Source organism: Myotis lucifugus, unplaced genomic scaffold (assembly GCF_000147115.1).
Source record: "Myotis lucifugus unplaced genomic scaffold, Myoluc2.0 scaffold_48, whole genome shotgun sequence".
Lineage (NCBI taxonomy): Eukaryota > Metazoa > Chordata > Mammalia > Chiroptera > Vespertilionidae > Myotis > Myotis lucifugus.
The window spans coordinates 4514928-4586866 of NW_005871096.1; the positions used below are offsets into that span (position 1 = coordinate 4514928).

At 44.2% G+C, this 71939-nt stretch overlaps 3 protein-coding genes and 1 long non-coding RNA gene across 4 annotated transcripts; all 4 read right to left on the reverse strand.

The window, feature by feature from the left end:
* Positions 1–18537: 18537 nt before the first annotated feature.
* On the reverse strand, positions 18538–36142 carry CHRNA9 (cholinergic receptor nicotinic alpha 9 subunit). The gene is made up of 5 exons (XM_006088488.3): positions 35957–36142; positions 35526–35671; positions 34427–34581; positions 28755–29287; positions 18538–19284 (listed from the first exon to the last, which is right to left on the reverse strand). The coding sequence occupies exons 1-5, from the start codon at positions 36018–36020 to the stop codon at positions 18743–18745; spliced, it is 1440 nt and encodes a 479-aa protein (XP_006088550.1). The 5' UTR covers positions 36021–36142; the 3' UTR covers positions 18538–18742.
* On the reverse strand, positions 21444–25274 carry LOC102427733 (ATP-dependent RNA helicase DHX8). Its single transcript, XM_006088526.3, has one exon. It carries the CDS (start codon positions 25257–25259, stop codon positions 21624–21626), a length of 3636 nt encoding a protein of 1211 aa, XP_006088588.1. The 5' UTR covers positions 25260–25274; the 3' UTR covers positions 21444–21623.
* A 4851-nt stretch (positions 36143–40993) lies between the features above and the next one.
* On the reverse strand, positions 40994–42299 carry LOC111825968. The gene is made up of 3 exons (XR_002829207.1): positions 42217–42299; positions 41717–41793; positions 40994–41106 (listed from the first exon to the last, which is right to left on the reverse strand). It is a non-coding gene; the product is annotated as an uncharacterized LOC111825968 (long non-coding RNA).
* Positions 42300–58775: 16476 nt separating this feature from the next.
* LOC102442963 (transmembrane protein 126A-like) lies at positions 58776–59593 on the reverse strand. The gene is given in 3 exon segments (XM_014455647.1): positions 58776–58890; positions 59050–59443; positions 59446–59593. Coding segments are annotated over 3 exon segments (606 nt in total). The 3' UTR covers positions 58776–58826.
* Positions 59594–71939: the final 12346 nt, after the last annotated feature.

Consider the following 71939-nt stretch of genomic DNA (forward strand, 5'->3'; position numbering starts at 1 on the left):
GGTGGGGTCCAACCACCCGGATTGGTGCTGATCGGGCCAGGCTAGCCCAGGGGAGGGGACACAGGAGGTTGGGGGACCAAACAGGGTGGGGCCGGCCAGGAGGAGGGGCCGCAGGCGGTTGGCCGGCCAGCCCCACCCCTGATTGGGGGTGGCGATCAGGGCCTGATCCGGCTGGTTGGCCACTGCAGTGAGCGTCATAGCAACTGATCGCTCTGGTCACTTGGCTTTTACACATATAGGTAGTTGTTAAATATATTTTTATTGATTTCAGAGCAGAAGGGAAAGGGAGAGAAAGATAAAAACATCAATAATGAGAGAGAATCATTGATCAGCTGCCTCCTGCATGCTCTCTACTGGGGATAGAGCTCACAAGCCGGGCACATGCCCTGATAGGGAATCGAACTGTGACCTGCTGGCTCATAAGTTGATGCTCAACCACTGAGCCAGCCCAAGATATAAATGTTTTTATTGTGTTTTTTGTTGTTGTTTTTTTTCTTTTTAGGGAGAGAGGAAGGGAGCAGGAGAGAGAAATATCAATGGACTGACTCCTGCATGACCCCGACTGGAGATTGAGCCCACAACCTGGGAATGTGCCTTGACTAAGAATCAAACTAGGCAACCTGTTGGTGCATGGGAGGACGCTCAACCAACTGAGTCACACCAGCCAGGAGATCCATGTTTTATTTTGTTGTTTGTTTTTAACTGTTATCAGTAGTGGGACCATTGGAATTGTTCATAGTGACCTCTGTTTTGATTGGTTAGAATTCATGCTGGCCTCTGTTCTGATTGGTCAGTTTTTGAGAGTTTGCGATCAACATCATGCAGGTCATTAAATGTTTTGAATATCACTCTCTACTCAGTTTAAGTTTTAGCCCATTATTTAAGCATTTTGGAGCCTCCATTTTCTTCTCTTTTTGCCAGAGCTTACAAAGCCCTTTGCTTAGAGTAGCGAAGACTATTATTGCAGTAACTGGCCCCTGAAGATGGGTAGGAAGAAACTTAGAAAATGAATTAGTTCAGTATATTGATACTGAAATAGTCCATCAACCTATAACCTAAGGCCTATCTGTTAAGATTGGGCCCTGGATAGCACCATAAAAAAAAAAAAAAGAATCCTAAATTAACTTGACTGTTTGCTGACCTTTACAATTTCATGAGGGCAAAATCCACTTGTGATTATTGCTATAAAAACTCCTCATTGTCACTTCTTGCGGGAAAACAGCTTTCTGTCACCTGTTCCAAGTGAGTAAGTTTCAGATGAATGAGCCTCAGAGGGTTCTCTGGAAATAAGATAAAAAGAGATTTCCTGAGAAATAGACAGAGTTATTAAAAGCTGCTGTTTTCAGACTAAATTTGCATCAGAGGAAGTACAACAGATTTAACTATATCAAAAAAATCTAAATTGTTTTGTTTAATAAAAATCACTAGCCACAAACTAAAAATACGTCTTACAAAATATGGCAAACAAGGCATTTAATCTCTTTAATATATAACTATACTAGTTAGTAATGTTTGTAGGAGAAGCAGTAGCAATATAGAGAAAACATTGTCTTTTGGACACTAATTTTTAAAAATGGCCAAAGAACAGGAATAACAGGAATAAATAAGACATAGAGGAGTAAATATAAATGATGAAAGAATTCTGAAAGAAATATTTTACATCACTGATAACTGAATAAATTTTAATTTAAGAAATTATTTGCCTGTCAAATTATTTACTCATATTTATTGCATATTTAAAAATTGCTGAGAGAGTAGATCTTAAACGTTCTCATTACAAGGAAGAAAATTGTAACTGTGAGGTGATGGATGTTTCTAGACTATTGTGGTGATCATTTATCAATATATACAAATAACAAATCATTATATTGTACACCTGAAACCAATATGATGTTATATGTCAATCATATCTCAATAAAATCATTTATTCAACAAATAAATACTATGTGCAAAGCATTTCAGACCCTGGAACTTCAGCATTGAACAAAGCAGACACAAATCCCACCCTCTTAGAGATTTCATGCTAGTATAGGAGTCAGACAATATAAAATATGTAAAAGATATAATGTCTTAGATAAGTGCTAAAAAGAAAAGTAAAGCCAGGGAAGGGAGGGCCTTCAGGATAGAGGGTGGGGCATGCTCTTTAGATAAGGTGGCCAGGGATTGGGTAAGTAGCTGACAGAGTTGAGGGAGTGAACCACTGAGGTATCTGGGAAAAAGGCTTCTCAGTAGAGGCCAGAATGTTCAAAGGCCCTGAGGCAAACGTGCAGCTTCATGTTCAAGGGACAGCAAGGAAGTTGAGTGGCTAGAACAGAATGGGCAAAGGAGAGAGTAATAGGAGTAAGGTTAGACAAAGGGGTGAAGGTCAGATGATACAAGGCTCGGTAGGGCACTGTAAGAATTTCCGCTTGAACTTGAAATAAAACAGACAGCCGGGGAAGACTTGGGGAGAGGATGATGTAACTTGATATATTGGTTTGCTAAGGCAGCCTTAACAAAATACCACAGACTGAGTGGCTGACCCAACAGAAATTTGTTTTCTTACAGTTCTGGAGGCTACAAGTCTAAGATCAAGATGTCAGCAGGCTGGGTTTCTTCTGAGGCCTCTCTCCTTTGCTTGCAGACGGCCGCCTTCTAGCTGGATCCTCACATGGTCTGTCCCCTGTGTGCATGCACCCCTCCTGTCTCTTCCTCTTCTTACAAGGACACCAATCAGATTGCAGTAGAGCCTGCCCTAATGGCTCATTTTAACTTAATCACACATTTAAAGGCTCTATCTCTAAACACAGTCACATTCTGAGGTATTGGGAGTTAGGGCTTCAACACACAAATTTGGAGTGGACATATTTCACCCATAATAACTGATTTACATGTTAAGAGCTTCATTTGCCGTGTCAGGTTGAGAATAGATTCTAAGTTTTCAAGGACAGAGCCAGGAGATTAGTTAGAAAGGTGTCACAACCACCCTGACAAAGGATGACAGTGGTTAAGTATTTATCACTCCCACACTTGGTCCCATCCAATTACATAACTAAACAGCTTGATGGAATATTACAAAACCAGCACCTCTGTAACTAGGTGAAAGAATAGAACATTGCCTGCGCCCCAGAATCATGAGCTTCTTTTTTAAAAAAATATATTTTTATTGATTTATTACAGAGAGGAAGAGAGAGGGATAGAGAGCTAGAAACATCAATGAGAGAGAGACCTTGATCAGCTGCCTCCTGCACACCCCTCACTGGGGATGTGCTCGCAACCGAGGTATATGCCCTTGACCAGAATCGAACCTGGGACCCTTCGGTCCGCAGGCCGACACTCTATCCACTGAGCCAAACCAGTTAGGGCTCATGAGCTTCTTTTAAAAATCCTTTTGGTTTGGATATTTCCCCCCAAATCCACATTTTACTTTTTCTATCATTTTTTTCATTTTTTATTGTAGTAAAATGCACATAGCATAAAATTTACCGTTTAAATCATTTTTAAGTGCATAGTTCTATGGCATTAAGTACATTCACATTGTTGTGCATCCGTCTCCAGAACTTTCTTTATCTTCTCAAACTGAGACTCGGTAGCCACCAAACTAACTCACCATTCCCCCTTCCCTCCAGCCCCTGGCCACCACCATTCCACTTTCTGTCCCTATGAACTTGACTGCTCTAGCTAAGTACCTCGTATAAGTGGAATCATACAGTTTTTGTCTTTTTTATGAATTACTTCTTAAATTTAAAAAGATTGTTAGCACTTACCAAACAAATTGAACTCATAAGAACCAAACCCACTTGGTTACAATGCCCTGATGCGCAACAATAAACAGTTCGAACATGATTTAATCAGCTCACTAAATGTCCCAACATGACAAGACTTTGCAATGCCTTGGCACAGACATTTTTTTTGTATATTCCTACCAATCCCAAGTTTCCTCAAGCCATTTGGGGGGGTGGTGAGGGTTGGAACAGAAGCTACAGAACAGGGGGAAAGTTTTGGGATGTCAAACCATCATCACACCTCCTCCCAAATGACCCTTAACCTGGAAATGCTCATAGCAGAACAAGAACTACATAGGACTATCAATAATTAATCATACCAGCCGTTATCTATTAAACACTTACTGTGCAGTAGGTCACATTTTAAGCACTCTATCTGCATTAACTCATTCAGTCCTCACAGCTCTATGACACAGTTATAACCATTATCCTCATTTGCAGATGAGGAAATGGAAGGACAGAGAAGTTGAGTAACTTGCTCAAGATCACACAGAGAGTAGGAAGTCGAGCTGGCTTCAAACGTAGGCAATCTGGCCCTTTGCTCTTGCTTTTCATCAGTGGTTCTCAAATTTGAATGCACACCAGAATCCCAGGAGGTCCTGTTCAAACACTGATGGCTGGGCCCACCCCAGAGTTTCTGACTTACTTCCTAGGCAGAACCAAAGAATTTACATTTCTTTTTTCTTTTAAAAAAATTTCTTTTATTATTGATTTCAGAGAGGAAGAGAAAGGCAGAGAGAGAGAGAAACATCAATAGTGTGAGAGAATCATTGATCGGCCGCCCCCTACTGGGGATCGAGCCTGCCCCCCATCCGGTAATTGAACCGTGACCTCATGGTTCATAGGTTGATGCTCAACCGCTGAGCCACACCAGCAGGCTGCATTTCTAACACATTCCTCAGCATGCTGTGCTGCTGGTCTGGGGACCACACATTAGAAAGATCTGCTCCTGGCAAGGAGTTAATGGTAATTACTATATCACAAGCATTTGCCATGAATCAGGCACTTTACAAGAACACTCTGTCAGCTTGTTCCCATTTTACAACTGAGTATTTGAGAATCAACAAGAGTAAGGACCTGCTCAAGTTCCTAGAAGTGCAAGTGCTGCAGCCTGTGTTCAACACCAGTTTTCTGAATGCCAAAGCCCTGTCTTTTCCACCCACTGCTCACTGACAGAGCTAGGCTGGGGGCTCTAGGCAGGGTGATGGTTGGGTACCTCTTCAAAGCATGTTCAGTAGTATTTGTCTGTTGTTTGTTTTCTTGGAGGTGGGAGACATGGATTTTCTATTAATAGAATTATACACCAACTCACACACACATATACCTTTATGTTCAAAAGTAGAATTAATCCCCTACACGAACACAGTCTAACATTTTAACCTCCGTGGCAGTGTTTTCCATTTTATCCTACCTTTGTCATAACTGGGCAGTATGTGGTCATTCACAGTCATTAGGATGACTTAATGGACGTAGTTTCAGAGTCTTGTTCAACATTTTGTTAAGTTTGTTTCTTTTCTCTTTTTTAAATTGTCATGCTGGCATAATTTTCCCTTTGTTTCTAAAGTTCTTGTTCTCCCTTCTGTGTTCTTACACAATTTATCAACAGACAAATTCTGAGGAAAACTAGTCAAGGGTTTAATCTCAGACTTTCAGTTGGCTCTGGGAATCAACTTTCTGTTATTATTGGCTGATTGGTCTCAGAATGGATGGGTGTGCAATTGGGCTACTTGTAACATATATGGACCCAGATAAGAGTTTCTGCTCCTCATTCAAGGTTGCTGTCTTCTTTGGTGAGATAAGGACAAATTTATATTTTTCCTGTTACAGAAAGAGTGGCATGTAGATACCTAGGTTAACTGGTGCCATATTTTCTATTCTTTCTCAGTGTTGTGGTCCACACTGTTGGCTATCCAAACAAAATCTTTCTTGCCAACAGATCCCTACTGTTCTGGTATTGGGAGTGTGGCAATGAGGTGAGAGAAAGTGGACCCTTTCTCCAGTCCCAGGGAATAAATCTGACTGTTCTAAAATCAGCCATGCGCCCGTCTAGTGTGGCTCAGTGGTTGAGCATCGATCTATGAACCAGGAAGTCACAGTTGGAGTCCTGGTCAGGGCATATGCTTGCATGCCTGGGTTGCAGGCTCGATCACCAGTAGGGGGCATGCAGGAGGCAGCTGATCAATGATTCTCTCTCATCATTGACATTTCTATCTCTCTCTCTCTCTCTCTCTTCCTCTGGGAGATCAATAAAAATATATTTTTAAAAAATAAATACTACCAGCCATGCAACAGTATGCACTAACCTCTGTCAATGATTGGTCTAGGAATGTACATATGACCAAGTACTGGCCGATGAGATATAGAAGGAATACTGTCGGGGCTTCTGGGAAAGATTTTGCTCCCTGATAAAAGTAAAAAAAAAAAAAAAAAGTTGCCGAAACCGGTTTGGCTCAGTGGATGGAGCGTCGGCCTGCAGACTGAATGGTCCCAGGTTCGATTCCGGTCAAGGGCATGTACCTGGGTTGCGGGCACATCCCCAGTGGGAGATGTGCAGGAGGCAGCTGATCGATGTTTCTCTCCCATCGATGTTTCTAACTATCTATCTCTCTCCCTTCCTCTCTGTAAAAAAATCAATAAAATATATTTTAAAAAAAAGTAAAAAAAGCTATTCTACTTATTCTTTCTCCTTGCTAATTTTTTAAAGCCCTTCTTACATTTGCAGAACTTTTTTTTATTTTAGAGAGAGAGAGAGAAAGAGAGAGAGAGAAACAGAGAGAGAGAGAGAAAGGGAGAGAGAGAAACATCAATTTGTTGTTCCACTCATTTATGTGTTCATCTGTTGATTCTTGTATGTGCTCTGACCAAGGATCGAACCCACAACCGTGGCATATCATGACAACTCCCTAGTCAACTGACCTACCCAACTCTTTTTTTAGAATAATAGAAGTTACTGCTTAGTTCTCTTAAAAAAAAAAAAGATTTGAACCAATCGTTAGAACAGATCCCCACAAAAAGATAGAATGCTTGGAGTTCTGTAGTTTTGAGCTTGCAATCATTGCCCAGGATGGGGCAGCAATTGGAAGGCTCAGGGTCACTCCTAGGGACAAAGAACATCTGGAGGTGTGCCATCTCCCTGCCTAGTAGCTGGGTCTGGACCTTGACCCAGTTATCTGCTGTGAGGATCTCAGTTGCTATATGCTCCACAGCTAAATGACATGTGAAGGCTCAGAGGTGTTACATAACTTCCCACAAACATAACCATTAAGCAATTCATGTAGCTGGTGTAGAACAGGATAATTCCCTATCTATAGGGTCACAGGGACACCTGTGGGCTACATCTAGTTACTAGCAACTGTTCAATGACTACTGCAGCCATGTGCCACTTAAGAATTTAATCAATTAAGAAAACAAGGAATATAGTATCAACTTGGTCCTGGAATTCATTTCAACCCAGCCCAGACTCAGGACGGGGTGAGTGGGGAGCAGAGCCCTGTTTCAAATCTCCAAGATCTTGAAACAAGGCAATTCCTTTGCTTTGGGTTTATATATCAACCTACTAACCTTGGGACCTGCAAGTGAATTGTTAGTATATAAATGACTGAAGTCAGCAGGCTTCAACCACAGCCTTCAGCCAGAGACAGACAAAGAAAACCTTTCCGTGGTTTAGTCAGAAAGGGGACCTCACAGACAGAATTTGTCAAAATGCTGTTCCCCTCAAACTTAAAGAACCAGACCTTCATGGTCTCCATGAGAACAATGAATTGCCTTAGAGTTTATAATTCTGAATTATGTTTCTTGTCTCTTCTTGCCTAGTGTTCTTCAGCTTTTTTTTTTTTCTGCTCAGGCCCCCTTCAATGCTTTCTCCGCTTGAATTTTTTATATCCCTACCAGCCAACATTTAGTCAGGTTTGCTTCCTGTAGTTGGATTAAGGAAAACACTAGCTCTATGGCACCATCTTTTCTGAAACAAAGACGTCTCTCCTGCATTTCCTGGAGGTAGGGCCCCTTCCCTGATTTGCGAATGTATGTTCTGGTCTTGAATAAATCTAATCCTTGCACTTTTAACCTGTGGGAAGTCATTTATTTCTAAATGTGATTAGGCACGCACTGTGTAAAGTAGAAATTTTATTATATTTGGGTTTCTCTGACTTGGATAAGGAAATATGTACAAAAGAAAGAGATCATTTGTTACATCTCTCATGATCCCTAGTGCCATCCTTACTTCTCTTGTATTTATCTGCCTTATTATTACTTTGCTTGGCATGAATTATTGGCTACAAATCAGTGTACACTTTGCTTTTATTGCATTTTCCCTTAGATCACTAAAATTTTATTGCTTGTTCTATGCATTTTTCTTTTAATATAAAGATTCTATGAGTGTAAACTTATTTGCAAATAGGGTCTTTGCAGATCAAATTAAGATGCGGTCATACTGAATTAGGACCCTAAATCCAATGGCTGGGTGTCCTTGTGAGAAGAGAAATTTGGATACAGAGACAGAGACAAGCAGAGAACACCATGTGAAGACAGAGGCAGAGATTGGGGTGTTGCATTGCAAGCCAAGGGATACCAAGGATTGTAGGCAACCACCGGAAGCTGGAAGAGGCCAGGAAGGATTCTCCGCTGGAAACTTCAGAGAAAGCATGGCCCTGCAGACATCTGGATTTGTTACCTCTAGCCTCTAGGACTGTGGGGAATACATTTCCATTGTTTTAAGCCACCCAGTTATACCAGCCCTTGGACGGGATTACAACACCCAAATAATGACAAAATATAAAGATAAATAATATACAATTTTTGTACCTAAGAGAGAACACAGCTGTAGATATTTTTAACTTACAAAATTGTAGTGTGTCATATGGCAAATATGGAAATTTGTGCATGCTTATAGAGACAACAAAAAAGGAGTAATTAACAAACTGGGAGCACAAGAGAAGCACTGCAAAAATGTGAATTTTTTAAAATAATTCTTTTTTATATACAAAAGCACTGGCCTTCTACCCCATTAATCTTGTTAATACTCTGGTATTTATTTTTCCATATTTTTCTCCAAGTTTAGGTAATTACTCATATTCATATAGATATATATGTTGTTTTGTTCATTTTACAAAAATGTAATCATATTGTAGATATTTTATGTATCTTTCTTTTCTCAATAAAACCTTATAGGAACCTTTCCATTTCAGTCAGTATAACTATAAATCATTCTTTCTATTGACATTATTCCACAATATTTCATCTTGTAAGTATACCATATTTCATTTCCCTGTTGGTGGGTGCTATAAGCATGTTGCAATAGACATCTTTGGACATATATTTTTGCCTGCTGCTTCTATTTCTATGGGCTAAATTCCCTGGAAGGGGATTTATGTGGCAAAGGACATACTTTTAATACTTAAAAATGTTGCTAGTATGTATTCTGAAAACATTATAATACTTCACATTTCTATTTATGTTGTATGAAAGAGTAGTCCTGCCTTCCCATACCTATCCCCACCAGCCATAGATGTCTAGATCTTTTTTAATATTTGCCACCAGTTGGGTGAAAAATGGCATAGCATTTTTTAAATTTGCATTTCCTGGACTATTCCTTTGTTCTAACAACTTTTTATATGTTTTAAAGTCATATTAATTTGTTTTTCTGTGAATTGCCTTTTCATATTGTTTTTTCATTGTTTTGATTGGGTTGTTTACACTTTTTGACCAATTTGTAACAATGTTATGGCTATTAGCAGTATTAATGGTATGTCCAAGTCTGTCCTTTATCATTTGACTTTTTCATTTACTATATTCATTATACTTTTATCATAGGGAATTTTTAGTTTTTATGTAATCAAATATGTCTATCTTTTCTTTTATAGCTCTTGATTTCTAGCTTTTTAATAAACTTTATAGCTCTGGTGTTAAGAAGATCTCAATAAATAAGTCATGGTGACTATAGTTAATAATACTGTTTGTATATTTGAAAGTTGCTAAGAAAGTAGATCTTAAAAGTTCCCAACAGAAGAAAAAATATTTTGTAACTATAGAGACAGATGTTAACTAGACTTATTGTGGTGATCATTTCACAATATATATAAATGTAGAAACATTCTATTGTATACCTGGAACTAATATAATGTTATATGTCAATTATACCTCAATTTTAAAAATAGGATCTCCTGTGACACTTATATGTAATCTCCTAAATTTTCTTCCTCCCACAGCTTTTATTGAGGTATAATTAACTAGTGAAAATTATATATATATATATATATATATATATATATATATATATATATATAGTACCATGGTGTTCAAAGTATATCAGGTGATGATTTAATATATGCACACCTTGTGGACTGATTCCCACAATCATTTTGAATTAATATGTAAGATAGAAGTCCCATTTATCTTTTAATAGTCTTTCTCCACTGATTCAAACTACCCTCATTGTCATGTATCAAATTTGCACATACACTGAGAATTTCTGACTTCTCAACTCCTTTAAACTGATATTTGCTTGTTTGTTTGCTTTTGTCTATTTCTAGCCTAATCCTAATTTTATGTGCTTATCATGGCCTCTACTATCTTCTCAGGCAAGTATTTCTCACAGTTTTCTTTTGCAGATTTTTCTTGGCTTTTGGTATTTAGTATTCATTCTTCCATATAAACTTTAAGATGTAAGGTCTCAGGTGAGGGCCTATGTCTAGCTCAGCCTGAGTCACATGCCCAAGGTGGGAAACCAGCTTTGCTCCTCCTTTGTGAACTACCGAACACCAAAAGCCTTATTTCTATCCATCTTCTCATGATGAAGGCCCTGATTGCTCCCAGAGGTTTCAGACTCTCACAACAGAAACGGTCTGATTACTTCTCTTGCAAGAGACAGCAGGGAGGTTTCTTTCTATGCCAAAAAGATAAATTATGGCTTCGGAGTGAATGAACAAAGGAACACCTCTTAGGTAGCGCAGCAAAAAAGAAAGCACACATATACACATTTTTAATCTCTGCTATATCGTATTAAGGAAGTAGGACTCTATCCAACTTGTAGGTATTTAATTAGCCATTTAAAAGTTTTGGGTGGGAGAGTCACAAGATCAGTTTGGCACTGGGGAAGAAGATGGAATAAAAAGGGAAGAAACTGGAGACAGGAGGCTCAGTTAAAGGACTATTGCAATAGTCCAGGCAAAAATGACAAAGACCTGAAATAAAGCAATAAAGGGCATAGCAAGAAGAGGACAGATTTGAAAACCCCTCAGCAGGTAGAATTGACAGGATCAGTGACAGGCTTTATGTTGGGTTAGGTGAGCACCCAGAATGACTGCCTGATTTTTAGCCTGGGTGGTAGAGTTGGTGTTGGTGTAGCTAAATAACACAGAAACACAGAAGAGTAGACTTGGATGGCAACGTAGATAACGAGCTTAGTTTGGAACATGTTGAATTTGAAAGTCTATGAGACATTTAGGTGTGATACTCAATTGGCATGAAGATTATATTGGGTTTGGAGCTAAGCAGAGCACAAGACTGCAGAAGTGGTTCTGAGAACCGTCAGGATCCTATATAACAAAAGTCTAATATGCTAAGAGTCCAACCATTTGACCAGTCACTATGATGCGCACTGACCACCAGGGGGCGTACACTCTGACCAGTAGGTTAGCTTGCTGCTGGGGTCCAGCTGATAGAGACTAGGTGAGATGGGCCCAACATGCCCTGGAGCCCTCCAGCAGTCCCTCCCTGGCTGGCCAACCTCCCGTGGTCCCTCCCCGCTGACCGGCTCCAATTGGGACTGGCCTAGACGGGCCCAACATGCCCTGGAGTCCTCCTGCGGTCCCTCCCCGGCCCCGATCATGCACCAGTGGGGTCCCTCAGCCTGGCCTGTGCCCTCTCGCAATCCAGGACCCCTTGGGGGATGTCAGAGAAATAGGTCCAGGACCCTCGGGCCTATTTCAGCCCGGTCCCCACAGGCCAGGCCGAGGGACCTCACTGGTGCATGAATCTATGCACCAGGCCTCTAGTATATCTATAATAATAAAAGCGCAATATGCTAGTTAGACCAGATGACCTTCTGAATGAAGCCAGGGCTGCGAGGGAAGCCCAGGTCCTAGGTGCCAGAGGGAAGCCGATGCTGGCAGTCGGGGGAAGGAAGGCTGACTCTTCCATGAATTTTGTGCATCAGGCCTCTAGTGTAATAGTAAAAGGCATGGAGGAGAAGAGCTGAAGACGGAACACTGAGGGATATCAAACTTTGCCAGAAAAGGAGGAACTGGAGCCAGCCAGGGTTTCTGAGAATGAGCTGTTTAAGAAGCAGATAATGGTAACACAGAAGGTAAGAGAGAAAGGGTTCAAGAAGTAGGAAATGGGAGAAACCAAGATGGTGGCATAGGTAAACACCTGAAATTGCTGCTTCCCACAACCACTTCAAAAATACACCTAAAAGACAAAATGAACATCATCCAGAACAATAGGAAGGCTGGCTGAGTGGAAATTCTACAACTAGAAGGAAAGAGAAAAGCACACTGAGACTCAGAGGAGGTGCAGAAGTAAAGTGCAGAGGTACGGAGGCGCACGAGGAAAGGGCTGGCAACTGAGGACACGGTTGTCTTTTTCAATCGGGAAGGAGTCTCAAGCTCCGGACTGCTCCGAACTCCAGTTCTGGGTGAGTCTCTGGGAACCCAGACTCATACTGGGAGAAACTGGACTGTCTCACATCTGGCAGAACTCAAGGGCGGCTCTCTCTCAGAGGTGCTTGCAGAGATTACCTCGGGACACTGAGACCCAGGGCCTCTTAGGGCAGGGCTGAAGATCAGCAATAGCTGTTTGCTCTGCCCTGTTGATTCCCTGAGACCCGACCCCACCCAAGCTTTGCACAGAGGCTTTTGCATATGAATGGCCCGGCCCTTTGCAATCTAAAATTACCTAACAAACTGTAGCTGGGTCAGAGAGACCCAGAACATCCAAGAGAAGGCCCAAGGCCCCACGGTAGCTTGCATTGCTTCACAGCTGGGCCTCATCTGGGCACCTCCAAACCATAAACAAAGAAGAGGAATCTGCAGATCTCTCCATAGCTCCTGGTGGGTAGCCTCAAGCAGAGGCTAAATTAGCACCTCCTTAGATCCAAGAGCCAGTGTACCCAGTGGTCAGAGTGGGACCATCCAGATTACAACTCCTCAGATCCATAAGGGACACACTCAGGGGGCAGACTCAGTGAGCACCAAAGCCCCACTGAAGCAAGTCTTGCCCCAGAAGGGTGTCCCCAGCTCAGAAGTTCTCCCACTGCAGACACAGCTGATTCTCACAGCCAATTGGCCTGAAGGTCAATTCCTCCCAGTGATACCTACAACAATCAAGGCTTAATTACAACTGTGCACAAAGCCCACAAAGGGGTGCGCCAAGAGTGTCCACCTCAGGTAATTGGGGAGGCTGAGCCACTGGGCCATATAGGACACCTAGCACACAAAGCCACTCTACAAACTCAGGGAAGCATAAAAAATGCGGAGACAAAGAAACAGGTCACAAATGACAGAAATGGAGGAAAGCAAACTACTGGATATAGAGTTCAAAACCACACTTTTAAGGTTTTTCAAGAATTTTCTAGAAACTGCCGATAAATTTAGTGAGACCCTCGATAAATCTAGTAAGACCCTTGAGGATATAAAAAGGACCAACTAGAAATTAAGCATACACTGACTTAAATAAAGAATATTATACAGAGATCCAACAGCAGACTAGAGGATCGCAAGAATCAAGTCAAAGATTTGAAATACGAAGAAGCAAAAAACACCCAACCAGAAAAACAAAAAGAAAAAAGAATCCAAAAATATGAAGATAGTGTAAGGAGCCTCTGGGACAACTTCAAGCTTACCCAACATCCAAATTATGGGGGTGCCAGAAGAAGAGAGAGAGCAAGATATTAAAAACCTATTTGAAGAAATAATGACAGAAAACTTCCCCTACCTGGTGAAAGAAATAGACTTACAAGTCCAGGAAGTGCAGAGAATCCCAAACAAAAGGAATCCAAAGAGGACCACAACCAAGACACATCATAATTAAAATGCCAAGAGCCAAAGACAAAGAGAGAATCCTAAAAGCAGCAAGAGAAAAACAGTTAGTTACCTACAAGGGAGTACCCATCAGATTGTCAGCTGATTTCTCAATAGAAACTATGCAGGCCAGAAGGGAGTGGCAAGAAATATTCAAAGTGATGAATAGCAAGAACCTACAACCAAGATTACTTTACCCAGCAAAGCTATAATTCAGAGTTGAAGGTCAGATAAAGAGCTTCACAGATAAGAAAAAGCTAAAGGAGTTCATCACCACCAAACCAGTATTATATGAAATGCTGAAAGGTATCCTTTAAGAAGAGGAAGAAGAAAAAGGTAAAGATAAAACTTATGAACAACAAATACATATCTATCAACAAGTGAATCTAAAAATCAAGTGAATAAATAATCTGATGAACAGAATAAACTGGTGAATATAATAGAATCAGGGGCATAGAAAGGGAGTGGACTGACAATTCTCGGGGGGAAAGGAGTGGGGTGCGGGAAGAGACAGGAAAAAAATTGTACACCTATGGATGAGGACAGTGAGGGAGGTAAGGGCAGAGGGTGGGGTGGGAACCGGGTGGAGGGGAGCTATGGGGGGGGGGAGGAACAACTGCAATAATCTGAACAATAAAGATTTAATTTTTAAAAAAAGGAGGAGGAGGAAGTGGTCAGTTGTGTTGAAGGCAGCAGAGAGGCCTCAGACATATCCAGTGGATTTGGCAATTACCATATAGTGAATTTGGCTAGAGCCATTTCAGTTGAGTGGGGGTGAAAAGAAGTTAGGTTGTAGAGTGAAGTCGGAATGAGGGAATGTGCCAGATGTCTCCCCTTTGTCCCTCCAGATACACTCTCCCCTTCACCACTCTGCTCTCTGTCCCAAATATAAGTCAACTTCAAAAGGTTCCCATGACTCCATTGAGTTTGGCCAACAGTGAACCCTGGAGATTGGAGGGAAGATGGAGAGTGAGGTGGGGACATATAGTCCCCCAATTCCTTCCTTACAGAGTCTGCTTCATTCACTCAACCCAAGGGTACAGCTCTCTCCAGCTGGGTTCAGGTAACCTTCCACCTTTTTTCAGGCCCTGGAGTGGTAGTACTTCTGCTCTCCTAGTTCTGGGGTCTTCTCTCACCCCTTGTGTTTTGCTCCATACTCTCCACACCTTTATAGAGTTATTTATTAAACTTTCCATGAACTATCCTAATCTGAACACACCATCCATGTCTTGCTGGAACCCTAAACAATGAGGGGAGGAACCTTGGCTGGGGACGATAAAGAGAAAGACAGGGAGGTTTTATCATGGGGTTTATTTTTTAAGGTTTGAGGGGCTTGACTATATTCACAAGCTTATAAGGTTTCTACAGCTTACTTCAAAGGTGTGATCTAAGCTGAAGGAAGACACAGGTAGAGAGTTCTTTGTGAGCCTCTGGAGTTGATGACATTACAAGTGGCCTCACCACTGTTGCTCAAGACATTCTAAAACCTGTGTTTCTGGTTTGACCAAGACAGTCCATCTGCCAGGTTTGCCTGTGGCTGGTTTGGCAAGTGTCGGTTTGAGCAATGAGCTGATGGAAAAGTAGACAGTCTGACGAAGGAGAAAGAGCAAAGGTCAGGACCTTAACAAACCCTGGCACACCTCGGTGCACCAAGACAGTCAGACGATGAACAGAGTCAGTGGTGTTTTTGAAACTTTGCACGGCTCTGCCTGACCCGGCCTTGTTCTTGCATTTCTGCAGGTCACTGATTCCATCACACTGCTCTGACTCTCCGGCCTCCTTTCTCTTTCTCAAATAATAAAAGCTCTGCTCTGCCCTGAAGCTTGAACTCTGTCCTTCCCACTGCCTGCAACCTGGCATTTCCCAGCTCTTCCCCCTCAGATCTCATATGAGCACCACTTCCTCAGCAGGCATGCCCAATCCAACCCAGTCCCCCTTTGCTATCTCCTCCAGAGGGCCCTGCACTTCTCTTTCATTGCAGTCACATCTCAAAATTTATTGAGGTGGAGAATTTTTTTACATGGTTTATTATTATTATTATTATTATTATTATTATTATTGATTTCCTAGAGGAAGGAAGAGGGAGAGAGAGAGAAACATCAATGATGAGAGAGAATAATTGATCGGCTGCCTCATACATGCCTCCTACTGGGGATTGAGTCCACAATCTGGGCATGTGCCCTTGACCAGAATTAAACCCAGGACCCTTCTGTGCACAAGCTGACACTCTATCCACTGAGCAAAAGCAGCTAGGGCGAGGTGGAGAATTTTTTTAAGTTTATTATTATTATTATTATTATTATTGATTTTTAGAGGGAGAGGGAGAGATAAAAACATCAATGAAAGCGAGACATCATCGATCAGCTGCCTTCTGCATGACCTCCCAACCCTGGGATCCAGCCTGCAACCTGGACATGAGCCCTGACCTGGAATTGAACCAGCAACCTCTTGGTTCATGGGTCCACACTCAAACACTGAGCTACACTGGCCGGGCCAGGTGGAGAATTTTATTTAGAAATCCTCCTATATTTTCTTATAAGCTTTTTGTTTATTTTTACATCTAACTCTTTAATCCATCTAGTGTTTATTTTTATATGTGGGATAGAATAGGCACCCTGTTGCAGTCCGCACTTCTCTAGCACTTTGTTGGACCCTCCTACAGCTCTTCCTTTCACTCACTCATCCATTCAATGATTGTTTAATTACTAATGACTTTGTGCTATGCCCTTCACTGTACACAAGGATAAAAAGAGAAGATCCTTATCATAAAGGATAAGAAGAGAACAATAAGAGGAATCTCTTACCTTTTGGAGACTATTATGCTAAGTGAAATAAACCAAACTGAAAAAGACAAATATCACATGATCTCACTTATTTGTGGAATCTACTGAACAAAATGAATCTATATATATAAGCCTAAGTGACTGTTCAACCAGTAGCTCTGATGCACAGTGCCACCAGGGGGGCAGATGCTCAATGCACAGGCATGGAAACATGTAACAAACTGATGAATCTCAGAGGGAAGGGGGTTGGGGGGAGGGCGGGAAGAGATTAACCAAAGATCTTATATGCATACTAGAGGCTTGGTGCATGGACACATGCACCAGTGGGGTCCCTCGGCATAGCCTGCAGGGATTGGGCTAAAACCGGCAGTCTGACATCCCCAAAGGGTTCCTGGATTTCGAGAGGGCACAGGCCAGGCTGAGGAATCCCACCAGTACATGAATCCATGCACTGGGCTTCTAGTTGACCAACAAAATAAGACCTGAAGCATGGAGGCATGGGATAGACTGACATACCTCGATGTGGGTTTGGGAGGACGAGGAGAGATAAACCAAAGAAATTATATACTTACATGCATAGCCCATGGACACAGGCAATAGGGTGATGAAAACCTGGGGGTGGGGGTGCAGGTGGGGAATAGGGGCTGGGTGGAGGAGAGTAAAGGGGGAGAAAATGGGAGACATCTGTAATACTGTCAACAATTTAAAAAAAAAATTAAAAAAGAGAATAATGGCCCTAGCCAGTTTTGCTCAATGGACAGAGCATCAGCTTGTGGACTGAAGGGTCTCAGGCTTGATTCTGGTCAAGGGAACATGCTCGGGTTGTGGGATCGATCCCCAGTGGGGGGCATGCAGGAGGCAGCTGATCAATGATTCTCTCTCATCATTGATGTTTCTATCTCTCTCTCTCTCTTCCTCTCTGAAATCAATAAAAATATTTTTTTTTTAAAAAAGAGAGAATAATGACAGAGCTTCTGGGCCCTAGGCCTGGGGAGGAACTGACTATACTTGGGGAAGCAGATATGTGAATGGAGAAATGACAGTTTAACAAGGCAAATGCTTTAATGATGTATGATGGTTCTAAGCTTCTGGAATTCTGGCAAAAAAAAAAAATGTGTTTTCATTCTTTTGACTCTCTCATGGTTTGTAGCACTGTGTCCTACCCACTGAAATTACTTAATATATATGTTAACAATGAACTTGAGTGTATATCTTTTTTTTAAGCTTTCACTTATATCCAAAGTTCCAAATGTACATTCAGCTACTTACTGGATATCTCTACCAGCATATCCCAGAAGCATTTCCAGCTCAAGATGTCCTAAACAGAATTCTTTCCTCCAAAACCTGGTCTTCCTTTATTTCTCACCTCAGTTGTCTGAGATAGAAAGCCCAGAATTATTCTCAATACCACTCTCTCCGTAACCCCATATCCAACCAGTCACCAAGTTTCTTCTATTCTAGGTCATAAATACGTTGTGACTCGTTTTCTTATTCCCCTCATCTTGGGTCACACTTTCATTATCTCTTTCTTGAATTGATAAAACAAAAACAACACATTCCAATAGATCTCTCTACCTCTTCTATCTTATCTCTACAATCTCATAGTCACCACCATCTTATTTCTGAAACATAAATCTGACACTATCATTCCCTTGGTTTAATCCTTTTGTGGATCCCTAATGTTTTCAGGATAAAGTTTAAATTTTTAGAAATCAAATTTTAGAAAGCAATATAAGAATCTTATAAACAGCTGCATGATAATACATTTGAAAACCTAGATGAAATATTTAGAAATGGCTCAATAGAATCATTTCAATCTGGCTATAGTCAAACCTATCCCAAACAAATAAAACATGGAAAATGTTATATACACAGAATTACTCTGGTTCCTATATTAGTTTTCTATTACTGTTGTAACCGATTACCACAAATTTAATGCCTTAAAACAACACAGGAAAAATGAAAAGATCCTTGAACTTCGTAACTGTGGATTTATTTTTGTGTAGATGAGTAGTTTCTATTTAAGTTATGGTTCATTGGGTTTTCTGTTATTTGCAGCCAAATGCAACTTAACTGGTAAAAGTACTTCTGTAATTAAAATAGAGAAGACTTGGAGGAATTATTATTGTAGATCACAGAGAATTCTATTACTTTATCCCCACATACCAAGTGCTCATTAATCTGCTCTTGCTATGATCAAAACAGTCATCACAAACACCATAATGAAAAAAATCCACATGAAGAATCGATCTATGACTTTCGCAACCTTCTTCCATTCACTCCCCTTGGAATTGGTGGCCTTGTGGTCTTTGAGGCACTTGGCAATGTATTCGATATTCCTTGTCAGCACTTTGTACCGTGCACAGTAATCGTCAGCATCCCGCTGGGTCTCACCTTGGCACCCCAAGTCATTCTTTAAGAGTTTGTTCATTTCCTTCTTTCTGGGAAGGTCTTTGTTCCTGGCTGTTTTCAGATTAGCCTCTGGAAGTTTGCCATAAACCTTTGTGAGGCGGCCCCGCTCCCTGTCGTGGCGGGGGCTAAGGCAACTCTCACCCACGTCGTAGACGAACAAGATCCTGGACATGTATTTCAGTATAACCACCCTGGCCCAGTGTGGCACTGGCCGGGCCTCAGCCCCACAGAAGTGGATATTCATCACCATAATGGTCAAGGCAGTGGAGGCTGTGATCAAGGCCATCGTGGCTATGTAGTATTTGCCTGAAAAATATCAACAACCAAGTCAGCTTAAAACTGACCTCATGTTTGGCTCAAAAAACAAAACAAAACAAAACACACTTTTTCTAAGGAAGCCATATACACTAATGAGTACTACTATAGACTTTTGAATCAAACTTCCTGGGTTCAAATCCCAGGTTCTGTCACCCACTAGACTTGTGTCCTGAAACAAGTTATATAATGCTGCTAAGCCTGAGCTTCTTTCTTTGCAAAATGAATATAATACTTGTATCTAACTCATAGGAATATAGTGAAGCTTAATTGAGGTGACTCATGTAAAGTCCTCAGAACTGCCCCTTATACCTACTTAAAAGGTTTGTAAATGTTCACTGAGATCCTGATGTGAAAAATGTTCACTTTCAACAGACAAACAAATAATTAACAATCTCAGCCAGTTCTCTGAATTGTCTTCAGGCCTCATTAATGTGAAAGCTCATTACTATTGAATAAGAAGAGACACTGTGTCCCTATCTGTTTAACATGTGATTATATAATAAAGTGAATAATCCTAAAAAAAGATGAAAAAAGGAAATAAAGATAAAGGTAAAAATTTATAAAATATAGAACCAAAAAATCCAAGAAAATGAATAACATTGAAAGGGAGCTACTTTTTTAAAATAATGAAATCAATAAACTTTTGGTAAGACTGCACATGAAATAGAGGCAGGTGGTAGAGGGGAGAAAGAGGATGCAAAAGAGGAAATAAGAGAATCAAAATTGAGAAAACAATATAATAATCTTATAAATAGTTGCATGATACTACATTTGAAAACCTAGATCAAATTTCTAGAAATATATCAGATGTCAAACATAGCATAAGAAGAAAGAACACTTGATTAGAAATGGAATTAATCAAATATATCGACCCCCCAAATACTCTAGGGCCAAAAGACTTTGTAGGTGAGTTTTGCCAAACTTTTAAGGAACAGATAATTTATTTCATTCAAGTTGTTCCAGAAATAGAAAAAGAGGAAAAACTGCCTGGCTCATTTTGTGAAGTCAATTTAACCTTGATTCCAAAAGTAACAAGAAAGGAAATATTAAGGCCATTTCACTTATAGACATATTTGAGAAAATCCTATTAAAATTATTAGCAAGCTAACTCAATTGGTGTCTTTAAATGATAATCCATCATGATAAAGAGGGTTTAGTTCACCATCAGAAAACCTAATTCACTACTTTAATAGAGAGTAAAAGAGAAAACTCACATGCATATCTTAACAGATGGAGGTAATGGATTTAATAATATTCATCACCTGTTTATTATTTGTTAAAAGCTCTGAGTAAACTAAAACTAAATGGAACTTGGTAAAAGCTAAGGGCCAGATGCCCAGATCAAATGCTATACTTATGAAGAAAACTTGAACACGTTTCTATGACTAGAAGTTCATTTCATGAGTGCTACAAATAAATTGTGATTGCTAATAAATATTCTCAAGATCTGTGTGCACCCTTCCTAAAAAAAAAAAATACATTTTTTTAATCTCTTGTTCTGGATTTTTTATTATTTTTTTCCACAAGGAAATAAGATTTAATTCTACAAATTTACAAGCCAAGACAAAATAGAAACGAAATGTGGAAAACGAGGCCAGCAGTTCAACTCGAGGCCACGTCACTGCAGCCTGGGCCGCAGCAGCCCGTCACCTGGGCAGGACCTGGTCTGACCCACAGTCTCCCACTGCTCCTTCTGCTGCTCCCGCAGCTTGTGCTCCCGCTCCAGCTTCCTTTCCAGCTGCTCCAGGCAGTCCCTCTCTCTCCGGGAATGCTCTCTCACCATCTCCTGCCTCTCCCACTCCCGGCGAGCTTCGTCCTGCCCAAAGGTTAATCAGAATTTTTTCCCCATTGTTATTTCCTTAATAAGAAAATAAATATTATCAGGCCAAGGGAAAGTACAGGGGCTGGACAGGAGCAGGAAGTGGGGCCAACACTTTCAAAGAGCTTCATGGCTCCCTCCTCCACACAGTACCAGCTAGGGCATCAGGATCCCCATCGTGTCCATCTGTCTGTATGTCCAGGTGTCCCGTGCTCACAACCCATTTCCCATCCCAGGGCTGCACGAGTTACCCCTTTCTTGGAGATGATACAGTGAACTTGTGTTGGCTGTGAGCCCTAGGTGGCCCCAGTGACTTGACGTAGTGCGGGCTGGACATTCTGGTCAAACCAGGCATAAATCCCTGTTTTTATTTTACCACAAGGGAAGAAATGTAAAACAAGTTTGGAAAATGTCCAGTTAAGATTGTATCCTCATGGTCAGCTTTTCACCAATAAGAGTGAGTCCAAGCCCTGGACCACTGCCGCAGGAGACAAACAAGTCTGGCCTGTCAGCGCCACCGGAAAGCCCGGGATATTCGCCAGGCATTGGGCTCCTCATAGTGGTTGTACAAGGGTTCCAGGCGCTGCTGCTTCTTCTGCTTGCTTAACTTTGTCAGGTCGGAGACCTTGAAGAAGGCAGGAGCAAACTCCACAAGCCACCGGGGGTCGATGGTGGTGACCTCACGCATGTACTCCTTTGTGGTCAGCACCAGCTCATGGTACACCACCCATTCCGGCTGTCTGTTGAAGAGAGCACTGGAAGGGTGGATGTAGACCACTTGCTGGTCAATCAGTGTCCGGTAACCCTCCTGTGGGTCTTTCTTGGCAGCATTTCGGAAGAATCCACTGCAGATGGCCTTCTGCACTCGGACTGTGGACTTACCGCAGGACACCACATCCAGCTTGTGTCTGTCCATTATGCCTAACATCTGCTTGCGAATGTCCTGGGCCCGGCGCAGAGAACGAGCTTGGATAAAGTTCTCATAGCACCATGGGTTGGAAGACTTGTTGTTCTTCCAAGAATTGTACACGGCCAACAGGGTGAGGTGGTCTCCTTCGGTTTGGTGGAATTTGGCCTTCTTCTGATCAGCAAGGGCTTGTTTATCCTTGGGCCTGTAAAAAACGTTTTGCACAGACAGCATGGATACAATGGTCAGCATTTCCTCACTGCAGCCCAGATGCACAGACATGATCAGCATTTTGCACAGCATTGGTTCCAGTGGGAATTCTGCCATCCTGCGGCCCAGGCGAGTAAGCAGGCCCTCATCATCCAGGGCCCCCAGTGTGTACAGTTGCTCCATGGCTGTGATCAAGGTTTCCATTGGTGGGGCATCCATGAAGTTAAAGGACAGAAGGTCATTGATGCCCATGGCCTTGAGCGAGAGCACTGTGCTTGCAAGGTTGGTTCTCTGGATTTCTGGCACATTGGTGGTCAGCATTTCATCTCGGTAGGCTCGTTCTGTGTACAGCCTGTAACACTTCCCTGGGCCTGTTCTTCCAGCTCTGCCAGCTCGTTGCTTTGCCTGAGCCTGAGAAATAGGAGTCACCACGAGCTGGTCGATCCCTGTCTTGGAATTGTAAACTTTCTGCTTCACAAAGCCAGGGTCCACCACATAGTAGATGCCATCAATAGTCAGCGATGTCTCTGCAATGTTGGTGGCAATCACGACCTTTCTGCTGCCAGGTGGAGCTGGGTCAAAGATTCGGGTCTGCATCTCACTGGGAAGAGCAGAGTACACTGGGAGGATAATCAACTCTGGAACATCAGGTCCCAGGGATTTCATTCTTTCATACAGGATCTCACAGGCAGTGTCGATCTCCTCCTGACCAGTCAGAAAGACCAGGATGTCACCTGGTGGTTCTGTTAAATGGATCTGCATGATGGTGATCAAGCCGGCGTCCAGATAATCTGTCTCAGGTTCCTTTGTGTACAGTATTTCCACTGGATATGTTCGACCAGGGATGGTGAAGATGGGAGCTTCATAGAAGTACTGAGAAAACTTTACTGCATCCAAGGTAGCTGAGGTGACAATCAGCTTCATGTCCTGCCGTTTCTGAACAGTCTTCTTCAACAATCCAAAGAGCACATCAGTGTGGATTGTTCTCTCATGCGCCTCATCCAACATGATGATGGCATACTGCGTGAGGCTGGGGTCAATCAGGCACTCTCGGAGCAACATCCCGTCTGTCATGTACTTGATGACTGTTTCAGGGCTGGTACAGTCCTCAAATCGAATGGTATAGCCAACCTCTTGGCCTAAGCAACAACCAAACTCCTCTGACGCTCTTTTGGCCACTGACATGGCTGCCACTCTTCTGGGCTGGGTACATCCAACCTTGCCCCTGGAAGTGTAGCCTGCCTCCGCCAGGTACTGGGTGATCTGTGTTGTCTTCCCAGATCCTGTCTCTCCAATAACAATCAGGATCTGATTGTCATGGACAGCCTGGACCAGCTGCTCCTTCAGTTTGTAGATGGGCAGGCTCTCTCTCTGCTCAAGGATTGACATCTGGGTCTTTTTTCCATAAGAAGCTTTGTTGCCCCCAAAGGCATGCTTCTTCCACTCGGGGATGTCATTGGGCGTCATCCCAATACCCCTCATGTTGGCAGCAATCTGCCTGCCTTCCATATCAGGCAAAGGATCAGCCCAATGTTTGTTGAGTCCCATGGGAATAGAATCCATCTCGGCTTCCCGCTGGGCTTGCTTGAGCTCCCGCCTTTCTTTGGCCAAGGCACTGTGCATCATGGCTGCATGAGCGAGCAAGCCATCTGGGTTCTTAACAATTTCAATAGGGTTCATGTCCATGCTTTGCTTGGTGTGCCCTCTCAGGAAGGGAGGCTCTTCCTCAACCAGTTCAATCTCAAGGTCCTCATCTTCTTCATCATTAACTTTAGGAAGAATGCCAGTCTCTTCCTCAAAGTCTGGAAACTCTTCTTTAGAAAGCACATTAGCAGCAATCATCTGTTTGATCTCCCACTTCTCTGGGTCAGAGATGCGGGTAAGGCGCTTGCGCTCCTGCGAGTCATCCTCTACTTCAGGGGCACTGACAAGGGAGAGGTGAGTGGGTCTGTCCGGGTTCCTCACTGAAGACTCCTCATTGGTCTCCCCGCCAAGATTTTGTCGTCGATTTGGGTTTAGATCTTCCCCAGTCTCTTGATCCACATCCTTCATGCTCAAACTGGTCTTGGTCCCAGTGAAGGACAACACTTTGACCTTGACTCTCTGGCCTTTGCTCACCACATCAGCCACGTTAGCGACACGGCCTTCCCGCCGGAGCTCAGAAATATGCACCAGGCCTTCCCACCGCTTCCTTAGTCCCTCTAGCTGCACAAAACATCCAAACTGCATGATGCCGGTAACTCTGCCATTGTAAATGTCCCCGATAGCAGGCTCTTCCGGGGAAGGGCGGTCCACGTGCTTATCCCGCCATCTGTCCAGATTCCTCTCCCCACATTTGTCTCGGTCCTTCCGGTCTCTGGGGGGACTCTGACTTCTACTCCTGGACCGATATCTAGACTTCCCTTTATTCCTCTCCCGGGTCCTGGAACGTGATCGAGAGCGGGACCGGTGTCTCCACTTGTGGTCTCTATCACAGTCTCGTTCTCGGCTCCGGCTCCGCTTCTTCTTCTTCTTTGCCTTGTCCCGGTGCTCGGCATCTCTTTGCTTCTCCTGGCCCACTGCACTGGGCATTAAAGCCTCCAGTTCTTTCAGGACATCCACAGCGACTTTCACATCATCCTCATCCAGCATGGTCCGAACAGAAGGGTTGTCTGGTTGGCAAAGGACTGGAAAGAGTTCTTTCAGCTTTTCTTTCTCAGTTTTGGGTTTGACAACTGGATCTTTGCCGGTAGAAGGCTTTGGGGGAGGCCGCATGATTTGTATGAGACGCAGCAAGTTACTGATAAGAGAATCCGTGAATTCGGCACCATTTTTGACCAAAGAAGTCTTAAAAGTATCAAAGGTGGTATTTTTCTCAGCAAGACTGATCACAAATTCAGCCAGATCCTTGTCGTTGATCCCCAAGTGATTGTTCAACTCAGTGCAAACCTTCGACACCAAAGACAGATACTCGAGTTTGGCGAGTTCTTCCGCGAGGCCTAGCTCCGTCCCGTTGACGGCTCCCACCAAGGCCACAGCCACCGCCATGGCTTCGGCTTCCCGCGCCTCCTCACTCTTGGTCGGAATTTTTTAAGCGCTTTACCTCTGCCTTCTCCCCTTGCTCCTTCCGTCGCTTCTTTTCCTGGAGAATCTAATGTAAGGTCTTCACTTTCCAAGAGTCCTTTTCCTCACGCAGTGGAGTGAAACCACCCTGCGCCGACACCGCCGCTGTCGCTGGTCCGGAGTCTGAAGAGAAACTGCGGAGGTGTGCGCCCAGAGCGTCCTTTTATCCTGAGTGTTGGTGCAGGATGATGACGTAGTCTCCAGGTTCCGGCTGGAGCCAGGCGGGGGGCGGGCGCCCGCCCCTCCCATCCCGGGGGGGGGGGGGGGCGGAACGAACGTGTGGTGATCGCGGGTTGGATTCCTGGTCGGTTCCCGGCGTGCAGGAGGCAGCCGGTGGTTCAGTCCCACATCAATGTTTCTCTCCCTTCCTCTCTTCAAAAATCAATTTAAAAATAGGGGGGGGGGGGCAGCCCTAGCTGGTTTGACTCAGTGGATAGAGCATCGGCCTGTGGACTGAAAGGTCCCGGATTTGACTCCAGTCAAGGGCACATACCCGGGTTGTGGGCTTGATCCCCAGTGTGGGGCCTGCACGAGGCTGTTGATCTCTCTTGTCTCTCATCATTCATATTTCTATCTCTCTCTCCCTCTTCCTTCCTCTCTGAAATCAGTAAAAATATATTTTTTAAAAAGAAATATAAGAACCACCCTAGCCAGTTTGGCTCAGAGGATAGAGTGTCGGCCCATGCTCTGAAGAGTCACGGGTTCGATTCCCGTCAAAGGCATGTACATTGGTTACAGGCCCTGGTTGGGTCGTGCAGAAGACAACCAATGGATATGTCTCTCTCATACCAATGTTTCTCTGTCTCTCCCCCTCCCTTCTACTCTCTCTAATATTTTATTTTATTTTATTATTTTTTAATTAAATTTTTATTGTTCAGATTATTACAGTTTTTCCTCTCCCCCCCCCCCATAGCTCCCCTCCACCCGGTTCCCACCCCACCCTCTGCCCTTACCATCCCCCCCAACTGTCCTCATCCATAGGTGTACGATTTTTGTCCAGTCTCTTCCTGCACCCCCATACCCCTTTCTCCACCCCCCCCCCAGAATAGTCAGTCCACTCCCTTTCTATGCCCCTGATTCTATTATATTCACCAGTTTATTCTGTTCATCAGACTATTTATTCACTTGATTTTTAGATTCACTTGTTGATAGATGTGTATTTGTTGTTCATAATTTGTATCTTTACCTTTTTCTTCTTCTTCCTCTTCTTAAAGGATACCTTTCAGCATTTCATACAATACTGGTTTGGTGGTGATGAACTCCTTTAGCTTTTTCTTATCTGTGAAGCTCTTTATCTGACTTTCAATTCTGAATGATAGCTTTGCTGGGTAAAGTAATCTTGGTTATAGGTTCTTGGTATTCATCACTTTGAGTATTTCTTGCCACTCCCTTCTGGCCTGCATAGTTTCTGTTGAGAAATCAGCTGACAGTCGTATGGGTACTCCAAAAAAATACATTTTTATATTATCACAGAAATAGAAGAAGTAATGCTTGCAAAATTTCCAACACATGTCCTGAGACATTGCTCTTCAGAACTGAGCCAGCTTGCTGTTGAATGTCACTGCTAAAGAAGGGAGAGGGATTTACCAATTGGTGCTGCCTCAGATAGGGTTATGATTGGATATCATCACTGTCCATCATTTCTGCCTCTCAGAAGAGGTCATAAAAATGCCAATATACCTCCTGCTCTTTAGTGGTGCGATGGGGATTAGAGAACCTTCTGTGTCTATCTCTTAAAAAGGTGTGTGTATGTCTGTGTGTGTCTATGTCTGTTTTTTGCTTGGAGAGATGTAAGAAACAAACCTCCAAACAGAGTAATCAATGTAGTAACATCTGAATCCTATATAAGAAAAACGTAGTATGCAAATTGTCCCCTTGACTGGGAGTGCATCCAGGAGTTCTACCAGGGGCCAGGGCCGGCCAGGGGGAGGGAGGGAGGCCCCAGCTGGTAGCCGGCAGCCACCAGGGACCCTACCAGTGCATGAATTTCATGCACTGAGCCTCTAGCATTAAATAATATGGGATTCAGTGGAGGGTAAAGGGGCAATGCAATATCCCTTTGATATTGGTCTGTAAATCTCTTGTTCTGAAATTTCTCCTCATTGCCTACTTTAAGGAACTAAAAAATAGGTCTAGCTTTTTATTTGGGTAAGCAACTTTTTTAAAATTTATTTTTTATTTTTAAATATATTTTTATTGATTTCAGAGAGGAAGGGAGAGAGAGATAGGAGCATCAATGATTAAGAGAGAATCATTGATCGGGCTGCCTCCTGCACACCCCCTACTGGGGATAGAGCCCACAACCCAGGCATGTCCCGTTGACCAGAATCGAACCCAGGACCCTTCAGTCCGCAGGCCGGCACTGTATCCACTGATCCAAATCAGTTAGGGCAGGGTAAGCATCCTTTACAATAGCACAGCATTGACATAGAGGTGTTGCAGCTGAGTGATATCCTTGGTGGCAGGGTGTAGGTATTGAAGGTGTTAGGAGGGAACTCAGAATGAGGTAGGTAAAAAAAAAAATACAGGAGACAGGAATTGTAGTCTCAGTCTACATTCTACCCTTAGGAGGACATTTCATTATTGCAGATTTTTAAAAATGTGATCCACTTTAGAATCACCTCAGATTCTCAAATCTTGCCCAAGATTGCTAAATTAAACTCTATAGATATAGGAACCTGAATTTTTACAAGCCCTCACACACCTATTACACCCAATAAAGGTTGAGAATTATTCTTTTAAGGGTAGATGGTAGGCTTAAAACCAGTTCATTTCTAACACGTTTACCATTCTTCCCAAGGAGAGACCCCTTGTGATGTGAAAAGATAAAAAGAGTCACTCTTTACTCAGTACTTATCATATGCCAGGTTCTGAGCTAAGCGATGACACATGAGGTAGCAGTTACATGAAGTTTGCTGATGAGGTAGCAGAGACTCAAAGATTAAATAACTTGTCAGAGATTGATCAAGGAATGAATGGTGAAGTCAGAGTTCAAATGTAGATTTCTTTTGACTTTAAAAAATCAAGGCCTTAAACTCAAAATCACCCAGAACGCTTGTTAAAACAGATGCCAGCCTTCACCCTCAGGGTCTCTAATTCATTAGGTCTAGGGTGGGCCCTGAGAATTTGCATTTCTAAAAAAGATGCTGATGCTGTGGGTCTGGGGACCACCCTTTGAGAACCATTGCTCTAAACTGTATTGCCCCTCAATCTTCTTTTGGGTCAGTCTGGAGACCACAAGGCCAGTTTTGTTTCCAACAGCCACACCTGTATTCAACGATGCCAACTGAAGACACTAAATGAAGGATGTGACAGCCTGTGTTGAGTGTGAAGCTGGCCTAACTGTTATAAGTTTAAAGGCATACATATCACTGCAGTCAATACAAAGTTGGGCTCAAAGTGCAAGACCCTTGAACTCACCTATCAGAGGGACGTTTTCTGAGGCCGGCATGATCTCCGCCACCATGAGCTGAAATACAGTCATGGCCAACAGGATGGTCACTCCCAGGGAGACCTTTTCCCCAGAGGCTGCAGGGAGATAAAAACTCAAGGGAGCCAGAAAAGAGATGAGGACGCAGGGGATGAGGAGGTTGACGATATAGAAGGAGGACCTCCTCTTCAGAAGGAGAGTGAATGTCACATCGGGGTAAGGCTCAGAGCAGCAGCCATAGGAGATCACGTTCTTCACCGCAGGCATGCCATGCACCTCCCACTCCACATCTTCAATGAAGTCGGAGAGGTCTCCACTGTCCAGGGCGTTGAATATGTCCACCTGATTGCCATTGTAGGTCCAGGAACCAAAGGTCAGGTTGCACTGCTGGTTGTCAAAGGGGAAGTAGGTGACGTCCACCACACAGGAGCTTTTGGTGATGGCTGGTGCGTCCCAGGTGATCAGCCCATCATACCGCAGGACCACATTGGTGTTCACAGGCTCGGAAGATTCATCGTCAGCCCTGAAAGTTAGAGGAAGAAAATGAAAGCAGCTTGCTGGAATAACTCACCAACTTCCCATTCCAGACAGCTCACCACCCTGTGTCCATCACTTTAATGTCTTTGGCTGTGGGTCACCATTCTCCCTGTTACTTTGGCATAAAAATCTGAAATCAACTCTAATTTTCTCTTCTCCTCCATCTCCTGTGATTAGTGAGGGGCAAGTTGTCTTGGGCTCTTCCTTAAAAGCATCTCTGCTTTATGTCCCTTCCTCTCTATTCCCAATACCACTCTACTGGTCCAGGTATAATGACTTATAAATCCAGACAAAATGTAAACCTGTCAAAGCTAAAATCAGAAAGGGAGGTTCTGCTTACCTGATTTTGTTAACTTTGGGCACAAGAATATTAAGGCAACTTTTTGTTGCTGTTGGAAAAGTTTTACATGTGTAGTAGAACTTTTGGAAAACATGGACAAAATTTTATTCACCCAGAATTTAAGATATAATAATTTATTCTGGATAAATGTTCTTTTTGCTTTGTCAACATTTATGCCTGGCAATTTGGGGTACAGAATTTTTATTTCCCTTTGGGGATATCTCTTTCTCCACCACCATTGCAAGGCATATTGACTGTTGATCAAGTCATAATAGGAGTTATGACCTTCTGTTCAGGGACAGACAGCCAAAGATAACTCTATAGGAAGGTAGCATATCCTGACCTCACTTTATTTTCTCCCTTTAATTGCACACTGGTGCTCCCCAGAAGCCAGAGGGAAGAGTTTAAAGGCATTCCTGTTTATTTACTTTAAAACCAATATCAGTGTTTTATCTCCCTGGTTTCTCTGATCAGATTTTATAGCTCAAAACTTGCAATGGTTTCTTATTGTCCACCAAATACTCCAAACCTCCTTAGTTTAGTGTCCCAGATGTTCCATGATCTACTCCCATCTCACTTTCCAGCCTGATGTCTCCCACGGTCTCCTTCACTCACACTCCACCAACCAGGGCTGAAACCCTAACGCATCCTGTGAGTTTCCCTCCTTCACTCAAACCCTTTCTTCTATCTATAATATTTTGCATGAACAAATCTAATACATTGTTCAAGACCCACTTCTTAAAGCACTAGTAATGTCAACTGTAATTGATAAATAAAATTTTAAAGTAAATTTTAAAAAAGATTCACCTCCTATGAGAAGCCTTCCCTGCCTCTCCAGTCAGATTAAATATCCATCGTTTGTTTTGTGTGTGTTTTTAAATATTTTATTGATTTCAGAGAGGAAGGGAGATAAAGAGAGAGATAGAAACATCAATGGTGAAAGAGTCATTGATTGGCTGCTTCCTGCACACACACACACACACACACACACACACACTCAGGCATGTGCCCTGACAGGGAATCAAACCATGACCTCCTGGACAGGGAATCAAACCATGACCTCCTGGTTCATAGGTCGACTCTCAACCACTGAGCCACACCAGCCAGGCCAGAGACTGAGTTTTAAAATCCTAATTTATTCTTCAACACACTACAGAATGTCTTGCCCAGAAGAAAGATTTGACGAAGAGACGTAGGTAGGTTGAGAAAGTGTCATGACATCATAGAAATGTCACCAAGAGATTTTGGTTCAAAACCTGGTTCAGGTTTTACAACCTGGAGCAAGTTACATCTCACCTGTAAAAGTAAGCAGTATAATACTTTAAAGTTTCTTTTTGAACATTAGATTAAGTAAGTAAATTATATGTATTAATTTCTATTGCTATTGTAACAAATTCCATAAACCTAGTGTCTTAAAACAATACAAATTGAACACCTCTAGAGTTCTGAGAGGTCGGAAATCCTAAAATCAAGATGCAGACAAGGCTGCACTCCTGTGGAGGTTCTGAAGGACTGTCCCTTTCCTCGTCTTTTCCGGCTCCTCGAGGCAGGGCATCACTCTGCCCTCTGCTTCCTTCATGGCATCTACTCTGACCCTCCTGTCCCTCTTTTATAAGAATTCCTGTTTACATTGGACCCACCAGGTAATCTCCTCATCTCAAAGCCTTACTGTAATCACACCTGCAAAGTCGCTTTGCCTCGTAAGGTAACATATTCACAGGTTTCCGGGATTAGGGTGTGGACACTTTGGGGGCGGTTATTCTATCTACCACCCTTTGCAAAGCCCCAACTCTGCCTGACACATAGTATGTGTCCAATATATGTTCCTTTCTTCTCTTCCCCTTCCCTGTGTTTCTAACTGGGTTCCGTGTTCTCAACCAGAATATGAAACATGACAGGGACCAACTTTCAAAATGGAGGTCGACAGAACAGGTTGACCCTGAGGATATGTCATTTGTTTCCCACTTTTCTTCCCTTTCCTCGGCCACATAGCGCCCTCCCGGCAGCCCCTCATCCCCTTGGAGCTGATCAAAGACTGAGCTGATCTTAGTCACCTTGCACTTGTGCACACAGGTCCTTCCCGGTGGGGGCTGTAAGAATCCCACCCCAGAACCGGAGGAGTGGGCTGGTGAAGGAGAGAACAGTGAGTCCGCCAGTTCTTTCGGTCACCAGAGTGCCTGGACCCTCAGCGCAGACTCGTCTGTGCACTCAGTCCCACTATCCACCCCACCAGTGCTGCTTCCTGAAGGGGCACTCGTGCCCACTTGCAGGCTGAGCTCTCTCTTAGGAGAGATCCCCTGAGCCGCCCCTCACTCACCTTGTTCTGAGCCCAAGAGGAGCCTTTCCCAGCCCATGGAAACTTGAGTCCCAGAATAAAAAGAGATCGAAGCTCCTTTGACAATAGGTGGAGCAACGGAGCCTGAATTGTGACAGAACAAGCTGGCTCCTGTCAAAATGTGGCCCACGGACCATCAGCTCTAACATCTGGAGCTTATAAAAGTGCAGAATAAAAAACTCTAGCCTAGACCCACTGACTCAGAATCCATATTTTGATTAGCTCCTTGGGTGATTCATGTGTGCTTTACAGTTTGAGAAACATAAACCTTACCTACATTTACTCAAGGCCCCTTGCTCTGAGATCAGCCAACTGGTGACCTTATAACTTCGTTCCTCCTCCTCTCCATACAAAGTCCAGTATCCATAGGCCAGCTTCCAGCTGGTCCATCCCGATTTAATCTTAGTAGTATCATTGTTATTGATACGTGATCTTGGAGAAGAGAACACTACTATTATGTGTTGAATTGTGTCCCTCCCAAAATTCGTATGTTGAAATCCTAGCCCTCAGCACCCCAGAATGTGACCTTATTCAGAATAGAGTCATTACAGAAGTAATTAGCTAAGATGAGGTATAGTAGGGTGGATACTTAATCCAGCACAGCTGGTGTCCTTATAAAAGGAAACTTGTGTGCCTGGCCCCTGTGGCTCAGTTGGTTGAGCATCGTCTCATGCACCCGGAGGTCACTGGTTTGATTCCCAGTCAGGGCACATGCCTGAGTTGCTGGTTCAATCCCCAGTGTTTCTCTCTCATCAATGTTTCTATCTCTCTCTCCCTCTGCCTTCCTCTCTCTGATATCAATTAAAGAAAAAAACATATTAAAAGGGAACATGTGGCCCAGACAGTACAGAGAAAATGCCATGGGAAGATGAAGCAGAGATTGGGGTGATGCTTCTGTAAGTCAAAGAACAACAAAGACTGCTACCAACCGCCAGAGGCCAGGGGAGAGGCCGGGCACAGATTTTTTTTTAATTTCTTTATTGATTAAGGTATTACATATGTGTCCTTATCCCCCCATTACCCCCAACCTCCCCACTCATGCCCTCACCCCCCTGTTGTCTGTGTCCATTGGTTATGCTTATATGCATGCATACAAGTCCTTTGGTTGATCTCTCCCCCTTACCCTCACCCTCCCCTACCTTCCCTCTGAGGTTTGACAGTCTGATGGATGGTTCTCTGTCTCTGGATCTGTTTTTGTTCATCAGTTTGTGTTGTTCATTATAATCCAGAAATGAGTGAGAGCATGTGATATTTATCTTTCACTGACTGGCTCATTTCACTTAGCATAATGCTCTCCAGCTCCATCCATGCTGTTGCAAATGGTAGGAGTTCCTTCCTTTTTACAGCAGCATAGTATTCCATTGTGTAGATGTTTTGTAATCCACTTGTCTGCTAATAGGCACTTAGGCTTTTCCAAATCTTAACTATGGTGAATTGTGCTGCTATGAACATAGGGGTGCATATATCTTTTCTGATTTGTGTTTCTAGTTTCTTGGGATATATTCCTAGAAGTGGGATCACTGGGTCAAATGGGAGTTCCATTTTTAGTGTTTTAAGGAAACTCCATACTGTTCTACACAGTGGCTGCACCAGTCTGGCGGGCACAGAGCCTTCCGCATTACCCTCAGAAGGAACCAGCCTAGCTGGCACCTTACCCTGATCATGCATGTCTAGCCTCCAGACTGTGAGCTAACACATCTCTGTTGTTTAAGCCCCTGCCTCCCGCCCCCAGTTTGAGGTACTTTGTTACAGTAGACCTGGAAAACGAATACAGCCTCTAGACCAGGTGTCCTCAAACTTTTTAAACAGGGGGCCAGTTCTCTGTCCCTCAGACCGTTGGAGGGCCGGACTATAGTTTAAAAAAAAAACTATGAACAAATTCCTATGCACACTGCACATATCTTATTTTGAAGTAAAAAAACAAAACGGGAACAAATACAATATTTGTATTTGCATGTGGCCCGCGGGCCGTAGTTTGAGGACCCCTGCTCTAGACAGTTCTTACCTGAAAAGGGGAATGTAGCTCCAAGCTTTTATGAACTACCATCTTATCATCTAAGATTTTATGACCATTATTTTAGGGCCTAGAAACAGAAATTGACATTTGACTTGTTTTGTTTTGTTTTGTTTTTAAATGATGGAACATCTTTTCTTAATTGATTTCAGAGAGTTAGGGAGAGGGAGAGAGAGATGGAAACATCTATGATGAGAGAGAATCATTGATCCACTGCCTCCTGCACATCCCACACAGGGGATGGAGCCCTCCCAAGCCGGGCATATGTCCTGACCAGGAATTGAATCAATGGCCTCTTGGTTCTGGGCTTGACGCTCAACCACTGAGCTACACTGGCCAGGTGACTTACACATGTTTTAAATATTCCTTCTCCATTATGTTTAAATCCTGTTACATCAACAAGTTCATTCCTGAGAAACCAGTGATTTGCACTTACTTGTTGTACAGGACAATGTCCGGCCTCCACACCAGGTCGCTGGGGATCCTGATGGAGTCCAGGCCGTCATACTGGTCTCGATCCCACGTGAGATAGGCGTCATGCCAGGTTTGGCGGATCCATAAGTAGGCGGTCAGAATTTGGTTCCTTTCATCCTGCACAATTGACCCAGATGTAATTTTATCCAGTGGACACCTCAGCTGGCCCTCCATCTCTAGAACACTTGTTCTTCACACGGAATTCCAAGAGCACTGCTCTTTTTTCTGTGAGTGAGAGCTCTCTCAGTCTAGCCCCTTGACTGACTGCCAAGGCCATATTTTTTCTGCTTTATTTAGTGTTTGGAATGTTAAGTGGACAAATACTTAAGTCATCAGATCTTTGCACGAATCCACTGCCCAAATTTCTCCAAAAAATAATTATCAGGTGATTCATTTGAATGAGAAAGTCAGGAAATATTTACAATGGACAGAAGAAAAATCAAGATTCATAATTTTGTGTAATTAAACACATATAAGCAGTAAATAAGGTATGTCATCTTAAAACACCACCTTTGTGTTTATTAAATTGGAATAAAATGCACATAACATAAAATGCACATAACATAATATGCACATAACACAAAACTCACCATTTTAACCATCTTAAAGATTTACATTTTAATCATTAGGTGGCTTCCAGAAGATTCCCAGTGTTGTGCACCCATCACCACTATCTAATTCCAGAACATTATGTCACCCAAATAAGAAACCCTAAGACTGTCAAGCAGTCACTCCCTGGTCCCCTGTCCTTTCCACCACCCCTGGCAACCGGTACTCTGCTCTGCCTCTGTGGGTTTGCCTATTTTGGACATTTCATAGAGATGCATTCATGCGATATGTAACACCCTCTTTACATATGTTAATGGCCGGGATAGGTAACAATTAGCAAAATTAATTTTGTAGAACGCTTCCTTCCCCGGGTGTCCCCCTCTCCCACCCGCTTGCACACAGAGCTGTCTGTTCTCCTTCCCTCTCAAATTCCCAGTTAAAACTTCTCTTTGAAAAGCACTGTTAGTTTCTTCTAAGCAACATGCCGAAGAGGCACCACTTTGTGTACTCACCATGTCCTTAATCTGGGAGAGTGTAATCTGCAGCGTGACATTCAGGACCTTGTCTGTGTCTTCTACTGGACGAAGAGCATTGGAATAATCTTCGAAAAGGTCATTGAATAACTTCTGAGCGTATCTCCCATCTGCTGCTCCTACGACTGCTCAAAAAGAGAGACCTGATCAACACTCAGCGCTGTGTGTGTCTCAAGGCAAAGAACAGACTGAGGACTGGAATTGGGGGCAACCCAGCATCAGCTTGGGACAAGCTTTGGAGGATGCGTTTTTTCCTACCTTGCACTCCGGGGACCAGGGCTAGTCAGTAAGAAGCATGAGACACTTCTCTACAGCTAGATCACGGGTTCTGTGTCCTGGCCCACCCCACCTCCCACCAAAGAAGTGGCCCCAGATGAGCAGAGGTGGGTACCCACCTACCAGTCTCTTACCTCCCAGTCTGGAGGCAGCAAAGCAAATCCAACAAAAGGAGATGCAGGAATGGGGCCAGTTCATCTTTTTTCTGAGCCTCTGTAAATTGCCAGCCAGGCAGCGCTGTCTTCCACTTCCCTCCGTGAATAGGAAGGGTCTGGGCACAGCTCCGGGGCAGTCTCCGCAGCCGATGGAGCATTCAGGTTTGCACTGCACGGAGGGCCCCAGGTCCCGAGATCCCTCCCCTCTGGTAATCGGAGATGGGCAGTGCCAGCAGCTGAGATGCCAGGAGTCCCAGGAGGGTTAGGTCAGGCCGTGCTGCTCTGGGAGGGCCATCCCACCCTTAGCAGGAACATCCAGACCACACTCTCAGGGGAAGCGATTCCATCTTAAAAGATTGGATACTTCCTACCCCTGCAGCAGGCAGATTCAGCCTGCGTCTGGGGCTGAGTCAAGCTGAACAGACCCAGCCACGCACGGGCAGCCATCTGGAAAGGCCACGTGCACTCTGAGCAGCACGGAAAGAGCAGCAGTTCCATGATCTCCAGAACAGATCGGCTTTCCTTTCTGCCTTCTGCTTCGCATCCCTGCCTCAGTTGTCCCCCTGGAGCACGGATCTGGGAGGGTATGTGTGAGTCTATGTGTGAGGGGGTGATGGGTAGGAGAAGCAGCGGACTGTGATTTGGTCCTGGGTTGGACGAGCCTTCCTGAGGCAGACACTGGGGGAACACCGTGCCCCCTTCCCCAGCTACCAGGGTGCTGTATGGAAAGCACTTTGGAAACCGTAAAGCACTAAATTCGGAGCAGCCTTGCAGATGCAGGATTTCCTTACTTGCCAAGTCACCCCGGGTTTGCTAGCTCTAAAAAACAATGGCTCACAGGCCACTAAGCCCATCAGCATGAGAGTGATTCATAAGCAATGACGATATTGCCAAGGATGATCTACCCCTTCGCATTGAATGTTGCTTCATGGAATTTTACCGTCTTTTCTCCTCTGTGATCTAGTTTGGCTCCCACAAAAGAATGTCAATTTTCAATCGCCATGCTTGCTCTCGCCTGGGCTGACTGCCTGGGAAACCCAAATTAGGATCTTTCCGTCGGTCGCCTGGAATCAAAGCAAGGAAACTGGATATAACCTCGTTCCTCAGGTGACAGCCGGCCGATGAGTCATCCTGTCCCTCTTCAGGAACATATCCTCCGAATGGAGCAGACGCTCAAGCTGTCGGCTAAATGCGTTTTTTAATTGCCTGGGCCCTGGTGTTGATTGTGAAGACATTATTTTGCTGACGCCCTAGTCTGACTCACCCATCAAATGACACAATTCCTTGTGCCCACGCTCAGCAAACCTCCGCTCTGGAATCTCAGGGGCTGAAGGCACTGTTGAAATGGAATTGACCATCTCCTTTTCACATGAGAAACTGAGGCCCAAAGATGCCCAGTCACTAGCTCTTTCTTAGCTCCCAACCCGGGGGGTGGGGGGGAGGAGAGAGAGAGTGAGAGCGAGAGAGCTATAATGTAATCCCATAGCTTGCAAGACACTAATGGAAGAAGAAATCCGTTGAATTTACTATTTAGAGTTCAGTAAGGCTTCTAAAAATCAGGCAGCTAAGCTTTAGACTGATTTTCTAAAATGTGGGCTCAGACAACCGAAAGAATCTGAACAAACGTTGGCCATCCAGAAATGTGGGACCTCCTGAGGACACCCCATTTCCTGAGCGCCCATGAATGTGGGGCTGGTCCCATGTACTGGCATGTTAATTCAGGCTCACAGAGCACTGAACTCTTCCAGTTCCGAAGTTCATGACCCTCATGCCAGCAGCTGCCTTTCCTCAGCTCCTGGGTAGGGCTTCTGAACAGCATCTGACCTCAAAACCACCCCCCGAGGGAGTAGACGCTGGCCAGAAACAAGAGCTGCGCAGTTCGGAGAATTTCTAGAGAGCACAGTAATCCTTCAGCCTCTGTGCCGTTTGAGAGGCAGCAGTCCTGCCACAGTACAGTAGCCCAGCCGTTTCAGACTTGCAGGGAGCCAAATCCTCCCCTGTGGACTCATAGGCACTCGTCTATTGCCAAATGTGAGATTAAGGTATTAGAGACATTTCATAAGTTCTTAATATTTTTAAACACAGTTTTTATTACATAAGCAATGCATGCCTCATGCAGGAATATTCAAAAGTATAAAAAAGCACAATGCAGGAAAAGAAAGGTCACTGAGGAGGATCCAACCGGGCAGAGGTACACAGGTGTTATGCAGCAGCCGTCTTTCGAAAATGCTCATGGGCTGTGTTGTCGTGTCTTTGGGATCCGGAAGGGCACAGACCATGAGTGGATCTCTGTCTTGCTCTATCATGAGCACATAGAAGTGCTGAGGATGTTTCTTCCTGCTCTCCTGGGATTGGATTGTGGCTCAGACATGGTCTACCTTGAATGGTCTCCCATCGTCTCCTGCTCCTCTGCCCTCCCCTCAGGGTCCCTGCTCAACCCTTTTGGGTTGAAGCTGCTGAGAACCCTTGGCCCATTGGGGTCATGCCTCCTGGAGCACCCCTGGATCCACTCTAGAAGGCTGTACTCCAGTCCCTTGGAGAGATCCCCTGCCCCACAAAAAATCCTGGTGAATTCTTCTGCTAAAAGGCCCTCTCCCAGTAGCAGAGGGGAAAGGGTGAGGACAAAGGGGTGAAGAGGACAAATACCTTTATTCTACTACTTGTATTTTTTTAACAAAAATTGTAAGACTCAAACATAATGTTTTATAAAGTACCCCCCCCCAAATAAAGATGGTATGAATATTTTCTCCATTTCATTAAATCTAGAATCAGAATATGTTTAACCCATAAAAAGCTCTTGGAGAGCATGCAGTTGAGCTCCCTCATTATACAGATGGAAAAACTGAGGCCCAGAGAGCGCATAGATGGGAAAGGATTCTGATTCCATCCAGAGCCAAGTCGGAGACCCTCAGCCTTCCCCATAGGACCCTTAACTCTTGGCAGAGGAGAGCTGTCCTCGGTGCTCAGAGCTGGGACACCTGCTCCCACTGCTTCCAGCTCACTGAAATCTCTGGCCTCCAGGCCTGAGCACCTCTTCACCACTGTTTTCTAAATTTGCTGGATTCGTGCTGGGCATGTGCCTAGAAATTAAAAGGTTAAAGTTTCTTTCAAGGAATAGTCCCCCGATTCTTTCACCATGCACCTGAGTTTGGGATAAGGGCTGGTATCTGGATGCCAAGTCATGCCCAAAGGACTACCCATTAAGGCAGAACTTCTTTCTTTCTCTGTTTTTACCAAGAAAACCAGTATAATATTGAGTTTAAAGTGTAAACTTTGGAGTCAAACTTCTTGGATTCAAGCCCACTTGCCACTTATTGGCTGTGGAACTTTGGGCAGATGACTTAACCTTTCTGTGCTTCAGTTTCGTTATCTATAAAATGGGGACAATTATAACAGTGAATGCCTCTGAGGGTTGTTTGGAGAACTAAATAAGCGCAGGCTCCCAGGGGCCCATACCAGGTTCCTCAGAGTAAAACCCAAATCCTACCCACGGCTACAAGGCCCCGGACATTCTGGCTCTAACACTCTCCTCTGGTTTACTGCACCCCAGCCACACTGGCCTCCTTGCATTCCACAAACACACTAACCACTCCCGCTCAGGGCCTTTGCTCTTTCTGTTCCCTCTGCTAGGGTGCCCTTGGCCATATCCTGTTGGCTCCCCCTCTCTCTTCCTTCTTGGTTCAGCTCAAATGCCATCTTTCTTGTTGACCCTACATAAAGTAACACCTCACTCCCTCTGTCCACCTTCCCTGCTGCACCTTCTCATCACACTTAGGGCCAGCGGATGTATATGCACGCGAGTGCCCTTACTTGCTTAGTGTCTAATCTCCCTATGGAAATTCAGTTCCGTGAGAATGGGAGCTTGGCCTTGTTCCATGCTGTACTCTCAGATACAGAGAAGATATTTATTGGTTGAATAAATGAGTAATATCTAGAATGGGGGTGGTGGGGAATCTAAAGAATCAAAAAGTGGGAAAAGGCCAGCTTTCAGACAAAAGAAGGTAGATAGACTTCCTCTGATTTATAAGCTTACCAGGTTCTTTTTAGCACTCACAGCTTGGGTGTTTTTATAGCCTTATCTTGCTAATCTACTGCTCTATCTATTTTCACCTATGTCACAGCAAAACTCCTTGAGAACATGGATCATAATTTCTACTTCTCTATATGCAGTCTGTGCTTTATTCACAGCCCTAGCTCTAGGGGGAACAAGCACCAAGATCAATTAGCAGCACCTGCCATGGCTGCAGAAGGAGGGCGTGGAGGCATCTCTCCATGTCTCTGCTGACCCAATGCAACAGAAAGAACATAGAGACACAGCAGTTGTCCCGAGCTCCAGGTTCAAGTCCTGGAACCACCACTCAGTAGTTATGTGAGCTAGAGCAATCACAAGATTTCTTCACGTTTCAATTAAGGGTAGTATGAGGAATAAAGAGAAAACTTAAAGTGCCAAGCATGTACTCGGCATATAGCAGGCTCTCAACTGAACCACATGGGCTCCAGTGGCCAGCAAAACCTCCATCGGTAAAAAGAGACTCACCCGTTGCCAACAGAAGAGCCAAGTTCATGAGGAGTCATGAGCCGGTGATAAGGGATATGCCGTTTTCTGGGGCAGAAGAACAGCTGATACATGATACGGGGTATCCGATGTGTGCAGGTGAGTGATCCGGGGACTGTGGCAGGCTCTGGTGTCTGTGCCTTGTCAGAGGGCACACACTACTCTCCCTGAAACCCCCAAGGGAATATATGTGAACGCCATAAAAGTGTACACAGTTGCACAGGCGAGTACCTCCCGGCTTCCTCTTATTTCTGGGTTCTTTCTTCACCGTGTGCTGAGGAGCCCCCATCCATGAGATCCTTTTGGCCTCTTTCTTAAGCCACGTGCTTCTTAAAGCTGTTCTGAACTTTTCCTTTGTTCTTGAGTTTCTGATCCCTCCTCACCCCATCTGTTCTCACCCCACTGGCTTTACTTCCTCTTTCACAGCAGCTTGTGTGACTACAATTGCACAACATTTCCCTGCTGTTTGATTGACAACACATGAGTTAGGTGAAGGACAAGCCTGTAGACTCAGGGAGGAAGCTCGTGGGGACCCTCTTCTGTTCACAGAAGTTGAACATCCGGGTTGCTGATCCTCATGAAGAGGAACAGGGAGATTCAGAGATAGCATCACACAGACAAACGCATACCCTTCCCAGGCTCTTTTGGGGGTATACCAGCTACCGACATCTCCCACAATGTCCCCCACCCCAAGAAGTGGCATGTCCCCTGGTCTCAGATCCTCACGTATCCCACCCCTCCTCCTGCCCTGGTCCTGGTAAAAGGGAACTGAAGGGCTGTGTTAAAACAGGAAAGAAATGAAAGGGTCTCTCTCTCCAGAGCAACGCCCTCCTCCACCTCCCATTCCCACCGGTCCTCAGTGTCTGAGTCTCATGGGCTCAGGCCCACCGAGCAAAAAGCTCCGAGGGAATAGTAAGCATGCTTGGGAGGAAGGAGGGTCCTGAAAAGCAGGAGGATCCGAATAGTTCATTCCCAATTTTTCCCCTCAAGGCCACTTTCAAATGTTCTATTCTTTATTTCTCTTTTTACCTATCATTGCCATTGACCTAGACTCCTTACACTTGAATTAAAGGAGAGGAGACTGAGAGAGCCACAGCAAGGACAAGAGAAACCATAGGTGGGTGTGCGTATGTGGGGGTGCAGGGGGGCAGGGCGGGGAGAAGGGTAGACACACATTCACTGACCATGAATGAGCCAGGTGAGGCGCTAGGCCATTGGCTACATTTGCTCTTTTCAGTGCCTCCTGGAGCCACCCTGGAGCCTAAGATAAAGGGGAAAATCAGTTAATACTGGTCCTGTATTTACAATTTTGATGTTTTTTTTAATCATAATTTTTTTGCATGGATTTTGAGCTTTTTAAATAGTGCATTCCATACTGTCCATATTCATCCCTGAGAATTTTGGCACTTCCTTACACTTGCACTTGCTTCGCCCTAGTCCTGGCCCTGGTTATATCGAGCCCAGCAGATGTTGCTGGTCACCAGGTTGGTGGTTTCTTTAGGAAAGAAAGGCTGGAGGCTATAGAAATAATCTAAAGGAATCAAACTCTATTTTTAAATACACAATTTCAGTCCTACGAAAATAAATGGCAGAAAGAGAGAAATTCTCTACCACGAACATAAACCAAATTGTAGACACAATTCCCATCTCTCATTTTCTAACAAAGCTGGGTACTTCACCTTACCAGCCACCAGGTGTCTCTGCAAACTCCCTGCAGGCCCCTGCACAGGAGGCTGAGGATGACGTCATGAGTGAAATCTGTGGTTTGTAACCAGCTCTAAAGAGAGAGGGCACACAAAAACAATTTGAAATGTAACAGGCTCCAATACCAAATACTTCAGAGATCCATCCACTTATTCAGGATTTCTGGCTAATAGCTAAATGCTGATTATAATAGCTCTTCCCCTATCTCTGAGATAGGTTATTAGAGTCAGTTTGTCAATATACTTTCTAGAATATTCCTGCATTATTCTTTCCTCATCCCTCAGCCAGATTCATCTCTGACAGAGCACAACCCTGCCAGACCCAAACAGAGCATCCCAGGAGCGTCTCAGAGGAACCATCTTCACCCAGCTTGATCTCTCTACTCCTTCAGGGCAGGGGATTTTGAAAATAGTTTCAAACCATTTGTTTATGTTTTTTTAAAAAATAAAATAAAATAAACTCATGAAGAGTTATGGTCAAGGTCCAGAAAACAAAGTGGTGGGAAAGCTGTCTCATTCTTCAAAGTAAGTTTACTTAATTGTGTTCTCAACCCCTCCCTTCGCGCCACCTCACCCTGCCCTCAAAGGGAAGTGTAGACAGTGAACACACTACTTCCTCTGACCTAATTTTTTTTCTGAGTTTATTCTCCGAATCAGCCCCTTTTCATTCAACACAAAGAAGGACCATAGATACTTCCTCCAAGGGTTCGGGAAAGTGACTCTTGTGGGAAACCTCCGTGATGATGCTTCTTGCCTTTCCCCAGCTTGTCCAGAAGCACCCGCTCTTCGTCTTTAAATTGCTACAGACAGTGGTCACAACAGGGACGATGGGTAGCGCTCATGGAGTGCTCACCACGTGCTCGTCAGGGTGGTATGGGGACCTCACAAACTTGACGGCCTTGAAAGGTCTTCGCTCTGGGTTTCCATGACCGTCAAGCTCCCCTGGTTTTCTCCTAGCTTCCTGGGCCATTCCCCCTCGTCTGCCCCCTTCCCATATTGGATTCCTCACATTCAGTCCCAGGCCCTCTTCTCTTGGTCCATGTAGCAAAAAACTCTTAGCAGTTAAAGTCTCAAATTCACATGAAAAATATGCTCATCGTCATTAATCATCAGAGAAATGCAAATTAAATGAGGTACCACCTCACCCTTGCCAGAATGGCTATCATCAATAAATCAACAAACAAGTGCTGGGGAAAAAGGAACCCTCTTGCACTGTTGGTGGGAATGCAGACTGGTACAGCCATTATGGAAAACGGTGTGGAGTTTCCTCAAAAAACTAAAAATGGAACTGCCATTTGACCCAGTGATCCCACTTCTTGGAATATATCCTAATGAAAGGGTTAGCGAGCTAGCTTAATTAGGAAGGTGTAGGGTAGTGGTTCTCAACCTTCCTAATGCCATGACCCTTTAATACAGTTCCTCATGTTGTGGTGACCCCCAACCATAAAATTATTTTCGTTGCTACTTCATAACTGTAATTTTGCTACTGTTATGAATCGTAATATAAATATCTGATATGCAGGAGGTATTTTCATTGTTACAAATGGAACATAATTAAAGCATAGTGATTAATCACAAAAACAATATGTAATTATATATGTGTTTCCCGATGGTCTTAGGCGACCCTGTGAAAGGGTTGTTCGACCCCCAAAGGGTCGCGACCCACAGGTTGAGAACCGCTGGTTTAGGGAATGAAGACAGCCCATGGGGAGGAATACATAGATGGGAGACATGAAGACGCCAGGGTGCCTATCTTACTTGTACAGAGGACAGAGCAATGCCACAGGCAGATGGAAACATTTCCGGCCTAAACAATTAAAACAGCCATAAACCAAGGACAGACAGGGGCATCTCTGGCCTGAGATATTAAGGTGACCATAAGTTAGGCCAAAAGTAGCCCTGACCTGAGTAGCTGGGAGAGCTGTAAGATAAGGCATCTCTGCCAGCACAACTGGGAGAAAACCACAAGATAAATCAAAAGTGACTCCAACCTAAACAGGTAAGATGACAAAATGAGGAAAAGTGCGGACGTGGGGGTCCTGGGAGCTGATTACAGGGCTAAGGTTCCACGGCAGAAAAGGAGGGTCTCCAGCCTCTTTAATGCCTCAAGACAAAGAAAGCAGCGGCCACCCTTCTTAGGGGTCCCTCTGTCTGTCCAGGAGGGACAGAGTCTCAGGATTAGGAACTCAGAGGACACCTTTCTCAGGTGGCCCCTCTGCTCCTCTGAGCCAAGGGGAGCAGAGTTGCAGGCTTAGAATTTAGAATTAAGGTTTAGAGGTAGTATTTGCTTGCAATACAGTTTCTGTACTTTTCACCTATCACCTTTTGTCCGTGGCTTCACTAAGAAGCCAGAAACACCAATCAGAGAGAGTGGATGCACCCCTATGTTCATAGCAGCACACTTTACAGTAGCTAAGATCTGGAAACAGCCCATGTGCTCATCAGTAGATGAGTGGTTAAAAATGATCTGGTACATTCACACAATGGAATACTATGCAACTGTAAAAAAGAAGGATCTCTTACCCTTTGAGACAGCATGGAGGGACCTGGAGAATATCATGCTAAGTGAAATAAGTCAGTCAGAGAGAGACAAGTATCATATGATCTCACTCATATGTGGAATCTAATGAACAAAAGAAACTGATAAACAGAGTAGATCAGAGACATGGAAACATGGAACAGAATGCAGAATCCAGAGGGAAGGCGGGGGAGAGTGGGTGGGTGGAGGGTAATCAACCAAAGACCTTATATGCATATATGCATAACCCATGGACACAGGCAGTGGGGCGGTGAGGGCCTGGGGTAGGGGGTGGGGATGGGCTGGAGGGGGTCAATGGGGAAGGGAAAAGGGGAACATCTATCATACTTTCAACAATAAAGATACATTTTAAAATATAAAATAAAGTCTCAAGCTATAAGAAAAGAGGAAGCCATGGTGGTTCTGATAAATTAGTTGCATGTCCTGAAGAGGAGTGCTAGCTGCAGGCTTGATCTCTCATCTCCAGGTAGATGAATTCTTTACAGCAGTGCTGCTCTAAATTAAAGTGCAATCATCTCACAGCGGGGGTGCCTTGTTAAAATGCAGGTCCTGAGTCAACTTATCTGATGGGGCTGAGATTCTTCATCCCACCTGATGCGGGCGCTGCCGGTCCATGGACCACACTTTGAGAAGCAAGGCTCCGGAAGACTCCATCATTATAATGGGGTACCGATAAAGCACACCTAAGTTGCCAGCTACCCCACTGACCAGATCAATTATAACAACAGCTGAAATGTGGGAAGGGGAGTACAGATTGTGCAAATGTTAAAGAATACATGCTTCTGATTTCCAAAATTCAGTATCTATTTGAACTTAAAAGGGATTTTAAAATTCTGCAACACCAGAAATAAGGCTTGATTATTTTTAAAAGGGCTCAATCTAAAGACTAACTGTGCAGGTTTGAATTGCTAGGCCTGGTAACCCCTCCAAGAAGCAATGACTTGAGAACTCAGAATCTGCAGCTTTGGTTAATCTGATTCTTTTGGGGGAGGGGGGGAGAAGGGATGATTAGTATGATTATTGCAACCATAAACTGACAGAGAAATAGGAATCCCAGAAAGGTATACAATAAAAATAAGAATTAAAATATGGATCACAATTAGCATGATGAACAAACAACCTTAAATCCATGGTAGTAGCAATTTTAAAATACATTTTTCATAATAACTTCTGTAATCATTGTGACAATTAGTGTGTGTTTTGTCAGCTTTTTAAGGTGTTTGATGTATGCATTTAAGAAAATCCAATGTCTTCATGTTGTGATTTTAATTAAATAAACAGAAGAACTTAATTTAAGCTTGCAATCAACGCTTAAATGTTTGGAGAAAATTCTTTCCTTAAAATCATAAGTTTTGCTTTATTAGTTATAGACATACTGTATGAGGAGAGAGATGCTGGCTGTTGAATACTTAAAAGAATGCTAATTGTTGAATAAATTTATGAGATCATCCTGTTGGCCTTCTTTGAGGGTAACCCACACTCCAAGTTCCCCATCAGAGCAAGACTTCCGCAGGTCCTTCTCCCTAGAAGGGGCTCCCCTCGTGCTCACATGTCTATTTGTGTCGTAGTTAGCTTACTGACTCTCCTACCCTGGACTGTGAACTCTCTGCCACTGTAATCCTTAGAGTCCTAAAAAGTTACCCCATGTGCAGATGAGGAAGGAGGCTTGGGAGTTTTGAGTAGCACGTCTCAGTAGCAGAGCTGGGATGGACCCAAGGCTTCTCTTACTCACGAGCCCTGGATCATTATTATTACGCTGAATCCAATCAACAGGACTCAAGTGCTGAACGATCATGCTGCTCAGTAGTCTGCTGCGGTCTGCAGACACAAAGCCACACAATGACAGAAACTCCCAGAGCTTTCCCCAAAGAGACTGGGACAAATCTCTAAACACTGCTTCCTTGAAGGATCCATCACGGGAGAATATACAGCTATAATGTAGGCCTTAATATACATTATGTCACCTGCCTGTTACAGAATCCATGCACTGATGAGGAATTGGAGGCCGTGTAAAGTGATATTTCCTAACTTTTTAAAAATATATTTCTTTATTGATTTCAGAGAGAAAGGGAGAAGGAGCGAGAGATAGAAACATCAATGATGAGAGAGAATCATTGATCAGCTGCCTCCTGCACAACCCCCACTGGGGATCGAGCCCACAACCCAGGCATGTGCCCTTGGCCGGAATTGAACCTGGGGCCCTTCAGTCCACAGGCTGATGCTTTATCCACTGAGCCAAGCTGGCTAGGGCGATATTTCCTAACTTTTACATGGAGAGGCAGGAAAGCACAGTCGTTAATTGCCTCTATAAGGATGCTGGGCCCAGACTATCTGCCGCTTTTGAGCTGAGTGGCCTTGGGTACGTCACTTATACTCTCTGTGTTCAATTTACTCATCGTCAAAGGAGGCATATAAACGGAATTACCATGAAGTTGTTCTGAGAACGGAATGAAGTAATACACATAAAGAGCTTAAAACAGCCCTGACCGGCTTGGCTCAGTGGATGGAGCATCGGCCTGCGGACTCAGGGCTCCCAGGTTCGATCCTGGTCAAGGGCATGTACCTGGGTTGCGGGCACATCCCCAGTAGGGGGCGTGCAGGAGGCAGCTGATCCATGTTTCTTTCCCATGGATGTTTCTAACTCTCTATCCCTCTCCCTTCCTCTCTATAAAAAAAAAAAAAAAGAGCTTAAAACTGTTACTGTATCTGTGATAAAGTGGCAGCAACCGTTTATTACACATCTGATCATTTATTATGGACACCCAAGTAGTTAAGGAATCATCTCCTGACGTTAAACTTTCATCTCTTTCTACCGGATCAGATCACTGCCTTGCCCGCTTTGGCTGGAACTTGCCCACATTTGTGCCCTGCAGGCATGCTGTGCCCTCCTGTGCCCCAGTCCTCCTTCCCCTGCGGCATTTCTTTTCATGGTGTCATTGAAAACCCGCCTGCAGCAGCAGGGTTATTTATAGCTGGAAAAAAATTAGTGTTATTTAGCTGGAGCTTTTCTGCAACCATCAGTCCATTACCGGGACAGCATCCACATTTACATTGCAAAATCGTTCTGTTTTCCCAGTGCCTTGTAGTCATTAATTAGCTACCCAAAACAATCTTTACGGAATGTCTACAGAGAGGGAAGCCTGATCCAGCCTCTGCCATCAGAAACCAGCCTCTTCCATGAGCTCAGGCTCCCACACACCAAGCACTCACCAGACAGCTCTACTTGGACGGCCCACGCGCACTTTAGACACATGGCCAAAAGTGAACTCCCCCTCCACACTGACCTCCCCACCCCTCCCATTTGTTCCTGAGTTTGTTGAATGGAGCCACATTCCCATCTCCCTTGCCCAAATGGGGAGTTATCCCAGATTGCCCTCCCACATCACCACATCTCATCTTTCACCAGGCTTCATCAGTTCTGTCTTTTAAACCCACACAGCCTCTCTTATCTCCCCTTGACATACATCCAGGTAGTGTGACCAGATCACCTCAGGGCTGGTCCCTCTTCTTCAGTCTCTTCCTCTTCTAGTACCTCCTTCACATCATTACATAGATCTTTTGAAATCACACCCCCCTCCTCCTTTGAAATCCTCCCATGTTCCTTCACCATCCATAGGATGGAGTCACACTCTAAAACACAGCATCTCACCCCTTCATATTTTCAACTCTGCCTTCCCCCATAAGACTCATTTCCTGCCATCGCCACATCACTTGGCTAATGAGGTGGGCCCGGGCCGGCGTGGCCCAGTGGTTGATCATTGACCTATGAAACAGGAGGTCACGGTTCAATTCCTGGTCAGGGCACATGCCCAGGTTTTACAGGCCCATCTCCAGTGTGGGGTGTGCAGGAGGCAGCCGATCAATGATTCTCTATCATCATTGCTCTTTCTAGCTCTGTCTTCCTCTCCCTTCCTCTCTGAAATCAATAAAATTAAAAAAAATAAATACCGAGGTGGGTTTGCCGCACTCCTTCACACCTCCATGCATGTGTTGTTCCCTCAGCCAGAAATATTCGTTTTACCCTGCCGAACCAGGGAACAATTTTCCCTCTTTCTAGACTCATTTGCAGAGTCTCCTAACCTGTGAAACTTTTTCTGAACCTCCATGGGCAGAATTCTATACTTCCTCCTCTGTACTCTCATACATGCTTCTATTCTAATGCCTACTGTATTGTTTAATTGTTGACATATTTGTCCCCCAACCAGACTGAACACCTCCCAATTGCTGTATTTCTCTTGGTATCCCCAGTGCCTGGCACATAAGAGGTGCCCAATAAATGCTCACAAAATACATGACTGTAATGGCCAGAGCCTGTTGAGGGGTCTCCTGACTGCCGGTCAACCCCTTCCCATGCCACACCTCCCCAGGCAGCCTTGGCCAGCCTCTCCTGAGAAGCAGCACTCCCTGCTGTCCACTGTGAGAGGGTGGTGGAGCTGAGTGCTTTGGGTCTTAACCGTACCGTGCACGTCCCTGTGCCAAGCATGGCTCCCTGGAGGGCAGCCCTAAGAGCAAAATGAGCAAACCCAGATGTAAACGCTCCTGGTAAACAACCCAGCAACTTGTTCCCGGGTCTACTAGGGTTCCAGCTTGCTGGAGCAGAACCTTGTTTCAGAAGGTTGTGCTGTTTGGCCTGGGAACCAACAGGTTCCGGTCAACACAAAGGAGCTACCTGAATTCCCCCTGTGGCCCAAACCCCGTGTCATAACAGTCAAGCTACATGTGTGCTCAAGGTTCTAAGCTCCTGGAGAAAGAGATCTGTATTTAACTTATGTTAGGTTGCAAGCCACCCTCTTCCCCCCAATCCAAGGAAAAAGTCACTTATTAGGTATGTGGGGGTTTTTTATTTTATTTTTTAAAATATTTTTCTTTATTGGTTTCAGAGAAGAAGGGAGAGGGAAAGAGAGATAAAAACATTAATGATGGAAGAGAATCAATGATCGGCTGCCTCCTGCACGCCTCCAGGGGGGATTGATCCTGAAACCCAGGCATGTGCCCTTGACCGGAATCGAACCTGGGACTCTTCAGTCCGCAGGCTGACGCTCTATCCACTGAACCAAACCATCTATGGCTAGGTGTGTTTTTAGGAGAATAAATTTTTCAAACAAAAATTAAAACTGTTTGCTAGTTTCCTAGTACCCACAGGCCCTGGGAGGTAAGTTCTGACTTATACTCTAATCTAACTGCAAATATTTTCTGAATTCTGGGCAGAGAGTTTACGGATTAATACATTGTCCCTTCCTTCAAGGTGCTTATGAACTATTTGAAGATGAACTTCCAAGAAAAGTTGAATGATAATATAAGACTATTTAAACAAATAATATAAGAAGAATATGCCCTGAAGGGGTGACTCACTGCCAGATGAGAGGTTCAGAGATGTGAGAGGACGTTGGCCTCCAGGGCAGACTGACCCAAAGGATACAAAGTTCATGGGGCTCTTACCTGACAGGCTGGACAGCAAGGTGGTGGGCATTGGGGGTGGGGCATCTTGGTGGAAAGATACGAGCAGATCCCTCGGAATTTGGGACTGGAGTTTCTGTTCTGCCATTTATTAGTTAGAGATCTTGGGTATTTGTAAAACTCTTTGCATCTAAGTTTCCTCATTGGAAGACAAGAAGAATATTATCTGCTTCATGGGCGCCATGTATCACTCCAGACTGCAAACATTTAGCACAAACAGATGTGTCAAGCCCTCAAGAGCTACCACATGCCCAACCAGTGTGGCTCAGTGGTTGAGAATCGACCTATGAACTAGGAGGTCACCATTCGATTCTTGGTCAGGGCACATGCCTGGGTTGTGGGCTCAGTCCCCAGGAGGGGGAGTACAGGAGGCAGCCAATGAATGATTCTCTCATCATTGATGTTTCTATCTCTCTCTACCTCTCCCTCTCTCTGAAATATATATATTAAAGAGCTACCACATGAGGAGACGTTAGTAAATATTGGTTTCCCCCTCTTCCTTTACCCTCCAGGTGTCTGTTGCTTTAAAGTAGGGTAGCAGTGGAATGCAGGGCATGGGGTCAGATATTTGGAGGCAGAATAAGCTCTTCTTCACTCTCCCCCTTGAAAAATCCCTGCCTCCTGTGCCGCCACCTATTAGGACGAGGGTTCATCGTTCCAGAGGCCCGAGGTCCTGATATGCAGCCTCTCCCTTGAGCTGTGATGAGGCTTGGAGGGAGTCAAAGTCAAAGGGCAGGAACCTGCTGTTTATGCCTCACTTACAATTCTTTGAATTGCGAAAGAGAACCACTAGGGGGCCTAGGAGTGAGCGTCGGGCTCTGACCCCATTCATCAGGCAGAATGCCTTTGGTCCTGGCTGGAAAATGTAGTAGTCAAAGTCAACAAAACACAGAGTGGGCCGAGAACAATACTTCCTGCACCTTCTGCAAGCCCTTCGTACAGAACACGGCTCCCTGGAGGCTAAAAGGCATTCGTAACCCAGCCCATCCTCCACTCACAGCCCATCACGCTGGGCCCAGGGTTTCTTAGCTCTGATTCCGTTTTTCAGTGTTGCCTCCTGATTAAAAGCCCTTGGGCTCAGCAGGATGATCTGTAATGATAGCAAATGGCTCACATGATGATGAGGCAATCTTTTTCACATCCTGAGCTGCAATCCATCTTGTAAAGCCTCGCCACTGTCTGCGTTCCCAGCCCTGGATTCTCAGCAAAGCCAGCCACCTGGGGTTGTTGCTTTGGGCTCTCGTCCCCCACCCCCACCCAGTTCCCCACACCATAAGCAGATACTTGAATATCTATCTACTTTACCTATTTTCAGCAATCTTCATTAAAATCAATTACTCATTTGCAAACAAAACAAAACAAAAAACAAACAACAACTCTCAGGCCCCCTGTGAGGTCACAATAGCTCAGCTCCCCATGGCCAAAGCTGGGTGGCAGTGTGTTTTTCCGGAGCAGGAGTCTGCTTCCACAGGGGTTCATCGCTTACATTTTCTTTGAGAGGCTCACGCACACTCCAGGAACAATGGGCAGGAACATGATTTCCCAAGCAGGTTGCCTAGAAACCACTCCGTGTTTCTGAAACTAATTTAAACATGAAAATTCAGCTCCTGACTCAGGCCAGGAATGCATGTCATGGTTTTCTCGGTGGTTTACTTTCGTTTTCTTTCACATTACAAACTAATGCATGCATGTTGAAGAAAAATTGAAAAGAATGTAATAAAATAAGAGTCCAGAAAGAAAAATACTCCCTGTAACCTCACTACCAGAGGCAGCCACTGTTGTCATTTGAGGATATTTCTTCCAAGTTTTTTTTTTCTATGCATTTTTAATATCATTGCTGTTAATACTGAATTTACATAGATTCGGTTTTTTCCACTTAGCATATTGTAAGCATTTCCCCCATCTGGCTACACTTTTCAGAAACCTGATTTTTTTTTAATAACCACATTATATTACAGTCCATTCTCCTTTATTTACTTAATCATTCTCTTAATGCTAGGCATTTAGGTTATTTCCAATCTTACACCATTTTCATAAATGTCATGATCATTTTAGTACAAAATATTTATTTAGCCCTATTTCCTCAGGATAAAATCATAAAAGGAGTTTCAAAAAACCTGGACACTTTTAAACCATTTTTTAAATGAACTAATTCATGTTTATGATTTTTTAAAAATTTAAACAGTTCATTAAAAAGTAGTTTCTATCTAGTATCATTTCCTATAGGTCACCACTGCTACCAGAAGTTTTCTATGAATATAGAAACACATAAATATCATTTCTTTATTTGACACTATCATTATTCTACCCCACTTGCTTTTTTTCACTTACTGGATCTTGGACAGCTTTCCACTCAATCCAAATCGATCTGTTATTTTTAGAAATTGCACGATATTCCATCAGATGATGTGTCATCACATCCTGCCCTGGGCAGAACTTCTTAATGCCCTTGATACGTATTCAGTGAGCTGGGCTCCCACAGTGGGACTGAGTCTACACTGCTCCATCCACATAATACCTTTGCTGAAGGAGGGGACAGGTGTCGGCAAAGGTAACCGCAGCCTCACCCAGCTGGAATTCATCAGAATTAGAGGTCTCCAAACCTGTTCTCTCTTTGTGGCTTAACTCAAAGTTTTACCAAATTGCTATCCTTTTCCCAGTCTCTCCCCATTTCCTCCACATAGTGATTCCATGCGGTATTCGTCTTTCTATCTGGCTTATTTCCCTTAACACAATGTCCTCCAGGTTCATCCATATTGTTGCAAATGGCATGATGGCCTTCTTTTTAAGGCTGAATAATACTCTTCTCTCTGTGTGCGTGCACCTGCGCACAAAAACATTTAGTTTATTCATCTAGCAACAGACACTTAGGTTGTTTCCATATGTTGGCTATTGGGAAAAATTATGCATGAATATAGGAGTACAGATATCTTTTCAAGCTAATGATTTCATTTCCTTCAGATATGTAGGCCCAAAAGTGAGTTTGCTGGGTCATATAGTAGTTCTATTTTTAATTTTTTGAGGATCCTCCATACTGTTTTCCATAATGGCTGCACCAGATTTGTATTTCTACCAAACATAGAAGATGCAGACTGGTGCAGCCACTGTGGAAAACAGTATGGAGTTTCCTCAAAAAAATTAAATATGGAACTGCCATTGGACCCACTTCTGGGAATATATCCTAAGAATCCTGAAACACCAGTCAGAATGAATATACGCACCGAAGCACAATTTACAATAGCTAAGATTTGGAAACAGCCCAAGTGCCCATCAGTAGAGGAGTAGATAAAAAAGAGCTGTGGTATATTTACACCATGGAATACTATGCAGCACTAAAAAGGATCTCTTACCCTTTGACACAGCACGGATGGACCTAGAGCAGTGATGGCGAACCTATGACACGTGTGTCAGAGGTGACACGTGAACTCATTTTCTTGGTTGATTTTTCTTTGTTAAATGGCATTTAAATATATAAAATAAATATCAAAAATATAAGGCTTTGTTTTACTATGGTTGCAAATATCAAAAAATTTCTATATGTGACACAGCACCAGAGTTAAGTTAGGGTATTTCAAAATGCTGACACGCCGAGCTCAAAAGGTTCCCCATCACTGACCTAGAGGGTATTATGCTAAGTGAAATAAGCCAGTCAGAGAAAGACAAATACCATATGATTTCACTTATCTGTGTAATCTAATGAGCAAAATAAACTGATGAACAAAATAGAAACAGAAGCACTCCACCAGTGTGGCTCAGTGGTTGAGCATTGACCCATGCACTAAGAGGTCACTGGTTTGATTCCTGGTCAGGGCACAGGCCTGGATTGTGGGCTTGATCCCCAGTGTGGGGTGGGTGTGCAGGAGGCAGCCAATTGATGTTGATATTTCTGTCTCATCAATGTTTCTATCTCTCCCTTCCTCTCTTTCTGAAATCAATAAGTGTTTTAAAAAAAAATAGAAACAGAAGCATAGATACATGGCTGACAGCTGTCAGAGGGGAGGAAGTAGGAGGGGACTGGATGAAAGAAGATGAAGGAATTAGCGGAAGAGCATACTGTATATGCATAACCCATAGACACAGACAACAGTGTAGTGATGGCCAGAGGGGACTGGGTGGAGGTGGGCAAAGGGGGAGGGGAGGAATGAGGACATCTGTAATAGTATCAACAATAAAAATTTAAAAAAAGAAGAAGAGCGAAGATTTCTAGTGTGATGTGAACATCCTCCCTTTGGCTCCCTCTCACTTCCTCCCTTTTCTTCTTTGTCTTCAATTTCTAAGAATGTTTCCCTCTCATCAAAACAGAACATTCTAGAATGCACTCCTTACGAATAAAGGCTGCCAACTCCATGTCGGGAATAAAATTCCCTTTGGTAATTTTTGTCACTTCTAAAATGATGATAAAGAAATCCATGCTTGTGGTTCGGGATGCAGTGGGAGAGAGGAAGACCTGGAGTTTGGGGGGAGTCTCACAGTACCTGTGGGAAGCTCAATAAAGCAGACTTATCCCAGCCCAGAGGGCTGCTGGGAATAGAAACTTTAGGAACTTGGGGTCAGAGAAGGAGACAAAGGAATGTGATGAGCTACTAGTGCAGTTGGCAGCTTAAAATTCATTGCATCACCTTGGGGAGGTGGAGGGGGATGGATGGAGGTGGAGGAGTGATGCTCATACCTGAGAATTATGGCAACAGGTATGGGTAGAAAGAGAAAACCCTAGACCAGTGATGGCAAACCTATGACACACGTGTCAGAGGTGACACTCGAACTCATTTTTTTGGTTGATTTTTCTTTGTTAAATGGCATTTAAACATATAAAATAAATATCAAAAATATAAGTCTTTGTTATACTATGGTTGCAAATATCAAAAAATTTCTATATGTGACACAGCACCAGAGTTAAGTTAGGGTTTTTCGAAATGCTGACATGCCGAGCTCAAAAGGTTCCATCACTGCCCTAGACTCTGCCTTTTACCAGCTGTGTGTCCTTGGGGAAGCCACTTACCCTCTCTGAGCTTCACTTTCCCTGCCCATAAGAGAGAGTAGCAATCACTATCTCAGAAGGTTACTGTAGCATTAAATGAGAAAACTACAAATTAGTGGAGAAACATGCTACTACTATTATTATTTTTAGTTACTATGGGCGTAAAAAGGGCCTTCATGTTCTGAACCCAATTGACTCAAAGTAAATTGTAGTGCTTGACAAATACTGCCTTTTCTACTTGGAAACTTGACTTAAAAAAAAACAACTGAGCAATTCCTAAAGCAAAAAGAAATTGTTAAATATTGAACTACTAGAGGCCCAGTGCACAAAATTCATGCATGGGTAGGGTCCCTAGGCCTGTCCGGCGATCAGAGCCTATTGAGGCCTTCTGGCTGCTGGCCAGGGCCTTCCTTCCAGCTGCCAACCAGGGCCTCCCTTCCCCAGCTGCCAGCTGCCAGCTGCCGGCCGGGGCCTTCCTTCATTCCGCGACACCTCCTGATGGTCAGCGCACGTCATAGCAAGTGATTGGTCTCCCAGTCAAACTCCCTCGGGGACAGTTTGCATATTAGGCTTTAATATATATAGATCCTTGACCCCAAAGTCTCACTTCATACATTGTTTCCTCTTTCCCTAATATTCTAGCCCAATATGTGTAACCCCTTGCTTCTACCTCAGGGCCTCACAGGAAGCATGGACAGGCAGACAGGACGTGTCTTTGCCCAAATTAGTTTCACTTCCTCCCAACCAGGCCAGATCACAGCAATGGAGAGCTGAGGGCTGCATTTCTGATTTTATCAAAGCCAGGAGGGCAAGAGACTTAACTCAGAGAACTTGGTGATGCAATGGATTTTTTTGGAATTGTTTTAATTTTATTTTTCCCATCATCATTTATTCCTTCTGTGTCCTCCTCCACCTCCACCCATCCCCCTCCCCCTCCCCAAGGTGACGCGATGAATTTTAAGCTGCCAACTGCACTAGTAGCTCATCATATTCCTTTGTCTCCTTCTCTGACCCCAAGTCTAGCAGGAGTCCATGTTCTCATTAGCAAAGCAACGTTCATAAAGAATGATGAGCGAAGCAACCTTTGACCACTACCTGGCTACCATCTGACCTCACTGGAAGGAAGCTACCTATTGAAAATAGCAGAGAATAAAAGATAGAAGGGAACAGGGTCCCCAGCATCATGGAGCCACATGCTAGCTCTGGAAAGCTTCTGCACGATGGAATCCTCAAGCTGCCTTCTGAAAACCAGATGTCCCCATCCTGCTCAGGACCCCTGCCCTCCCCTGGAGCTCTCTGCAGAGCTCCTCTCCAGCTTCACCCTGCTGCCACGCCCGCACAAGCATAAGCTCTGTTGAACTGCAGATAGGCTTGGAGGCATCGTTCTCTCTGCCTCACCGATGCTTCTATTTTATATCCTTTTCTGCTCCTGTCTGGAGAATGTTATTCACTCACCAGAGACCCATTCTGTAGAAAGAGCTCGACTGACCCAGAGGAGAGGATATCATTCTTGTTGCAGCTGGAATATATCTGGGACCCAGCTTGTCCCCACCACCACCACTGAAGTGTAAACAGCTGCAACTTAGACACGTCTCCATTGCTGAGGATTTTATCTGTCTTACAAATTGGTTTAGAGTTAAAGGAGTTGGAGCTGTCAGACACCCATCCATAGCTGAGAGAGAAAGAAATATCTTAAAAGATTTGTTAGCAGCCACTTTGTGCCAAACAGAACTGACATTTGTCTTGTGTCTAAAAGGCTGGTCTTTGACTTTGAGTGGGTTTTCATCGATGCTGTCAGAAAACATCTTAGCACTAAATGGACGTAAAGATGAACTGCCTCTCTGAAGCGGCAGAGGTAAGTGATAATGGCGAAAGGAATGTTGGCATGATTTTGTCTGATGCTTGGTGACCTTCAGGGCCCCAGGGAGCGTTTTGGAAACATTTTCCCCCTTTGACCTTGCAGAACAGTCTGAATGGACACAGAGGCCTTCCATATCCAAGAGTAACCTGGGTACACACGGCGAAAGAATTTTCCAGGGAAGGGAAAAGCACACGTATTTCAATAAGCAGAACCATGGACTCCTCTGTCTTGCCTGTTAAGCTGTAATTTCTTCTCTACTTCATATCCTACCAACCAGTTACTCAGCAGTATCCTGCAATGCAAAGAGGGCAGTAACATTCAGTTTTCAGAGTGATTTCATCTTGCTGCCAGGCCAGCTCTCCCCATGCATATCGGCCACCTGCCTCTTCCACAATCGCTCCTCCCTCAGGCATCAGAGAGTTGCACTTGTTTTGAAATCTTCTTTAAATTGTGGGGCCTTACGATGATCTGATTGATGCAGGTATACAGTCTCTTCATGTCTCCCACTTTCTTTTTTTTCACAATATTTTTAAAATTGATTTCAGAGAGGAAGGGAGAGGGAGGGAGAAATAGAAACATCAGTGATGAGAAAGAACCATTGATCAGCTGCCTCCTGCATGCTCCTTACTGATGAGCGAGCCCACAACCCAGGCATGTGCCCTGACCTGGAATCAAACCATGACCTCCTGGTCCAATCACTGAGCCATGCCAGCTGGGCTCCCACTTTCTTTTCTTGCTTTTCTGCCTCCATTACACACTAGCCCCCTCACTGAGTACTTCCATCCCCAGCAATTTGTCCATGATCTTGCTTGCCTCCACCTTCTGATTAGGCTAACCTTAGAGAGTCCATGAGGCTGAGTGATATGGACTGAACAAAAATCACCAGAACATCAGAATCCTGGCTTTTTGCTTCCAAGCTGTGTGATCTTTGACAAGTTACTTTATTTAGTATTTCAGCTTTAAGAAAGAATAGTTATAATATCTCCTCATAGGGCTTCTGAGATGATTCAATGAGAAAATGTACAATACATTTATGGGACATTAAGTGCTTTTTTTTTTTAAATCCTCGCCTGAGCCCTAGCTAGTTTGGCTCAATGGATAGAGTGTCAGCCTGCGGACTGAAGGGTCCCAGGTTCAATTCTGGTCAAGGGCACATGCCCGGGTTGCGGGCTTGGTTCCCAGTAGAGAGCCTGCAGGAGGCAGCCAATCAATGATTCTCTCATCATTGATATTTCTGCCTCTCTCTCCCTCTCCCTTCCTCTCTGAAATCAATAAAAATATATTTATAAAATAAAAATAAGTTTAAAAAAATAACTAAATCCTTGCCTGAAGATATTTTTCCATTGATTTTTAAGAAAAGTGGAAGGAAAGGGGAAAGACAGAGAGAAACATCAATGTGAGAGAAACACATCGATTAGTTGCCTCCTGCATGAGCCCGGACCAGGGCCCCGGGCCGGGAAGGAGCCTGCAACCAAGGTACGTGGCCTTGACCAGAATCAAACCCAGGACCCTTTGATCCACAGGCCGACACTGTATCCATTGAGCCAAACCAGCTAGGGTTTAAGTGCTTATTAAACAGTAGTTCTTTTCTTTCCCCATCTGCTCCCCCAAAGTAGTCCTGGATTGGAGGACTCTGTGTCAAAGACTATACCACAGAGCCTGGCGTTATTATTACCTGAATTTCTATCAGTGCTTCCTTTTTTTATTTTTTTTTTATTCTTACAGTTTTATTTTTGTGTACACATTTGCTTAACAATCACTGAATTTTTAGGCCAGGTTCAGGTAATCGAAAAGCCTTTATAAGTACAGTGGGGCCTTGACTTACGAGTGTCCCAACTAACGAGTTTTTTGAGATACCAGCTGTCTCTCGGCCGATTTTTTGCATTGAGTTGACAGAGTAATTTGAGTTAAGGAGCTCGTTAACGAGCTGGGTCTCGAACGAATTAAACTCGAATTAAACTCGTAAGTCAAGGCCCCACTGTAGTTTATATTGCCTAGAAGTAAGGTATGCTGAAAACCCAGCCTGGAGCAAAATGGGAAATAACATCTTTCTAAAGATAGATTGAGACATTCTGGTCCAGTGGGTTAAGATGTGTCCTCTCTCTGGTAGCAGGGCGGAGGCACACCTGGCTGCTAGGCCACCATTCACAGGAATAGCCAAGAAAACAGGGTACAGACCACCAAAAACAAGTCCAGCCAATCCACCTCGTGTGATGGTACAGGTTTCACAATGCAAATCACCTGTACTCAATGGTAAACTTACAAAACTTTTGTAAGATACGTTCGCTGTCAAAAATGGGATCATTACCATTGGTAAACCAGCAGCGATACGAGCCTGTGTCACATATAAGATGCGTGGGAAAAGACTGCTGTTAGACCCCGGAGAGCAGCCTTAAGCCCAACATATGTTGATCCATGTTCAAGTAGATTTCTTTCTGCTTCTGGAAGTTGGTTAATTTTTCTGTTTATGATGTCCAAAATGTGTTCTTTCTTGAAAGTATCATTTGATTCATGATGTTCCATCTTGAGCCTTATGCTCTCCCTGCAGCCTTTCTCAGCCCTAAGGCCCATCCTTCACTCTGCTGGCGGACACAGCCGTCTCTGGCAGGCATGTGACTCCCTCATTCAGTACTTCCATTCATCATTCTAAGGAACACAATAACCTGTCATCTGGGGCGCTGTCCCTGGGGAGGTAGTTACATCTTTTTTTGTTAGAAGTCATTTCCAGAACCAGTCTTTCACGCTCACTGAACTCAGCGGGGGCTGCTCATTTCGAAACTGTGAGGATCCTCTGTGGGTCCACACTTGACCCAAGAAGCCCTGGTGGCCACTTGGGAGCCAGAACGGTACCCACCGAGAACTTCCTTCTCATCTTCCTTTCTAAGGGCACTGCCGAGAAAAGGTAGGAGGGCCGCCTGCTCAGGTGTGGCCTTCCAAGACAAGGTGGAGATGAGCATGTGGCACAGTGGCCTGTGAACCCGAGACACGCAGCTGTGGGGAACAGAGGCCCCTCAGGAGCCATGTGAACAAACCCATCCACAGCCGGGAAGTGGTACCACCTGCAAGTGGAGCCTGTGAGGCGTGGGCAGGGTTTTCCAATGAGGCTTGTACCCTGAAGAGGGTTATACCTCATCTCAGCTCTTGGCCCAATTTGATTTGACGCTTCCTTCATGGGTCCCATTTACAAGGAAAAACTACTCACCAGGGATATGTTCATTAAGATATAGTTGAGGCTGCTGTGAAAAAGAGAAACAAAAATGGAAGTTTATTTCTCTGATGTAACAGTCTGAGCATAAGCTTTCCAGAGGAGGTATGGGGCTCCTTGTTGGAGACCCAGTTTCTTCCTCCTTTTTTTTTTTTTAATGCTCTGCTATTCTCATTACATAGCTTCCATCTTGTGATGTCAGATGGCTGCTCCAGCTCCCACCACCATGTCCACATTCCAGCTGTCAAGAAGAAGAAAAGGAGTAAGAAAGGCCACGCTACTTTACTTTAAAAGCACAGTCTGGAAGTTCCAAACATCCATTTCACTCTCATACTGTTGGCCAGAACTTAGTCACAAGATGACATCTAGCTGCAAGGGAGGCTGGGAAATGTAGTCATGAGTCCACCTGGAGCATTGCTATAGAACAAGGGAAGAATGTAATATTGGGGGACAGTTAGCATTCTCTGCACAAAGGACCAAACAGGAATATAAATCAGTGAAGCCTACTGAGTATAAGGACATATGCATATTTTGTGGGGGTGGTGGAGCCTAAAGCAAACAGGAAAGCCCCATTTTGAGGCGCAGCCACTTTTACCCAAGCAGAACTGTCATGCAGAAATTCAGGCCCAATGTTCCAGATCTGTTGGTTTTCAAGAGAAGCCAGAAACCAACATTTAAAAATATATATACTAGTAATCTCCCAATTTTAAAATGTTGACCAAAAGTAATTTCTTTAAACACTGTATGGGCCAAACATATATGTGGACTGGCATTTGGGGCCCTATGATTTGCATGGACCTTCCAGTGTGCTTAACTCTCTGCCTTAAATGCAAAACTTTAGAAATCCAAAGTTAGACCTACAAGACAAACAAGGCCAATAAAGAGCTGTGATCAAGATAAACTCTTTAAATAACATCTTTGGTTTGTTAGTTGGGCGTGAGTTGGTCAAATGAGCAGCCCCCACGGCATTAGGTGAGCGTCAAATCATGAGTTGGTCATGAATTTCTTTCATCCTCCGAATATCACATCTGACTTTTAGGTGTGAAATCATTTTAGTCTCTCTCTGGGTTGTAACAACCGGGTAGTTAGTTAACCAGGTAAACACACTGGAGGAGATGCTCAGGCTCCATTTTTCATATGTGAGATGGAGATGACGTGTGCAGCAGCCACAAAATACAGGGTGGGGCAAAAGTGGGCTTACAGCTGTCATCTGGAAAATAATACAATAATCCTATATAATAAAGAGCTAATATGCAAATGGTCATCACACCCTCATGCTGTCACACCATAACGGCTCAGACACTCAACACTGGGGAGAGAGGAATGGGGACCAGCCAGGCACAAATGAGCTCACGAGAGAGGAATGGGGACCAGCCAGGCTGCGGCCCGGGAAAGGGACAAGCCGCCCGCCCTCCCGTCCTGGGCTCCAGTGGCTGCACCTGGGCCTGCAGCCCAGGAGAGGGACAAGCTGCATGCCCCGCGGTGCCGGGTGCCAGTGGCTGCACCTGGGCCTGCGGTCCAGGAGAGGAACAAGCCACCCACCTCACAGTCCCGGGCGCTAGCGCCTGCGCCTGCGACCCAGGAGAGGGACAAGCCGCCTGCCCCATGGTCCCGGGCGCCAGCACCTGCGGCTGCGGCCCAGGCACAGCTGCCCACCCACGGTCCCCTTCAGCTACAGCCAGCCCAGGTGAAGCCGGCCCGGGTCCCAGGTGCCTGTGACCAGCCAGAGGAGGGAATCCTGGGTCCCGCATGCGGGGCGAAGCAGAGGCGGTTAGGGGTGATCAAGCCAGCAGGGGAGCAGTTAGAGGCGATCATGAAGGCAGACAGAGGTTGTTAGGGGCAATCAGGCAGGCAGGCAGAGGGGTTAGGGGCGATCAGGCAGACAGGCAGGCAAGCGGTTAGGAACCAGCGCTCCCGGATTGTGAGAGGCAGTCAAATATCCCCCGAGGGGTCCCGGATTGGAGAGGATGCAGGCCAGGCTGAGGGGACCACCCCCCATGCACGAATTTCATGCACCGGGCCTCTAGTTAATAAATAATAGCACAAGAATAAACTGTGTTTCATGTGTTCATAACTGTAAACCTACTTTTGCCACACCCGGTATGCCACTCAGAGCTCCTGGTGTGGGAGCATAGTTGACTGTCACCCCAGATGCCGCCTCCTGGACCCACCACCACGTTCACATGAAGACCACATGTCCCGTGAGTTGCTCTCAACCAATGATTGAGCACAGAGGGGCACTTCTCCAATGGTTGACTTGGGCTCCAGGACCCGTCATCGCCTGGCCAAACCTTTCTTGTGGTTGTACTGCGGTCAGAGACTCCTCCAGCCCCACCCCCTTCCTTGCACAGGTGCAGAACTTCTCTCCCACTCCCTCTGCTCCCTCCTCCATGCTCCTTCACAGGCTCCCCACTTCATAAATCCCGTGCCTACCTAGTCTCATCTTGACATCTACTTCGAAGCAAACATGAACTAACACATGGTGCTAATAACAACAGTAATTCAGGAAGCAATTATAATTTACTGTGTGTGCTGTGTACCAGGCACTGTGCTTACACAAGCACAGTTCTGAGAAGTAGAAATAGATCCCCTGGCAACAATAACAATAGCTAACTTTATTGAGCACTTACGAGGCAATCTTCACAAGAATTCTGAGGTAGGTAGTGAACTGTTGTGTTGATTTTACAGATGTAGAATGAGATTATATAACTTGCTCAAGGTCATACAACTAGTAGGTGATAGACAGTGATTCAAACCCAAGGTCATCCTGCTCCAAAGCCCAGCTGCTCAGATGGCAGATATTTGAATCATCTCTTCCCAACTTCTACTGTATCCAAATATCACCACATACTACCCTCACAACTTACATTATTTATGAATAATAGTACCTGTACAATTATTTATATAATATTTTTCTTTAAATCAACCGATTTTTTAAAATGTATTTATTTATTTTAAAAAGAAACATAATATCCCTAGAGTAAATAGTAAATTGCTATTTTTCTTGCCGTAAATTGAAGACAATCCTAAAAATAATCACAATAGAAACAAAACAATATTATCAAATTTTATCTGGACGATATTATAACAATTAAGTAGATACTATAACTAAAGATATATGTAGTTGTGTGTGTGTGTGTGTGTGTGTGTGTGTGTGTGTGTGTGTATTTAAGGGAGATTAGCAAGTGTTAGATGTCAAAGATGTACTAGCTTCAAATGAAGGTTGTTTTTCTTGACGAAACCAGAAAGGTTGAGGAAACTGAAAAAGGGACTGACTTTCTCAGTCCGTGACTCGATGCTCTTTAGTGCTGTGTCCATGCATCCCTAACACTACCCTGGGTGGTACGCTTTGGGGAATAATGACTGATGTGAAAGTGGAGAATGCTCATTTGGAAAGTGAAGAATAAACAATTTTACATAATGGTCCCTTGCCCCCCCTGCCCCTCCAAAAAAAGAATTTGGTTACTTTTCAGCCTCCGCAGGTCCTCAATGCACACAGTTGTACCCTCTGGTTTATCTGGAGGGAGCAATCTTTCAAAAGTAAAACAGCCGGAGCCTGCAGCATGCGTGAACACTGCTTTTCGGGCAGGTGTATCCGGTAGAGAAACAAAACAGGGCTCTGTGGTTAGGCCGCCCAGCGCGCTCGAGTTCAGCACATTCACAAATCAGCCTGCCTGGGAGGGGGCCGAACCACACGCAGCGACAAAGTGGGGTCTGTGTAAACACCTTCTAGCCTCTTCGGGCGAAGACCGCGCTGATCCAGAGCTAAGCAACATGGATGGAAAAGGGCAGGCCACACCATCTGCGGGGCTCCCCGGGGCCCGTGCCAGCCCAATACTCCATAACATAGAGTCACATGCTGTATGTTACTCTCGGAGACAACGGGTGAGACCCTACTGTAACAGATCCCACCCCTTTGCTTCAGTGTAAACACATGGCAGGAAACCATACCCCCATTCTTCTCCCTCTAGGCCCTGTGGGTCATGACCCCTTTGGGGGTCGAACGACCCTTTCACAGGGGTCGCCTAAATACATCCTGCATATCAGATATTTACATTACGATTCATAACAGTAGCAACATTACAGTTATGAAGTAGCAACGAAAATAATTTTATGGTTGGGGGTCACCACAACATGAGGAACTGTATTAAAGGGTCGCGGCATTAGGAAGGTTGAGAACCACTGCTCTAGGGTTTAACCCAGGAAGAAGAGCCTGGCATCTGGCCACTCTGTGGATGGGACAGCGCTCTGCATCCAGCGATGAGGTGTAGCAGGCTTGTCACTAGCCCTTCCTTCTGACTCTGAGTTCCTGAATCATCATGTATCATTTGTATTAGGTTTGGTAAATGGCTGGTAAATTGAGTTGGACCTGGAATAAAGGAAGGACGGGATGCCATAGTGCAGAAGTTTCGGGTCCTCCATTCACTGTCACCAAATCCCAGTCTTGTGTCCACTTTGCAAATGGGAACTCAGAGTCACTAGAAGCTGAAATGAGTGGCTGAATGCGGAGGTCTGATAGTGAGTCTATGGCAGATGCCTCATCCTGTACTTCCTCAGACTTCTGGATTTTTGGCATATTATTCTTTTGAAGAAATCACCATCCCCAGCAGACATAAGTAATAGAGGAGGAGGAGGAATAATTAACATTTGTTCAGTGCTCAACACCTTAAAGGCCTCAACCAATTTAATTCTAAAACTCGTATGGGATTAATCAATTGATTGATTGTTCCCTCTCTGCCAATGAGAAAATTGAAACACAAAGAAGTTAATTGTCAAAGATCACCCAACACAAGGATTCAAGCCCAAGTGCTCTGACCCCAACGTTTGAACTCATAAATGCTATACCACCTTTTGAGTCAGACATACCCAGGCTCTCTCCAGGTTCAAATCCAGGCTCTATCTGCTAGTACTGTGCAACCTAGAGCAAATCACTTAACCACTCTGACCACTGCTTTCTTATGTATAAAGTGCCTACCACTTAAGGCTAGTAGAGCTCGATAAAAGTGGAGTATTGTTAGCAACATAATGGTGGTTCAAAGGATTGATCACTTCCTCTTTACTGCTCTAATGCCCGTCCTCTTTCCAGTTTCTCCCAGCTGTTGACAAAAGCAGAGCCTTCCATTTTACCTCAGCCACCCCGAATGGCTAATCAGGGGAGGGGAAGCCAGAAGACAAAGAAAAACTCATCCATCTTCCTCAAACAGTCTTTCCCCTCTGGAGTTGCTTACGGGGAGTCATGGCGGGCCCCACACACCTTCAGAACCATTAAGGGTTTTTAAAGGCACTGACAAAATCCAGGAGATAGATGGCATCATAGAGCTGTTAGTCTTAGAAGGTAATGGACCTAATAGGGGAGCTTCTGAGAACAAGTAAACTGTGCTAAAGGTGTACGTGCGTCCCAGGACATTTCAGAGAATGAGTCCACCCTGAGGGTGAACCGAGGAATGACCATTCTTTGAAGAGAACCATAGGTTTTGCAGAATTTCTACATAAGACAGTTTTTAAATATACCTGTGAATTCTTTGACACTCTTCACATCAAGAGGTGGAGTCTAATTCTCTTACTCTTTTTAAAAAAATATTTTTATTGCTTTCAGAGAGGAAGGAAGAGGGATAGAGAGAGAGAAACATCAGTGATGAGAATCATTGATCAGCTGCCTTCTGCATGCCCTGCATTTGGGATCGAGACTACAACCCATGCATGTGCCCTGACCAGGAATTGAACCATGACCTCCTGGTTCATAGGATGATGCTCAACCACTGAGCTCCACCAGCCAGGCTAATTCTCTTGCTCTTGAATATAAACTGAACCTAGTGACATTGTGTGACTTCCAAGGCGAGGTTGTAAACATTGTTTGAGCTTGCCTCTATCTCAGGATTCTTGATCTTCAAACCCAGCTGTGCCATAGTATGAGGCAGCTCAAGGGACCATGTAAAGGCCAACTATAGGTGTTCCTGTCTTCAGCTCCAAGTGAAGTTCCAAAAAACCGACAGTCTTTGAGATGACTCTAGCCCCAGTCACCGCCTGGCCACCACCTCGTGAGGGACTCCAAGTGAGAACCGCCTGCTGAGTCCAGACAACAATAAGTGATTGCTGTTATACCTGGAGTGGGTTTTGTGCTGCAATAAGTAACTGGAGCATTCCAATGCATTCCACAGAGCTCTGCCTATGGGTCAGCAGTAGCTACCATGAGCTTTATGTTACTATGGGTTGTGGTTTCTTAGAAACTAGTAGTTTAGCACATTTTCGTGATGCATAATAATTTTTGTTAGGTACTTATCAAATATTTTTATGATCCACAGTAAGAATTTTAATCAATTTACTTAAGAGTAACTCTATAATAAAAACTGAGAATATGAGTCAATATGTTCTCTGGGAAATGCGAATCAGCTAATATATTCTCCTGAAAGGAAGCTAGGTAGCCTTTCCTTCAAATAACACTGAGGATTCATTAGCTCCCTAAGCCATAAGAAATGGGGTCAATTTTGAATGAATTGACCCTTGAAGTCCTCTTTGAAGCAGGAGTAGAGCCAATAGACAAGCAGAACCATGATCCTCAGGCAGCCCAGCATATCAGGCTGTGAAATAACAATGCAGAGATTCTCGGCAAATCATCAGCCAACTGCCAAGTGTTTTCTAGAAGTTAACTTTGTCTTCAACACTTAAGATATAAAACTTCCAACCCTTTGCAGCTACAAAAAAAATGGATATCTATGAATATTAATACATACATACACATACACATATTAGTACATACACAAGTCCCCACTATCTTGCCTATTGTGAACAAATTACTTAACCCCTCTTGTCTCAGTTTGTCTCTATAATGGAGATAATAATAATAATACTTTCCTCATAGATTGCTAAAAAGTAAATGAGTTTGGAACACTAGGACTAGAGCACTAGAATAGAGCATACTCAATGAATATCAGTGATTATAATAACCTATACAAATACATACACACATGGAAAGAGGCTGGAATAAATTGCCCCAAAGAGTTGCTGTGCTTATCTCTGGGTGAAAGGATTATGGATGCCTTCTGTTTCCTTCTTTATACTGTCTTACATTTTTAAAACATCCTATAATTGGCCCTAACCGGTTTGGCTCAGTGGATAGAGCATCGGCCTGCGGACTGAAAGGTCCCAGGTTCGATTCCGGTCAAGGGCATGTACCTTGGTTGTGGTCACATCCCCAGTAGGAGGTGTGCAGGAGGCAGCTGATCGATGTTTCTAACTCTCTATCCCTCTCCCTTCCTCTCTGTAAAAAATCAATAAAATATTTTTTTAAAAAAACATCCTATAATTGATCTGTATTTCTTTTCTTTTTTTTTTCTTTTTTGCCAATCCTCATCTGAGGATTTTTTTTATGTTTTTATTGACTTTGGAGAAAGAAGGGGAAAGGGAGAGAAAGAAATATCAATGATGAGAGAGAATCATCAATCAGCTGCCTCCTGTACATCCCTTACTGGGGATTGAGCTCACAACCTGGCATGTGCCCTGACCAGGAATCAAACCGAGACCTCCTGGTTCATAGATTGACACTCAATGACTGAGCTACATCAGCCAGGCCAAGGATATTTTGTTGTTATTGTTAATCCTCACCTGAGTGTATTTTTTCATTGATTTTTATAGAAAGTAGAAGGGAGAGAGAGAGAGACAGAGAAAAACATCGATGTGAGAGAGACACATCAACTGGCTGCCTTCACACACACTCTCACCAGGGCCAGGGATCAAGCCTGCCACTGAGGTACATGCCCTTGACCGGAATCTAATCCGGGACCTTTCAGTCCACAGGCCGATGCTCTTTCCACTGAGCCAAACCAGCTAGGGCAAGGATATTTTTTCTATTACTTTTTTGAGAGAGTGGAAAAGAAGGAGGGAGTGGGGAGAGAGAGAGAAACATTGATGTGAGAGAGACACATAGATTGGTTGACTTCCACACATACCTTCACCAGGGGCTGGGATCGAACCTGCAACCTAGGTACATGCTCTTGACTGGAAATGGAACCTGTGACCCTTCAGTGCATGTGTCAACACTCTAACCACTGAGCACACCGGCCAGGGCAGAACCTGTATTTCTTTTATTAATTTTCGAAAAAAATATCATTTCAATAGGAACCATAAGGACAATGTAAAAAAATGGAAGTGGTTACTGCAAGGATGGTAGGATTGTGGGTAACTTCTTTTAATGTTTTAAATTTTTTGTTGTTGCATTTATTTATTTACTTATTTAAGAGAGAGAAGAGGAAGAGGGATAGAGAGATAAAGACATCGATCAGCTGCTTCCTGCCCTATAACACATCATCCATACATTGCACTGTGTGTTCACCACCTAATTTTCTTAAACTGACTTAATTAGTGGCATTATTAGGGCTAGGAAAATGAAGATGGAGGCTGAATTTATACTCAGCCATGTAATACAACATCAAGATGTCCCCTGTTGTAGAGTTTCTTTAGATGGTTAGATGGAGATCAATGAGGACTGCAGTAGTCATGGAGGTGGTGAGAATCAAGGTAGACATAGGAGAATGGGGGTCTTTTCCAGGGGACTTGGTTCCATTCATACACACTCACATACACACATACACACACATAATTTTGAGCTCCAACTATACTAAGTGCTAAGGAAATAAAGAAATGATCCTTGTCTTCAGGAGTTTACTGCCTAATGGAAGTATACACGTAAACAAGTAATCTTCAGTTTAATGTAGTAAATACTAACATAGCTACATGCACAGGCATCAGTGGGAAAGTAGACAAAAGACAGTAACACACTCTGGGGTTCAGATTGGCTTTAGAGCTAAGAGTTGAGAAATGTCTTAATCAGCTTGGGAGGCTATAAGAAAATACCATGGACTGGTGGCTTAAAGTTTAAGCTTTAAATAACAGACATTTATTTCTCACAGTTCTGGAAACTGGAATGTCCAAGATCAAGATGCCGGCAGATTCAGTGTCTGATGAGAGTCCTCTTCCTGGCTTGAACATGGCTGCCTTCCTCCTGTATCCTCACATGGGGTGGAGGAGAGGGGACTCTGATCTGTTGTTCTTATAAGGGCACTAATCCCATCATGGGGGCCCAACCCTACCCTCATCTTCTAATGCCATTATCCTGGGAATCATGGCTTCAATATATAAATTCAATATATAAACACAAGCATTCTGTTTATAGCAAAGGAAGAGTCAGTCCCAGGTATAGAAAGATGGGCATTCCCAGAGGCAGGAACTGCATAAATAAAGGAACAGAAGTGTGAAATGACTTGGTACATGCAGTAAAGTACAAGCAGCTTGGTATTGCCAAAAGAATATTCTTCAAACTTGTTACCACCCACAGATTCCTTTCTTCAAACACCAGGTAAAATAGGGTAGCTGTGCAGGGGCAGCAGTGGACACCTCTCCTCAGAGGTGTCCTCACAAGGTCTAGGGCTTCCAGGCTGCAGCAGGGGGTAGAACTGGGTGTAGCACAGAGGACAGAGAGGGTGACCCTGCCGTAGCAGCAGTCTGGGGTCAGGTCTTGCACAGCCTAATGTACTCAGCCTCGGTAGGAATGCAATAAAGCGCCTCAAGTGGGTTTTGTCTGAGAAGTTCGTGCTCAGATTTATGCTTTGGAAAGAGAAGAGTTTCTGTTTCTCTGGAGAACTCTGACTCATACAATGGCTCACCACACTGTCCAGCCAGCTGGGGATAGAGGCAGGAATAAAAAGTTATTCTTGTACTAATTTATTAATTCAAGTTTACCACAGTTCCTCCCACGATGATGAGCTCAGAAGCAGAAGAAGCAGGTCATGCTCTTAATTGTCATTCCTAAGACATGCTCTAATCACATCACCAGCTTGCTCAACATCTCCAATGATTCTCTGCAGCCTTCCCATAAAGCCCCAATTACATGGTCTAATGATCAAGGCTCTCTGTGCCCTGGGTTCAATATCTATTCCCAGTCCTACCTCTTACAACCGACAAATCGATTAATGTGCACCAGTATTCACCCTATCTCCTAATAGGTTGTACATCTACATCCATTGTCTTGTGACTTATAATCTCCCCATAGGAAGAGGATCGATTCCTGCCTCGTTGACTTGAGACTTGTCCATATAACTTGCTTTGCCCCATGACATGTAATCAGATGTGAAATCTACCCATGCTCGCAGAAACTTCAAATGCTGTGTGGTTTGATTGAACTGAGGGCAAGTGGACTCTAGGAAGATGGGGAAGAAGAGTTTAGAACTCTCTCATGAAGATTGTTTTACTTTTCAAGTAATAAGAGTAACAGCTGCCCCTCGGAAACGTTTTCTTGAAAGTCTGGATTTCATGCTCTGCTGTAGTGTGAAATTGTTTCATTTTAAGAAATGAGCAGCCTGTGTTTCTTGAGAGTTTGTGAAGTCATTTATGATTTGGGATGCTTACATTACAGACCAAGGGATTTCTTTTTTAATCTTAACTCAGTGTTTTGGGGGAAAGTGTCTTTAAATGATATCTTGTTTTCTTTTTGCCATGTAGCAGAGGATGGAGAGAGAGAAAAAAACATAACAGGTGGTGCCAGACTCCCAATTTGAATATAAAATGTCTTTGTTGCCCTAACCAGTTTGGCTCAGTGGCTAGAGCATTGGCCTGCGGACTGAAAGGTCCCAGATTCGATTCCAGGCAAGGGCATGTACCTTGGTTGCGGGCACATCCCCAGTAGGGGGTATGCAGGAGGCAGCTGATGGATGTTTCTCTTTCATTGATGTTTCTAACTATCTCTCTCCTTTCCTCTCTGTAAAAAAATCAATAAAACATATTTAAAAATAAAATAAAATGTCTTTGTTTAGGACAATTGCTTTATAGGTCATTTGTGATGGGAAGTGAGTCCCTGAGACATGAAAGAACAGGTGGGGGTGGGGGGTAAATGAGAGATGGCTAAATGGTTTTGCATTAGAAAGAAATGAGAATAGGGGCACAGGCAGGAGGCAGGGGAGAGAGCTGAGATTAAAGGAGAGTGGAAAGAGGGAAAGAAGACAGAGCAAAAGATTAATCAAAGGGTAGGAGGCTGGAAACCAGTTCGATTGAAGCAGATAACTCCAGTGGTCTTCAAAATCCTGTTCTCCCTTTCTGGCATGATAATAGAGTTTCAGCAGGGCACATGACTGCCCAGTTAAAGACTACATTTCCCAGGCTTCATTGCAGCCAGAGTGATCACATGACTATATTCTTGCCAAAGGAATGAGAATGAAAGTGATGTGTATAATTAATTGCTTAGGAAATCCTTGGCCTCCATTCCCTTCTCTTTTCCCTTTTCAATGGCCTTTAGTGGGTGTGGTTTGATCCCGCTATGACCATGCAGATGAAGACACAGCTACTCCTGGGGATGGCAAAGCAACAAGATAGAAGGAACATTGGTTGGAGTGACAGTAAAGAACAAAACTGCCATTCAGCCTGGACTGAGAGAGATAAAACCACAGGTTTTCAGCAGGAGGCCATGGGGGGGGGCGGGGGGCGGGAATCTCTGTTGTTTCAGGGATGTAGCTTAAATCTTAACTAAGACAACAGCAAATCACGCTTTTGAAAAATGGAGATAACTGTTATTCAATTTTTTATTTTTGTATTTTTCTGTGCTGCAAATCCTTCATCGTTTGACTTTTGGCAAAATGTGTTACAAACGTAAAGGCCTGTGCGAGTAAGAGGCATGGT

Coding starts and splice junctions, on each gene's coding strand:
- LOC102427733 (XM_006088526.3), bottom strand. CDS start 25,259: ATGGCGGTGGCTGTGGCCTTGGTGGGAGCCGTCAACGGGACGGAGCTA.
- CHRNA9 (XM_006088488.3), bottom strand. CDS start 36,020: ATGAACTGGCCCCATTCCTGCATCTCCTTTTGTTGGATTTGCTTTGCT. Junction 35,672..35,956: donor TGCTGCCTCCAGACTGGGAG/GTAAGAGACTGG, acceptor CTTTTTGAGCAG/TCGTAGGAGCAGCAGATGGG. Junction 19,285..28,754: donor AGAAAACGTCCCTCTGATAG/GTGAGTTCAAGG, acceptor GATATTTTTCAG/GCAAATACTACATAGCCACG.